This window comes from Sphaeramia orbicularis, chromosome 21 (genome assembly GCF_902148855.1).
Source record: "Sphaeramia orbicularis chromosome 21, fSphaOr1.1, whole genome shotgun sequence".
Lineage (NCBI taxonomy): Eukaryota > Metazoa > Chordata > Actinopteri > Kurtiformes > Apogonidae > Sphaeramia > Sphaeramia orbicularis.
In genome coordinates, this window is record NC_043977.1 from 23324088 (window position 1) to 23396176 (window position 72089).

Below are 72089 nucleotides of genomic sequence, written 5' to 3' on the forward strand. Positions count from 1 at the left end.
TGATGGATCTGCTCTATTAAAATGTCCTGGTGAGTTGTAACGGTGTTAGAACAAGAACATGGACATCTTGTTTTTATCTATATACTATTCAGCCATGTGTGTTTGAGTGACACATTACAGTATAGGATGTGGGATTAGACTTTAACTGTTTTCACACTGAGGGGGATTCCCAGTCCCATTAGTACAGCGAGGAGTTTAGATGGATTTAGCCCCTAGTGGTCACTAGATGAACTACAACTACAGAAGACAGCATCCAGCTTTACTGGGAGTCACTGGGTCTGTATTTACAGGCCAAATCATTCTCAGAATTAATGAGTTCCAAGTGTCTGTAAGACCAGGCAGTGTTCCAGAGACTGGATGTCAATAAATATTATCAGTTTAATTGTACTTTTTCAATACATCAGGCAACAAAAAGCTAAGTCGTAAAGCAGATCAATGTGGATTTAAATGAAGGTGACTGTGACATCCAGCTCACAGATAATGAACAGTTTCAATTGACAATATAACAAATCAGAGTTAATGAACAGCAGACTTTTTGTCCTCACAGGGCAAACATTTTAGTGTTATTATTTAGTTAGTTAATTTGACAGAGATAATACATATAGGCATCATTATATTTAAAAATACGCAACTGATGCAATGTATGAAGGTCTTGCAACTCATTTGCAGACATTGGTCAGGGTTAGAAAACACTAAAATCAGTGTGACAGAAGAAAATTAAAGTCAACAAAAATTTAATATTTGACAGTCAAATAATGGTATAAGTTAAAACAAAAATCGTGGTTGTGGAGGGAATTTGCCTGGAAGAATCTTGTAAGGTTTTTTTATTACTCCAAAATCAAGAAGCCAACGGCTGCAGATGCACTAAAGTTGTTGGCATGAATGTGGTGACGTCAATGTAGACCATTGATATATATTTTGGAAATGTCCATATATTACTGTATTTTGGAAGATAATTGGGGACGTACATGCATTGAGCTATTCAATTCCACTGATTCCTGATGTTCTATATCTTTGTAACTATAGGGACACTACATTCTTAAAAAGACTGAGTATTTGGTTAAAATACTCTTAATAGCTGCACACACACAAAAAAAAACTATAAAAAGGAACTGGGGGAAGGCAACCATTCCATCAAAGGACCAGTGGATATCCACAATTGAAGAAATATTTCTAATGGGAAAATGAACACACAGACTGAGACTGCAAGAACCACAACTGGATAAAAAGTGGAATAAATGGACTTTATTTACACAAATTTAATAGACTAACTGTTGCTACCCGGGCACATTGTTTTCTTTTGTACTCATTTGTTCTCTTGTTTGTCTTTTTTTTTTTTTTTGGGTTATTAATTGTACATAAATCTCAATTAAGATTTAAGTTAAAACAAAAATAACTAATGCAAATATCAGCTAAGCTTACTGACAGCTTAGATCAGTGCTTGGATATGAGTCAGTGTTCACAGATGTATCTATGTTTAAGCCACAGTTTTACTTTATTATTGAAAACATCTATAGTATGTTTTCTTTGTTGACCTATTTCATGAATTTAGCCCAATGCACGGTCATTCTAAACCTATGTAAGTAAGGGTTTGTCGTTGTTGTACTTCCTGTGACCTGGGAGGGAGACAAATGGAGCCATGTCAGACTTCATTAGAGCTCAGAATAGATCAAAGTGTAGAAAGATTGGATTACATTCATTCTCTTCCATACATTATACACAAGTTTTAGACTCATAAAACTGCTGCTGTGGTAAAATGACTCCATGTGCTGCAATAATGAGAATCTGTTGCTGTGAATCTGGAAAATGAATGCGTAAATGATTGTGAATAAGTGGTAAATAGGACAAAATGAGACGCTGCTGTTGTGCATGATTGTACCTTTGCAGACTGTTTGCTTGTAAATTCTTTCCTTACGTGAGGGTGCCATCTAGTGGACATTTGATGTAATTGCAGTCAAACCTGACATCAGCACAGGGCCAGCTGCCAAAAGATAATAAAACTCACATGCACTCTTAAATCGGATGCACGAGGCACAATAACCATCCTGTGTTGAAATAATGAGTAATAATTACAGCTGTAACCTCAGATGGAGGCCTGTTTTACATTGTGCCCACATTTTAGATATTTGTGTTTTCACATTTGGGGACATACGCTCCCTTGTGTCCACAATCCTAAATCACATCTATGTTTTTTTTCAAGGCTTTACATCATAATGAGCAGAACCAGCGTGAATATGGATGTGATTTCATGAAGGAGCTCCAATTAATAATGAACATGCAGTGTCCCTAAAACTGTTTAAGGTATAATTAATGTATTTGGCCAAAGGACCAACACAGTGGTGGAACTTTTTACGCATGTACTATAATCAAGGCCATACTTGAGGTAATTGTTGTTTACTTGTGGTTGAATATTTCCATGGTATACAACTTAATACTTATTTCCAGCTACATCTGAGACAAATATGATAATATTATGTTTATTCATCACATTTGTGTAAGTGAGTAAAATTATTACGGAAATGGTTGTGATAAACAGAAGGGTCACGTGTTCCCTCACTTGTTGAGGCCATTTTCCGTCTTGTTAAACGAAACAAAAGCACTTAAATGCTGTCTTGCAACAAAAACTGCAAATAAGGCTGTTTTTCTGAATATATTGTAAATCAGGAGTTTACAGTTACACACAGGACACAGCAAACATATTACTTTTTTTTGTTTTAATCATTTCTCAGGACACATGTAGACAGCCACAAGAAACATTAAAAACATCAACAAAATATACAGAAGATAATGACACGATATTCAACAATACATAATAAATAAAGGAATAGGAGATATGATACATCACAAGTATTCATTTTATTATAATCAACATGAATAGAAGTTTCAAAATGCTCAGGTCTGTTCAGTATTTCTTGTAAATAAATACTAGTATTATTTTAATTGTTTTTAAAGAACTGTGCATATATATAATGTAACTAATCATATCACATATTTTACACCAAAAATATTAAAATCGGGGGTTTCTATTGACAAACATTTCGGCTGTTAAATCCGCTTTCTTTTAGCTGCAAAAACAACCAGTCCTGTCTCTCTCTCTTTTTTTTTTTTTTTTTTTTAACCCATATCTGCGGAGCTCTGGAATCTTAAAACCAGACAACAGGACGAGGAAAGCGCTGCATATTTATTATAATTGAATTCGCATAAACCACTTCTGTCCAACAGGAATGAACTGCAGGACAGTAACGCAGCATATGAATCCAAACTGTTCCAACAGAGATCACTGTCTATTTCTAAATCCGCAGGGAGTGATATTCTCTGGGATGGATTTTCAATGGTTTAACTCTGAATGTGACTGCCTTGTAAAATACCGGGTTTCTTCATAGTATTTTTCCATACAAACGTGATGATTTTATAGAATATGACGCATTAGTGCAGATAAAGTCACCCAACATCATACCTCAAATAAACTCAGTTTAAACATGCAGCAGAAAAATTAAACATGCACATTAACGTAGCAGAAAAATGAATCTAAAAACATCATATTTAATATTAAAACAGACTTTTACTGCGCAATTACCACTATTTTTCACACTTAAAGTAAATTACTAATCGTTTTTATTAAGTAATCGTTTCAGTGGAATGACTTTACTTGTAGTGAAGTGGGATATCAAGGGGAGAAAAGAATCTGAATATTTCATCCACCACTGACTGTGGATTCCTGGTCTCTGTGGGACCATAAGATGCTGTACTTGACTCGGAACTCTCGGAAATCTGCTGTAATGATGAGGTATTTTCATGCGTAATTGCTACTTCCAGTGCTGCAACATGTTACCAAGGGGCAAAAATAATATGAAAATAACACCAGTTTGGGTTTCTTTATAATTACAGTGCAGTTACCTGCCAGTTGATGGAAATAGGAATGTCTCATTTCATTTAAAGAGGAGAAGTATCTCATTAAGTCTGATCTCATGTGGGTTATGATGAGCATTTTACGCACTTAGCTCAAATAAATCCGAACCTATGTGCCGACGAGCCTACTTAATATTATGAACAAAAGCTGTAAAATGACAACAGTGAACCATAATTTAAAAATCTTTACATGATGGTATGCTTTTTAGTATGAACTTTACATCCCAAATTTCCTGAAAATTGCGTCTTTATGCTTTGTCTGTGAGACACTTTCCTCTCAAAGCATAAAATCCTGATAGTAGCTCTGGTTTTCTTTTTATCTTTGCACCAGACCAGACTTTTAATCCCACTTTTTACTTTAAAACTCATTCAGACCGTGACTACTTTAATCACGGCACTGTGAATTTTACATATTTCCACAAGAAAATCACATTTTCTTTTCCTTCACCTGATTTGTGCTCCCATTAGATTTCTTACATTTGTCTATTGTTCTGCAAGAAAACAACTGCTACTGTGTTATCCGAGATCCACGCACTTAAATACTACATAGATTTGTGTACATAATAACGTTAAATGACGTATAATTCTTGCATGGTGAGTTTAATATATTCATGATCACAGCTTGGCACATGGTTTAATATTTTTCGGATGCGCAAAATTGGTTAATGTTCCTGTTTTTAACAACAACTTTGCAGTTTTGATAGTTGAAATTTATTGTCAGCCACGATTATCTTTTTTTGTGATTTTTTTTTTCTGGGATTATTGTAGATGTAACTCTTCTTGTTACTATACATCTGTCGTGATTTGTAAGAATTAGGCCAAATGTCCGGGGAACTTGAACGAGGGAAGCGGCAAGTTTATTACCAAGGACAAAAGACGGCGGATAGCTTCCTTCAAAGGGCCTGGAAAACAACCAGACAGAAGCTGCTCAATTTGGCTCCTGACACCGTAAACCTGAAGGACGAAGAGCAGTAAACGACACTAAAACTTCTAATTTTCTAATTGTGGACGCCTTTGAGGCGCAGGACTTTTGCCTGCGTGTCACTTTTAGAAACGCCTGCATTCCTCGCCTTGAAATTACAAAATGTTTTATTTTTATTTATTTATTTTTTCCTGAAACATGCATATGGGTAAAGTATACATGGCTCTGCACAGTTTGTAATGAAAACTTCATCCACCACTGACTGTGTGAGTATTCCTGAGGGCTAGTCTCTGTGGAACTATAAGATGCTTTACACAAAAATGTGCTGTTGATGGTGAGGTGTGGCCATGTGTAATGCGCACCCATGTTGCAACAATTTACCAAACGGCGAAAATAACATAAAACTAATAATTTGGGTTTATTGTAATTATGGTATAGTCACATAGAAGATGATTAGTCAATTAGATAGTCAGTGTGGAGAAAAGATCTCGAATGGGTCATGATTAGCCTTTTACGCAGCAGACTAAACGGATGAAAGTTGGTTTAAGGTGAAACAAAGTTGTAGCTAAAAGGATCGAAAAGACTCGTTTTCTTACTTTCTTTTTTTAACCAGCATTTTACACCACTTCCAGATAGTTACCAGCACCTATTAAGTTTAATGTTAAAGTTTCAGCAAAATGAAACTTGTTCCAGCTCTTGCATGAAAATATGACATTTTTCTGAAAACCTGTATTTACTTTTAAATCCTTCTATCCTATACTTTTGTATTTATATTTTCATCATCATATTTTGATTTAAGTATTTATGTAACCTTAACTTTTAAGGCTGAGGTATTAAATCGCGTTAGAACGGTTAGCCTTTAAAATGTGGACTTAATAAACCATCCTACTGAACAAACAAACCTTCCATATATAGAACAAAATGACAAAGTTCCCAGTTATTCATGAATGAATAATCTTATCTTTGTACTAATTTATAATCTTACTGACTTGAGGCTTGTTTTTAATACTTCAGATTTAATCACTTGTTTTCTGCTCAGTATATCATTTCCATCAGCCTCATTTAAAACCGAGACTCGCTATTACGCATGCGTCACCAGCTTTTTCTTCATGTACACAGTTAAATATAAGAATTAGATGTTATTATACTATTTTTATGCTTGTCTTTCTTGGATGTTAAAACTACAGCACATCAGGGCATGCAGTTATGTGTTTTCATTGAACAGAAACCAAATATTTGGTCTTTTCTGCATCACACAGAATATGATCTGTACAAAGAACTGAAATGTTGCTGATGATTAAATGCAGATTCAGCAATGAGGATAAAAAAAAAAAAAAAAAAAAAAAACTCTATAGCATGCTGTTGTGTGACCTTGCAGTGCCACCTATTGGATTATAGTCGCAATAGTTTAATTTCCAAAAGTAGTGGAGTGTTTTAGGTTTGAAGCTGAATATATGATGGCCTGTGGGGGATATCAAAACTGTGACGAGGTGTTTTACAGGCTGCTTTTTCTCTGTTTCACTCAGGACAATATGGCGATAAAACCTGATAGCATTACAGCACTATCAGAATCTCTGTGCTGTATCTGGAAAAGCAACTGATCCAAGTCTTCATTGTGGGGATATTTTTGACTCTCATGCCACACAGATCGTACTTAATCCCAGTCTGTGAGAAATTTTAGGGCCTCATTGTTGGCATGTTGTTGAAAAGCCCCCTCCAATAAGAGCACAGAGCCCATTGTCTTCTAATGCCCTAGAAGTTTACTGACAAGGACGCAAACACACAGGAGGATAAAACGTTTGTCAAGATTCACAGATATAATTTTACAGGTAGTACCAATTTTAATGGAGACGACTGCTGGAATGATTGTTTTATTTAATGCACAAAATGTCTCATTTTAATAGGTAGGCCCACTGCGTACTAAATTTGTAGTGATATTATCCTGAAGTACTGGCACAATAAAATGAGGACTATTGAAACCTGCAGGAGGTAAAGTGGGGTTATGAGAATGGTTTCAAAGTGATAATTACAACCGAGCTAAAACAGACAATATCAGGTGAGGATTTTTTTTTTTAAACTATTGACAATTAAAGTCTACAATGACCACCAAAAGCAGCCAAATTCTTCCGCGTCAAGGCTTAAGACGCACCGCTGTTGAGACTAAACGTGGGAAAATCTACTAATCTTTTGTGTCTGGTTCAATTTTTTTTTTTTTACACAAAAACAAAGGGCTTATTTTATTGTCTTCCTTATAAACCAGTTGTATTTAAGAACTGTTACGGAATGTGCACAGGCAGCAGGTTATCGAGTCTCCTGTGGCGCAGAAGGCCTGCGTTTGGACACTCCGTCCACTCACCTTGCTACAGTCGGTGCGCATTGATACCATAACCAAACCACACCTCAATCCCTCTCAAATAATAAACCAAATAATATTTAAGCAAATAATGAATACCAAACAGAAGGTTGTGGATTTGTACTTGCCCCCCCTCCTCACCTAATACCAAAATATGTCCTCATGGAGTATTTTGCTTTGCAGTATTGGGAGCAAGGGTGGGGCGGAACAACATATTTTACATATCACGTGACCCTGTATTAACAAATCAACAATTACCTACCCGTTATTCTTCAGGAGTTGCTAAAAGGCTTGCAAGAAGCGTTTGAGGAAAGCTCCATGGAAATGTGTGAGCGGAATCCTTTAAATCCCGGCTATGTTGGTTCTTTGTTGAATTTTGCTCCCCCTGAGTCGCTGTATTTCCCCAACTTACGGGGTAATGGAGCCCACATACCCGGGCTTCATCAGATCCCTTACAACAGGAGAGAGGTGTGCACGCTCCCGTGGACTTCCTCAAGTTCGTGCACGTCTGGACCGGCAGCCGCACCACCACCACCACCACAGAGCAGCCGCGCCTTCGGAGGCTACTGTCCGCCGTTTCTGTCCAACTCTGTGTCTGTAAATACGAACTCGTCCGGTGGCCACGCCAAGGCGCATTTGGAGGAATCTGCGCGCTGCTTTCAGGACACAAACCACAAGAGAGAGGAGTCTGGCAGGCAAGATGAAGTTTACGCAGGGGAGCACGGGGCCGCCGGTGACCGCGGATACTCAGACTTGAACCGGTCACACGGTTCTGCGGCCCAGCTCGGTCCGGATTCAGCAGGTCCCCTTAATGTGAATGGCACCAAACAGGAACAGAATCTAAATCACCCATCATCTAGTAACACATGCTCCAGGACGACTTTTGCAGAAGGTTAGGCACCTTTTTTTTTTTTTTTTAACAATTATTTTGTTGCTTCAATATGTCTAAAAGCATTTAAGAGAATTGTAATTGCATTTGAAGAACAATAGAGACCACAATTTACGCAACAGATTCTTTTATGAGCGCTTTATGAGTGTTTGGATCATACAGTCTATCACATGCTGTTGCTGAAGGCTGGTTAGTTTACTTCACTGCATAATATAACAGTCAGGTTTTTTTGTGGTAACTTTACATGTCATGACGTCAACATAAGTCACATATAATAACACTTTTCCCAAATCTGGTGTCTAGGATTCATAAGAATTGAATGTTTTTGCACTTGCCTTGTACATGATCCTGCCATTTTACATTGTGCAAGAGGGAACACTTATTTCCTTTAAATTGATGCTGAACTTGGTGTTAATGCAAGGCTTAAATTCAAGCATAAAACTAATTTCTGCCTCTGCCCCTTCCAGGTGCCCCATGGTGCTCATCACAAGTGAAAACCAGAAAGAAGAGAAAACCTTACTCGAAGCCACAGCTGGCTGAACTTGAGAATGAATTTATGATGAATGAATTTATCAACAGACAGAAACGCAAAGAGTTATCAGACAGACTGGACCTGAGCGACCAACAAGTGAAAATCTGGTTTCAGAACCGGAGGATGAAGAAGAAGCGGCTGATGCTGCGGGAACAGGCTTTCTCTGCGTATTGATGACCTTTGGACTTGATCATGACCAATAGCGGATCATTGACGGAGCTGAATAATGTGTGTTAATATGATTGTTACGCATCTCGTCCCTTCAGTTTGCGACACTGATAGGCTATTTATAACTATTTGTTATATATTATATGTTACTATTCTCATCACATTAGGCCACGTTTTATGCAATTCCAGCAGTTCATTTGTAATAATATAAAAAATAAAAATGCATTGCAGGTTCGGATGGAGGTTACAAATGGTTATTTCTCACTCTCTCCAGATTTTCCAAATGCACCATTGCGCAGGCTTCACGAAGGCCTAACCCGGAATGATAGAGACTGGAAACTGTTATTTACTTATAATAGTAATAATAGATCTTTTAAAGCAGGAATGTGCTCCTAAATGTTAATATTTGTTTTTATATATGTATTTATGTTTGCCTGCGCATATCGTCTACGTCTGGAAACAACCAGACTGAGCTCAAGTTCATGTCTACGCGAGGATTAAAACTCAGTGTTACAAAGAATATTCTAAGTGCATGTATATAGCATAATCGCTGTTCAGTAAAAAGGCCCGATTTCTGCTGAAGTTATTGTAAGTCTGCTTTAAAAACTGAAGTTGCATCGCTTTTGTTCTGTTTTGACGCGTCCACATTCAAGGTCGATCTATGCGCCGCATGTAGAGCAACAACAAGTTCAATCCAAATGCCTGCAGAAGAACTGAGTTTGCGGATGTGAATAGTTTAATTTTCTACCTGCTTTATAAATGTATCAAATTAAATGTGGATTTAAAAAAAAAATATTTACCGTCAGGTTTTGTGTTCCTAAAAACCAATGTCATCACAAGGTCACAGATCAGATCAGACTGTTGTGTCGGAATCCGTTTTCTGTGCATCCAGTTCTTTATATTTACATGTTGGATATTTCACTTTGGATTGGATTGGGTCCAAATTATTCCAGAAAATATGTCATGTTTTGGGGCAAACACGAGAATGTACGTGGAAAGAATGTATAGAACACATTTTTACGCACACCTGCAGATTAATACGTTTGTGAATAAAGATGTTTTTTAAATGATCATATTTTGTTGGTTGAATTCTTGGATATACAGGTTAAATAGTTAGATTTAGGTCAGTATAGGCTTTATGTTTGTCTGACTGGATTCAATTACTTGCCACAAATGATCACTATAATATTTATGTGTTAAAATACACATACGATGTTTTATTTCTGTACATCCAGAATATAATCTTATTATAATAGAACCAGATGATTATTACTTCTGAAAACCTCTATACTTGTAAAGATGGAAGGAGTTAACTTCCACTTTAGTTAAAATGAACACCCATCATAGCTCGTGGATGTAACTTGTGTATTTGTTGCCTTTAAAATAACTTAATAACATTTTTCTGGGGGGACTTATGAAAGCGAACACCTCGTTATCTCCATTCAGCCGCATCTTGTTAATAATTGTCGTGAAGCTTCAACAGAGTAAATGTAAACATCTGTACACTGCACAACAAAACCTATATCCCCCTTCAGGAATTTTTAGGCAACACATGTTCGCATTTTTCAGACCTGCATGGACTAGATCAGGTATTTTTTTTATTATTATTATTATTATTATTATTATTATTATTATTATTATTATTATTATTATTATTATTATATTTTTTTTTTATTTTATTTTTTTTACCTGTGTGTTCCTTTCACCGTTGCTCATATGGTCCTTGGTCAGTTTAGTATTTACGCGCCTGTGCTCTCCAGCTTGGAGGAGTAATTCCTGCTCAGAATAGACACAGTAGCAGCAGTTGGAGGTAACTTCGCCTTGTGACCAAATGGATCTGGTGTAATTCCGCAGCCATCTGCATCCTGTGCATTCTCATCCAGACTGTTTAGAATGGCAAACCGCTCCCTCTGTGCGTATTAGGACAGATTCTGATGCTGGACATGGAATAGACGTGTTAATATTTACCCAAAGTCTTTATTACTGTTTGGACACTTTGGCTGAGAAGTGGAAAAGCCAAAGCTGCAGGTCACGAGTTGTCATGAAGCCTGCAGCGAAAGGTCAAACTCGAGCTGCTGGTTTCTTCAGCAAAAACAGCCAAGAATTTCCATACAATCATGTAGAGGGGAAACATTAGGAGAGCGGATCTATCCAAGGCCTCTGGTTGCATCATATAATCACATCATCATCACCGCGTGGCTGCAGCCATCGTGTTTCTCCAACACCGCAGTTATATTACAGGATCATAGCAGTTCGGAACATTTCAGAGCTTGTAACTTGTAATGAAACGTGAAGAGGTGGTTCTTCCATTAGTGGCTCTGGCCTTTTTTTGGACTATGCGTGCCCTTTTTTATTGGCACAAATCAGCAATATCATCAGTAGCTCCTAACAGCGTGTATACGTGTGTTTTTATTGTATATATGTATTATTTTAGTCTAAAATGTCGCTAGAGGTTTGTCTGAAACTCTTACTCTCCCCGCAGGTTTCTATAGACACACCACTGGGTTTTATTGCGTGGACTACTTTGAGCTGAGTTTTCTATAGACGCCGTTTTCCCTCAGTATTTGTTGCTTTATTGCTTTACTACCAGACTGCGTCATACAGCCCCTGCGCCTTAAGATAGTGGGGGCACCAAAACAAAGTTAAGGTCAAGTTAGTAGGCTGCACATTGCTACTTCCTACATGGAGCACAAAGTTAGATTTTTGCAGAAATTATCATCAGATTGTGACTTTTTTTTTTTTTTACACAAATACTAACAACAGAAACAAATACACTTCTGATATTATTATTAAAAAACAAAACTATGAATAACAAGTTTAATCAGTGTTTTTACTCATTTTATTTCAGAATGTTAGTGGACCATTTTTCTTTTTCTTTTCTTTTCTTTTCTTTTCTTTTCTTTCTTTTCTTTTCTTTTCTTTTCTTTTCTTTTCTTTTCTTTCCTTTTTTCTCTCTGGTTACCTGGCCCTACTCACTTAATAGTTACGCGTAAAGATTTAATTTTTACGCACAATTTAGCGCCAAAGTTTAAAGAACTAATAATAATAAAAAATGATTAGAATAATTCTTATGGAAGCAGTGTTTTCTAAAAACAAAACACAGCCAGATTATTATTATTATTTTTATTTTTAAAATAGCACCCCACAATAAACACATGAAACAGTCACAACAAGCAACAGGTCGCCTTAACTTTGTCTGTTTGTGATGTTTACAATAATTATTCAGTCCGATATTTGTCTGTAACATTTGATATTTTGCTGCATTACTTAAAATGGCTCCTGATGGGTCAAAATAGTTTTTGGCACACATGCGTCGGAGGAATAAATTTGTCAAGAAACGCCAAGTTTTTGTCCTTATTTGCTTTGTTTTAACTGTTTTAACCACCTCAAACAAAAAAGGATAAGACTAACATTAAACCAATAATCACTAATAAGTTTCTTCCACATTACGCGTGACCTTTAAGCTTAAAACACTCAGGATTTTCTCTTAAAGCCAACATGGCTACGGGCCTCTAATACGACCACAGTGCATTTTACTGATGTTTCCAGTCTTCAGTGTTTGGCCTAAACAAAACCTGATGGTGCCTACATTTTTTTTTTGACATTTTCCTTCTATTTGACAACAAATGATAAACATTAAAAAGAAAACATACTCACAGAGGTAAAGCAACACAATTTAGTCCATCCTTGGAGACATACGGTGTCCGTTCTCAAGTGTTTTGCTTCCTTTTTCCCACAGAGCAGAGGAACTAAACCCTGCAGGCATGACCGGCTTCGTGCAATAAATGATTTGGGTACAGAGGCTTGTTGTTGGTGAATGCTTGGTGGACATCTACAGACGGTCAAAGCCAATTGTTTTGGACTTGGCCATGCATGCCGAATGAGCGCATCATTCATGTCGTTTTTTTTTTTTTTTTTTTTTTTTTTTTTATTCCTCCCTATTATTCCTGCATTCCAAGATAAAACTTTTGTCAAATTGCAGTATTTGCGGGGAGGCTTATATTTGTGTTTTCATTACTCAAATCTGCACTAATATTAAATCGTGATAGATGAGATTAAATGTGAGAGACTCTAAGCCAAACTGTTTTTTAAAGCTCAGGCTTGTATGTTTCCATGGGACGCATAAGACTGCAGCACAATACTTTTATAGTCTTTTGTTTTCCCTGTGTGACGCCTGAGAATCTCTGCATCACACTGCAGGTTAACCAGCTCAGATCTGGTCATAAATTCATTATTATTCGTGTATTTGTTAGCGCATGTTTGTGCATTAAAAACTCCTCTCCCGTTATATGATTGTGGTCATTATGATTAATTATAATAAATGTTAAATGCGTAAAATTCACGTGCGTAAAAAGTGATTAAGTAGTCGCTTTTGATTTGCGCATAGTTGTTCAAGCTTGCGTTTTAAGCAGATGACAACAGTGCAGAGACGGTGTGTGTTTCCATTCTGCTCTCAGTAAAAGTGCGGGGGTCAACTTCAATGTTTCCTACCTAACTGTTGCTATAATCCCACGATGCCTTCTGCAAAGTGGTAAATTTATTGAGCAGTGCGCGTGTGCGGCTGTCATTACATGTCATTACAAGATGGAGATGATGCCGCTGTAAAGCTTTCATTTAAATATTCCAGCGGTGCTCCACAAATTTCTTTTCCGTGAGCTATAGGGCAAAGAAGGCAAGAGAGGAGTTTCCTCTGCAGCAGGGAACCAATGAAGTCTCTTGCATGCGCTCACATGAGTTTCTCCGGACAGTTTTTAATGACTGATATTGATGTATGGTAATTTCTTTGCTGGATCACATGACACAATTACCTCAAGAATCGATCAAGATGTATTGCAGGTCTGCCTACGTTTCCGATTTTTTCTCCCTGGCGGGGTCTTTCCACGCGCCTGTGGTGCTATAGATGGACAAAGTTTAACACAGTCAAGCTGCCAATTCCTTTCCTCTGTTGCAAGGAGGAAAAGGGAAGAGATATGACGGAATACGATGATCGCAGTTGCGCGTCAAATATGTATTTACCGAGTTGTACTTATTACGTTTCGACGCCCGATTTTACTTCAGTCTCCTCCTTTTTACCGCAGACTACTTCGTGCCAGGTTAATTTCCCTTATTCTCCAAACATAACCCAAGTCCAACCTGTTCGAGAAGTCGCTTTCAGGGATTATGGACTGGACCATCCCAGCAAATGGCACTACAGGGGCAATTACGCATCATACTATTCAACGGACGACATAATGCATCGGGACTTGATCCAGTCCTCCAGCAGCAGGGCGGATGTGATATTCAAGAACGAGCCGTTGTACGGTCACCACGGTGGGACCAGCTCGCCCTGCAATTTCTTCACCAGCGTGGGCCGGAATGGGGTTCTCCCCCAGGGCTTCGACCAGTTTTTTGACCCTCCAAACTCGGAGAAGCCGAGCGCGGAGCCCCCCAAACAAAAGACAGACTCTGGTGTTCCCGGAGATGCTGTAAATAACAACCAGGCTGGAACTAAACTGGAGCAGCACAAAGCTGACCCGAGCGGCAGCGTCGACGAGGACTCATCCTCCAACTGCGGCGACAAGAACAACCAACAGAGTAAGTATTTTTCACGTTGTCCTGAGTGTAAGGTGTGTAATTTAGACAATGGGGTGTGTGGGCTCCATGGGTCCAACAACTGCGCTCGTCCAGGGTTATGTGCGGCTTTATAAGCATGCAAAAGCTTTTATATCCCAATAAGATTTACTTTACGGTTGTAAAGGTATTTACAATGGGAAACAGTTAAGTAACCATACTCTGACGGTTGTCTTGTGTCCACCTTCAGTCTATGTTACTACAGGTTGTGCTTATTGATAAGAAAAATTAAACAGAAATCGTTTTATCAAAGTTAGTATGTTGTGCGTCTTTAATAAAAATAATTTTGCCATTGGGAAATCTACTTTAAACATGAGTGTATTCACAAAATGAGTGTAGTAGAAGTTCATTTTAATGCTAATTCCTTTGTTATTGTCTTTCACTCTACGTGTGTGTGTTAGTTCCTGTGTGTGTGTGTGTGTGTGTGTGTGTGTGTGTGTGAGTGTGTGTGTGCGTAAAGGCAAATCACTGTGTATAAATAATAAGTTATCAACTTGCAAACTGTGTTGTGATTCAAATATTTTCACTCAAGTTTAATTTTAGAAGCTATTTGTTAAGTTGTTTTCATTTTTCTTTTGCAGGTTCATCAACCAAGTCCAGGAAGAAGAGGTGTCCTTACACCAAATACCAGATCCGAGAACTTGAACGAGAGTTTTTTTTCAACGTGTACATTAACAAAGAGAAGCGTCTTCAGCTGTCCAGGATGTTAAACCTGTCAGATCGGCAGGTGAAGATTTGGTTTCAAAATAGAAGGATGAAGGAAAAAAAGCTCAACCGCGACCGCCTACAGTATTTCACTGGGAATCCATTATTCTGATATCTGTACACACACACCCCACACACACTTCCACAAACACACACGGGAGTTAAATAGGAGCCACACACACATCTTTTACAGACTGGTCCTTTCTCTCTCTGCATACCCATCGTGTTGAAACAGCAAAAATCTGACATTTGTTTTAAAAAACAACAAAAAACACTACACTTTTGCAAGGAAATTCCACATTTATTTATTTTTTCCCCTCATGTATTTTTCTTTTTCTTTTTTTTTTTTTTGCGTTATTGGCGACACATTTTTCAGCAAAGTGCGAGATGCGCTTTGAAATTATTTATATAGAAAAAATATATAGGCTTCCTTGTGTATGTGCATTTAAAAGACGCATGTAATAAACGTTGTGGTGTGAAATAAAGTAGACACGACAAATGTTGTATAATAGTTACGAAATCTGTCACAAGACAACCAAGTGGCTAAACTTACCAAAAGACCATAAGAAATAGGGGGATTTTCATCAGTTGGAGAAATGTAACGCTTGCAGGCCTGTATAGTCCCGTTATTTCCTTTGCTTTCAAACACTGTTTTGTTTACTAAACCTTGAACCGTCTAGACAGTATAATAAAAGTAGCTGTAAATGTCTAAATAGGGGGCTATTGGACTTTGGGATCCCAACCCCCAGACCACAAGAGGACTGGTTCTCTTTCCTGTCTCAAAGTAGTTTCACTCCAGGCTACAAATGTTAGGAGGATTCGACACATCTTAGTGCATCACGAGTATGTTTAGCTCAGTCTTGATGCTCTTGTGATGTTAATTTAGTTTTAACTCCAAAAAAAAAAGGTAGATATTCCCAGCAGAAGCAGCATCTTTGTGGATATGTGCTTTAAAAAAAACCCATCAACTTAATCTTCGTTTCTGGTAGAGGTGACGTATGTTTTTTTTATGTCCTTAAAATCTCAAAATGTCAAATTAATGCTTCTAAATAACACAAGCTTCTTCTTCATCTTCTTCTTCTTTTTTTAATCAGTAATTCTAATCTGGTATGATGAGTGCAACCATCTGAGCGCCATGCGTAAAAGCTGCGTAAAGTCCTTTTTTTTGTTATTTTTGTAATAATCATGGACAGACTCAATAAATGCATTGATGGCAGAGATACAATCGTTTCATTGATGAGTTCATGTGATGAATTTGAGGTCAGGTCAGACAAACTTAGACTCCTGTGTCAAAAAAATAAATAAATAAATAAATGAAATGGGGGGGGAAAAAAACAACCAAAAAGGGATTGATGCTGGTTCTATCCGTGATCCATCGCAGTTATTTCCCATAAAGGCTATTACAAAAGCGAGGTTTCATTAAGCATTTAAGTGGGTTGTGATCATGTCCTACAGTGAAATTACATTACCAACTGTGTAGGGTGTTTCATTTTGCTACTCGACTTATCCACATGAGGGCGGACTTGCAGCTTTGTCTCAGTCAAAATGCATAGTTCAGCCAAATTTAACATCCACCCTGCATGAAAAAAGAATCCAGCAATGAGGAAATAAAACAGTCAGCAAGGGTTTTATTTAGATTTTTATTTCAGCGACACATATTAACACAGTTCCTGATGCGTTTTTTTTTTCTTTTTAAATCGTATTTCTTATTGTCTTTAATCCGAGAGGAAATCAAAAGCCAGTTGGTTTTACATCATTAAATCGCAGCCTTTTAGTCTCTGAAGAAATAAAAATAAACACAGACAGATGAAGATGTCGTCCAATGCGTCTCAGTCACTGAAATGGATGCAGTATTTGCGCATCAGTGAGTTGTAGTTAACATTTTTCAGTCATGTTCAAGTGTTTTCGAAGGCAAACAACCACGGCCTTTGTCATATGAACCTTAAATGTAGATTTTGACCTTGTGTTGAAGGCCGCTCACCTTTTAGGCCACTGGAATCTGCAGGCCCAGAATATAACATATTATAGCACCGTGAAGGAATATGGACATAAACGTGCTTCTCATTTATTATTATTATTATTATTATTATTATTATTATTATTATTATTATTATTGCTACATTGCACGCGGACCAATTTCTTTTCCTATTTTAAGAGGTTTTTTTTGGAGACATTTGTTCCTATTTTGTTGCTTTCATTGAACTGTTCGTTAAACCTAAACCTTAACATGCGTCTAACATTTGGTTTTTAATTCAATGCGTCATAAATGCAAATAAACAATAAGCATCTTTAAATACTTATGGTACGTTTTAGCAAAAATGCACTTAAGAAAAAAAAAATCATTAAAAAGAAAAAAAAAATCCGCGTTCCTGACCTTAAAATAAGCAGACGCACATCGGTGGTTTTCCATATAATCAACCCTGCGCTGCAATACGGGCCCGTGTTTTTATTATTTTATTCCCTTTTGTGAATGTGAAAGGATTTATTTGCTTAAAAAAATCAAATAGTTGCTCACAATCTGTGTATTTTATCGTGCAAACAAGCAAGACGATCACATTCTGTCCATGTAAATGTATAATACTTTGATTTCTGTTGCGTAAATACCAAAGATCCAGTGTTTTCACGCTACTTTCATTATGTTTTGTTTGCATATTCGACATCAGTTCCTCGTCGTTTGATGTGTCATGCACCAGTATTTTTTTTTATTTTTTTCCTCGCTTATTTTTGGCACAGTCTTTGTCCTGAACTCATTTGCCTCCTCGCAGACAAAAACAATGAAGCCCTGAGTAAAATAATCCCCAGAATGTGCACACACCACCCATCATTAACAGGTTCCTATTTTAGAAAATACATTTGTGACACGTTGCTAACAAATATCTTGTGCAAATATATTGTGCTAAAAAAATCTGTTCAAATAATAAACGATTTTCTATCTGTATTGTGTGGAGTTTTATTGAATGAAGCCTTGCAGGATAGTGTTGACCTTCATGCTCAGCTGCTACAGCTTCTTACTCATTTACATGTATGAAAAGTGGACCCGGCTTTGGTAATAAAATAACAAATGCAGAAATTCAAAGTGTTTCAGGAGGAAGATTACAGCGAACGTGCTGTTTAATTATAATAATGTAGTTTAATTACAAATTCAAGCCTGGAATTAACGAAGAATTAAGAGAGCAAATTAAAATGCTGTTATTTATTTATTAAGTAATCTCATTGTGTTTCCATTCCCAGATATATATGAGTAAATTATGCAAATATGGCCAATGTGGGCTCTGGAGTCGGACTGGGAGTAATGTGGATGTGGGAAGGAAAATAGTGCATTTAGAGCTGGTTACATTCTTTAAATAACAGGCATTTGTCGCCTATATATGCAGCATGTGTCTAAGCAGCTCAATCTGCACATAAACACACTCACTTTACACTTTTACACGAAGACACGAACGCGTTTTGGTAACTTTACGCACGGGGGTGATTACACATAATATGAGGCGACATCGAAGTGTGGAAAAACACTTGGCATATGTGTGTGTTTCATTGAGTCTTTTCATTAAGATTCCTTCAGTTTTTGTGGATTCAGTCTTTGTGGTCTCGCTGTGCAGTCTCTCTCTCTCTCAACCAATTTCAAGTCCGTGTTGTAGGTGTCGCTGTTGACCACGTCTGCATCCTGCAGTACGCGTCTGTGTGCGGGGAGTGGAGGCTGCGTCTCAAGGCCATTTTCAAATCTCATTGGTGGGCTTGTCATGTGGTCGGGAGGCATCCTGACTTACTCGGAGATTGTTTTTCCCGAGATATGTCAGCTTACAAAGGACATCTCTCTCCTCCAAAGAACTTAACCCCCCAAAATGTCCTTTCCCAGTAGCTCACCTGCGGCAAATACATTTTTAGTGGATTCTCTAATTGGTGCTTGCAGGACGGACAGCTTTTACTCCAACAGCAACATGTACATGCCGTCTGGCTCAGAAATGGGAACTTACGGAATGCAAACCTGTGGACTCCTGCCGTCTTTCGGCAAAAGAGGGGAGGTCAACCACCAAAATATGGGCATGAATGTCCACTCGTACATACCTCAGCTAGATAACTGGACTGATCCGAACAGACCCTGCAGAATAGAGCCGCCCAGTCAGATGTCAAACTGTACATTTTCACAGAGCATTAAGGAGGAGAGTAACTGCTGCATGTTCTCCGATAAGAGAGTACAAAAGGTCAGCTCAGATGTCCCCGCATACTCTAACGTTATTCCTGAATCTTGTCCGGTTGACGGTCCTGAGATCCCGGTTCCGGGTTATTTCAGGCTGAGCCAAACTTATGCCAACGGGAAGCTTCAGGAAAACTACTGCCATGAACCTCCAAGTCCAACCCCAACACTGATGCAGCTGAGCCGGGTCACCCCGAAACCGCAGTCCTCTTCTTCTTCGTCCTCTTCGTCTTCCAGTTTAAAGAAAAGCGAGGACGTCCTGAGAGAGGACCCGGAGACCTCAAGGACGCCCGGACCCGAGGATAGCCCGGATCCCAAGTCCGGATCGGAAGAGAAAAGCTGCTCCATGGACGCCTCAGTGTCCAGCCCAGAGCTGCACCAGAAGGAAGGGAAAGGTGGGTTGGCTACAATGAAAGCTTTTATCTTGTGGCGCTGTGCTGAGAAGGCTCCAGCATCATAAAACCAAGTATAAAACACAAACAACCCTAAAGTCGTAATGTTTAATGAGAGTCTTTCTCAGGTTGCAGTAATAAGCAGGAGAGAATGGTTTTACTATGCAGCATGCAGAGTATACCTCCCATTTCCCTTTAGACATTTAAAATAAAATAAAATGCATGTAAAAAAAAATACTCTTTTATTTCAAGGATATTTTATATAGTTTTTAGAAACCTGCAGAAAGTTAATATATGTTGTGATTATTCTATTATATGTGTCTCAGTTAAATATTCAAGTCATTCCAGGTTGTTTTTTAAATATTTGGTGCATTTGCAAATTCAGCTACAAGTGTAATTTAATCTGATTTTAAAGTAGAATATGTCAAAAATTGTGAATGTGATTTTCTATTTCAATAGTTCCACATCCGTATTTTAATTAAAGGTTACATGCTTGATTCAACTTTGAGCTCCTATAAAATTAATAGATGTTTTTAATGCTTGTGTGTGTGTATAGATGTAGCCCTGGTGTGCGCACTGATCAACTGGGGTTTCATTTAATTTTTATTTTATTAGTAGTGGCATGTACGTGACTAATAACAACCCGTGCATGTTATTTATTCTGGGAAAGCGGTTATGTTGTGTGTTATTTCCCCGAGGTGAGATTTGATCCGGATCAGACCCCTGAATCTGAATCTGACTCTGATCTGACGTTCCTCCACAGACTGTAAGACTGACACACCGACGAGCAACTGGTTGACGGCAAAAAGTGGGAGAAAGAAAAGATGTCCCTACACAAAGCACCAGACCTTGGAGTTGGAGAAGGAGTTTCTGTTCAATATGTATTTGACCCGAGAGCGCCGCCTAGAGATCAGCAGGAGCGTCAACCTGACCGACAGGCAGGTCAAGATCTGGTTTCAAAACCGCAGGATGAAACTGAAGAAAATGAACAGAGAAAACCGCATCCGTGAACTGACCTCAAATCTCACCTTTTCGTGAGCCTGCATGTATGTTCGCTGTCTTCTCTTTTTAACCCACGCAGTTTGATGCTTTTGAGTGGCATTGGACGTTTTATCCTCAATTTCAACGAAACTGTGACCATGTATCTATTCCAGTTTTAGTACTTTGTGTGGCGTCGTGTATATGTTTTATTTTATCACAGGGTAACACTTTGGTCTTAAATTATTGGAGTTTATTTCCCCTCTTTTTTTTTTTTTTTTTGCCAGTACACATTACTGAGTCGGGTGTTTTTTTTGGGGGGGTAATAGAGTTACTCTATTTCAGTCATGAAAGCACATTTATTGTCATATAGTGCAACATTTGTTTTAGTGCAAGCCATTTGCTCAGTGGTAAATATTTCAATGGGCTTCAAGCGGCAGAAAATGATGTTAATCTGAATTTATTGCATGTTTGTGGCATGTATCTTGCAATAAATAGATTGTCCAATATTCTTGTTTTGTACTTGTTTGCTTTTAATAATCTCAAGCACTATTTTCTGTCTAAGGCCGACACGGAATCTACGGGCGTTGTCACTCACTTACGGTTTTACTCCAAATTAAATAAGAAATGTAAAAAGAAAAACATTTTCTACGTTTATCTGTCTGCTGAGTATTTGTAAATGTTACTCCAATGCCTCATTTTCTTGTTATTTCACATTTACGCTTATCTGACATCACACAATTGCACTGAATATAACGCACGGACTTAAATCAGTTTAAACAAATGCATTTCCGATTTGGATTATGAGGATATTATACATTGTTTCTGAAGCTGTTTTGTCTCTCTTTGTGCCTGTTTGATATTGCAATCCTCGTGCGTAATTTTAGCCTTAAAAACATCCTAAATAATCTTAAAAATACTACTTTCCGGCCACTTGCGCTGTTCATCTGTGAAAAAATAGTGTAAGAACAGTATGAAGAAAAGAAAAAAAGTCGACTAAAGAAATAAACATGGTATTACTTTTATTTTCTTTGGCTTGTTCGTGCAACAAAACAAATACATGGTTTATCAGACGGTGCCAGTTATGTTCAAGCGCAAATTCAAAGACAAAAATCTTTCCTCTTCGAATCACACACGCCACGGTGAGAGTCTTTCCAACGTGGCAAAAAGCTTGAGAATTTTCATAATTATTCGAAAAGTAGTAAAAAAAAATAGTAATTATCCAGTCTGGAGAGGTGATGTGGGCCTGCGTAAAGGTCAAAACAAGCCTTCCTACAAAAAACAAATAAATAAATAAATTAGTTAAAAGTCTGACTAAAGATCAGGAATAAGTGGTTTCTGTGGCTTTTAAAGTGCACCTTTAAGACAGAAATACACAGATGGACTTTCCTTCTCCAAGTCTTTTTTTTTTTTTATTGACGGCATGATCACACGCACATCATAAAACATTTATTGATACATAAAGCTATTATTGCTCTCCTTTCAATGAATACAATAATTTTACAACTGATGTTTCCGGCTTCACTTTAAAAATTAAACCAACCCAGAAAATATGTTTCTTCACCGAATATTAACAATGGATTCACCGCACTGAGAACGGAAATGGCGTCTGTTATTTTACAGCATGTTATTACATCTATTTTACGAGGACTCCGTAAGTCTATAAACCATTTTACTAGCATTGGGGGTATTAAGACGATATTATAAGAGTTTTCCCAAACATTAAGATACATGGACGTCGTGCTGCTGGACTGTGTGGACGTTTAGGTGTCTTATTCCTTCTTTTGAGCTGGTGTATTGTTGCAACGTCCTCCAGCTTTTACGCACACTATGTTAAAACGAGGAGGGGGGGGTAAAACACATTTGCATTCATTTGGGCGGTTGTTTTCTCCCTTTGCTCAAATCTGAAGGGGCTTTTTTATTATTTGTGAAATGAAAAGCTAAATTAAACCTGACGAAAAAAAAAGAGAGAGCAAGGGCAGGATTGATTTACTCGCTGTATTGGTAAATATGACCACGTGATCCATGTAACCAATCCCTGTAGATGCAGGCCAGCAAAAATACTATGATTGTTCATAGAGGGAAGCTTCCCGTAACAGTGCAACCCTTATTATATGAGTAGGAAGAGATCAAAAATGTCGTCCAGTGGCACTCTCAGTAACTGCTATGTGGACGCTATCATGGGCCAGGAGCCGGAGGATGTGTACGGTGCGCGTTTTATTCAAGCTCCACACTCGGTGACCCCAAGGCCGCCAGGTGCTGGGGACAACGCAGACTTTTCCTCTTGCAATTTCGCACCAAAGTCCGCCGTTTTCTCGTCGTCTTGGTCGTCGGTTCACCCGCAGGGGATTTATCATCCATACGTGCACCACCACCACCACCAGTCCCATCTCTCCGCGTCGGACGGCAGATATGTAGGCGTCCGTTCCTGGATGGACCCCATCTCCAACCACGTTTCGTTTGCCGGATTTCACTCCAGCAGTCGCTCGTACGGGACAAAGCCCGATATCTTACCAGCGAAAGCCACAGAGTGCGACGCGCTAGAGGCTGAAGCCAGACCGCTCTCCGGTGAATACGCGTGTGGAGCTTCAGAGTGTCCAGAAAAAGCGACCAAAGAGCACAGTGGAAGTGAGCTTTCGAGCCACAGCGAGCCCAAAGAAGAGAAACAACAACAACAACTTGACCCAAGTAAGTAAACGAAATAGCCAGTCCTGATTTACAACCTTAAGAACTGTATGAGCTGGGTGTGTAAAACTGGAGGTTTTACTAACCTATAAAAGTGTCTCGTACTATACCGCGGCTCGGGAAGGGGAAAAACCCGCCCTGCATGGGTTATTGCGGGGGATCCTAAAGTTTTTTTTTATGTCTCAGGAAACCCAAAATAGATACACATCCCCCCTATTTCGATAAGCGTTTTCCTGGGAGTCTTTATGGATAGATACTGGGTTGGTTTATTTGAAATAATCAGCTTTACGCACGGTCTTATTGTCTATAAATGCCTTCATTTTTTTAGGTTTTGATCCACTAAAGCTACAACACTGCACTCCGAGTCCCCACTCATGTAAAAAAAAAAAAAAAGAAATTCCAGATCATTAAAAACACCCTTTTATATGTGATTTTACTCAATCTATATCCCTTTTTTCTCCAGACAACCCTGCTGCAAACTGGATTCACGCACGCTCCACGAGAAAGAAGCGATGTCCTTACACTAAATATCAGACTTTAGAGCTGGAGAAGGAGTTTCTCTACAACATGTATTTGACCAGAGACCGACGCTATGAAGTGGCCCGTATTCTCAGTTTAACAGAGAGACAAGTGAAGATCTGGTTCCAAAACAGAAGGATGAAAATGAAGAAGATGAACAGAGAAAGGAACAGCAAGGATCAGCTATGAAGGAAACCATCTGAACTATCTACTTTATTTTGGTAGGAGTTTGATAGACGTTTTCATTAGAGACGTTCTAGGTGTCATATCATCGAGTGTTGGTGTCATCATGTTTCAATCCAGGAGTTTGACTTTGGTGGGATTTGTGCGTCACGATCCCACGTATATAGTGTTTGCAGCCATTTGATTGTTTCTATCCCACTAAAAGAAAAGAAAAAAACACAACTTGACTCAAACACACTGGGCTGTTGAACAATTTCTCTCTCTTTTTTTTTTTTTTTTTTTTTTTTTTTGTTAATCACTTCCAATTGTAGGAAACGTGCCCGTGTGTGTTGTTTTTCTAGTTGTATATAAAACATGTTCACAGCTACACTATTTTTTGACTGCTGTTTGTATCATATACGCATCAGTTTTGCCGCATTTTCGACCCATTTCACAAATGTTTCACAACATCCACATCCAACAAAAAGTACATTTTGAAAAGCAAATAATGAAGTTAATTTTAATAATAATTATAATAAAAAACATTTCTTTTAACTTTTCTTCTGGATGTTTTATTTAAATAGCTATATTATTTTACATAAAAATTCATTAACACTACTGCACCACAACTTTCTAATTTGGAAACAAATGAATCACAGACGCTTTGGGTTGAAAATCTCTACAGGTTATTTTATGTTGAATCACACCTTTTTTATATGGCTGATTTTATTTGAAACGTACAGGAATAAGTAATAAAGTGTTTACGATTGGGGAGAGGTGTGGATTTCCAATTTATTGTCCAACTTGTACGAATAATTACTTTAAAGCAGGAAGAAACGTGGTCCAATAAAGCTATAGAAATGGCTAGACGTCTGGCCTAAATGAGTTTATGGGCCTGGCCAGTAATTACACTCTCCTTTGAAACCCCTTTTCTTAGGCGTTTGCGTCTGTTGCTGACAAACAAAATGTAGACACTTTTCCACAGGGTGTCTGGTCGATGAATTGTTTCAGAGGAAATCCACCCCCCTCTTAATGGTCACGTTTATTCATCAACTCCATTTCCCACCGATGGGAAAAAAAACTTCACTTTGACTGGAGTCTGACGCACTTTTACCTTCTGCTAAACTGTGATAACATCAAATACCAACTATGGGTTTGTCCTGAATTTACACTAAAACAGGCTGAAACATCAGAGGAAAAGCAGCAAAGGAAAATGTAATAGCATGTTCTTAAACTGGTGCAAACACAGGTTAATAGGTGATGATTTTTTTGCAGCATCAGTTGCATCAAATGGGGAAAAGGCCGATTTGTGTAGAACTATAGGCTGTGTTTACCTCTGCATGCTGAAGCTCTATTGGAAGCAGTGACATCACTAGAGGGCGATGTTGTTCTTTAAGTCTCAGCTATAGATGTTCTATCACAGCTGGAAGATGTAGACAACATATGGACCATAGATCCATAGATTCATGGGTTTATATGATAAAGAATTGTCTAAATTTGCCTTTTTTTCAGATTACATTCATATCAAAACCACAGAGTTGCTGGTATTAAAACAAAGACAGACGTTGCAGACAAAGAATCCCAGTGCATGATTTTAATTAAGAGCTGCTACACCCACTTGGAAACCTCAGTGAGCTTTCAGAAGGAGCCTTATATACGTTTACATATTTCCATCATTGCTGTGAAATTTAATGACAGAACTGGGATGCATTTATAGCCACGGCTCACAAGTATTACAGCAGAAAACAGAATTACAATAGCAGACATTTCGAGGTGGATTCCTTGAAAATTCCCCCACCAAGGCCGCAACCTCTAAATGTTATCAAGATGATTTAACTGGACAAATACTGTTGCGTTTAGTTGTCAGTTTAGTCTGAAATTCTTAGACCACCCCATATTTTCTTCAATTTCTTGTTCATTTCAATACCTGGTACAACTAAAGGTACATTTGTTCGGACAAATATAAGGATAACAACAAAAATAACTCATAAGAGTTTAATTTCAGAGCTGATATTTAGCCATTTTCCATGGTTTTCTTGATAATAACCAAAATCATTTCAGTTCTTAGCTCAGTAGCTATGGGATTGTACTGACAAAAACAGTGCTTTTATGCATTCCATGTTTTCTTTTCTGTCTGTTTTAGTCACATGATACACACAGGAGTTAGTACTTGACTCCATAACCATTGTTTTTGATGACTTTTCATGGTCTAATAATTTTTTCCGCGACTGTATGTATAAAAAGAGAAAATGTTGGAATCTCAGCCGCAGTCTGATGTTGTTGTTCACACGCAACAGTCGGTGTTTAAACTGTGGTTTTTGTCCAGTTCAATTGTTTGAAATAAAACGCACAATGCGCACAGAGACTGTGTACATTTATAAAAAAAAATAATCCATAGAGATTACTTGTGTCCTCGTTTAAAAGTGCTTTCAATTAATCCAAAACATACATGGATTGTTAAAAATATTAAATAACAATGAAGAGAATAAGAGGGTTTATTTTCCGACGCACTCAAACGCCGCAGTGTAAATTTTCTCTCTCAAAGTACTGGTGTTTTTTTTGTTTTGTTTTGTTTTTGTTTTATCTTGGTAGAATAAACTGAGGTGCTGTGTATTCTGAGAAGTGAAGATCATCGCCATTAAAGGTGGTGATTGTCATGAGGATGCATCCGAACGCTGTGAGCCACGAGCTGTGCGTAAATGGCACAGGATGGAGATGGATACAAAGCACTGGAACAATTATAGACAAGGTTGAATTGATTATTAGCGAAGATGCTTTAATCTGACTTTGATTTTCTGTGTGTGTGTGTGTGTGTGTGTGTGTGTGTGTGTGTGTGTGTGTGTGTGTGTGTGTGTGTTCACGCAGCCCATGTGGACTGTGTGAGGTGACTGTCACGGCTGAAAACTTGAACCTATGAATGACGACGTTCAGTTTCTTCATCTGAAAATATATGACTGCATGATTACACAGTGTCAATAGGCATGCAGAAACTGGACTACATCTTCCCTTTGATGATAAGAAAGACGGTTATCATATCGCTAAGGACCGGGGGGATTTCTGTCAATACTCCCTTTTCCATGCAGACATTATTGCACAGTTATAGAAAGTCATGTGCCTCTTTTTTTAAAGGCCTTGAATGGGGTCATCTATGCCACTGTTGACTTTGCTTAAAGCACGTTAAACCAGACCATTCTCAACTTATTCCATGTCATAAAGAAAATCTGATGTTATTATTATTATTATTTTTTTATCTTTTCTTAGTAAAAAAAAAGATAAACCCAACACAAAACGAACATGAAAAAATACAGCCAAAGGCACAAATCTGTACTGCATTGGTTTAGAGGTGGATAGTAAATGTCTTGTGAATTAATCCTACTCTTGGAAACTCACTTTATCTCTGTGGTCCATCTTGTCAAATCAAAACAACATAAAAAACCAACAAGCGGACTCTGATCTTACCAGAGGAGATAAGACACATCCACAGTCTTTCTATTTTTCAGTCAAACAGTTTCCTGTGCCTCGGTGGTTTGTTTGTCATCATTCAGGTTTACTTGTTCAGCAACTGGGATTTGACGCACTGTATGTTTAGGACGCATGAATCAATATGTAAACACAGGAACGTCAGGAATAAAACATAAGAAGTAGAAGGAGTAAATTATTAGTAGTATTTAGATTAAAAATTACATTTAACAACATCTATGCTGTATTTTTGGCGATATACAAGGACACACACATACACACATATACACAGAGAGAGATCTAAATCACTAAAATAAAACTTTACAGGCGTCCACTACTTTCTCGCCGTCTGTCTTAAATCTCGCGAGAGGAACAAATACAGACCTGTCATAAAATTAACCCAAAGATTTCAGCAGCACTTACATAATCATCAGCTCATTTCCTGTTGCACACCTCACCGTTGAAGCAGGTTGTGTATTTTAACTTCACCTAAAAGTTGTATGGTTTAAACGCAGAGTAGTCAGGAGAGTTAAATACTTTATTAAACTGGAGGCTGAGCTTATATGGTTTTATCAAAACTGCATCACTTTAAGATTTGTCTCCATTTGCTCTGAACATGAGCTGAAAGATTCAAAGCCTACTGTCCTGCAGACACGTGACTTAACAGGCAGAGACATGTGCATTAAAGAAGTGCATCCTTGACGCATTATAGTTTATCAATGAATGCATTTATTTCTTTCAGAATCCTGTTTGGCCTGTTTGCTTTCTGCTCCCTCTTCATATCCAGAGAAGCTGTGTCAGACATATTTGTTGTCTCCAATCAAAGGAAATACCAATGTGAGCGCGTTGCATTTGTCTTTGGCTCCCCATCACTCACCCGCAGTGAACTGGTGCACCAGTAGCACGCACTGGCGCAAACACCACCCATTTAGTGCATCATGGAGACTGTCTTACTATGGAACACTGCAAATAATATAATAATAATAATAATAGTAATAATAATTTAAAATATCCTCTTATAATAAGGAACAGATGTTTTCTCCAATAAAATGGTTCAAGCGTTAAGGACTATACGCTTATAACGTCATAGTGCAACAAATCCGGATCTTTTGCATTAACCCACACATGCACACACGCACACACACACGCACACACACTCATAATATGGGAAACAAGAAACCGAGCCAGAGCCGGACTATAAATCCCACAGTGCTGACTGGCATGTCCTCCTCATGGACGAGAATAAAATGAAAGAAATTCCTTTTTTTTTTTTTTTTTTTTTTTTTTTTTTTTCTTTCTCCACGAATATTCAGTGTTGGGCTTCTAATCTCAAGGGTCAACATAATGAAAAATGTGTGTTCTTCTGTGATTTATCTACATATTTTAAATAACAACAGAAACATTAAAACCGAGCCAAAGGATGTGGAAGTATGCGTAGAAAATGGTGCGACGTACACACAAATCAACAAACACATCGTTTTTATTTTCTCTAGAAACAAAAAGTCATCACAGAAAAGGCCTCATGTGTATTTTTATGATTAATATCCATTCATAATGTATTTACACAAGCACAAGACCCTGTAAATACATTGGATTTTTCTTAACAGTTAGTGCACATGCAGGCCTCTAGTGGATTAAAACCAAAAAGAAAGAAAATATGTCATTCTTAACTGTTTCCAAATGCGTAATTTCCACCTAAAAAGTAAGTATTAAAATTAAAGCATCCAAATCTATTAAAAAAACTGATCATTTTCATAGTGCAGTCTTGATAAAGCATCACTACCATCATATTGGCTTTAATTAAACAAAGACAGAAAAAGGCCTAAAGTGTTAAAAATACGCACTTAATAAAAAGCTAAGCATGTTTATTATTTAACAACAATTAATCCTGTAAGACACTAATAAAGTATGAATATTTAAGGCTGTAGTCTGGCTGCTGTTTTAAATATACAGATGTGACTGGGTAATAGAAAAAAAAAAAAAAACAACAACTCTAAACCCCCTCTTGTTTTTTTTTTTTCCAGCGGACATGGAGGGGCTTCTGCTATTATGCGCAAAGATGGGAAGAATTGCTGCAGTCGAAATTCCTTTTTGTGAGAGGACAATTTACAACTTGGTAATAGACCTTTTTATGTGCCTCCATCGCCTGTCATTGGATGCCACTGGTCATGTGTGAGAGGCAAACGTCTTCATGGCTCTTTTCCTGATTTCCCAGGCGATTTTTTCCCACTGCATTCTGCGTCTATGGCGTTTAAACCGATACGCCACGGTGGGCTTTCTTTAAAAAAAAAAAAAAAAAAACCCACTCATTCCATTTTTATACAAGTCTGATCAGCACATATTTTTGCGCCACTGCGATGCTCATTCTCCCGGACGACGAGAGAAGGATTGTTTCAACTTTGTGCAGATATGACCTCCTCAGATCAACACTGACTCGACGCAACTCTATGAAAAATAGAAAAGCTCAAAGAATAAACATGGATTACCTGCCTGCGACATGTAAGTATTCTGTGCCATAGCAGAGTGCGTTTACCTCTGGGTGTCTGCATGTGAAGTGTGACAGCTTCCTGTTTCATTAGTCATGTTAATTAGCTGCAGGGTAAAAGGCTTTCAGGTAATATGGCCAATTCACATGTTGCTATGTGTATGTCAATGAATAGATAAGTCGTTAATGAATTTAATGCAGATGGAAAAGTGCATTTTTTTCCCTCTGTGAATAATCATCTCGATCAGTAATTGCATGAAACCGGTTGCTGTTTCTTTAAAATGCACTCTGTCGTTCATAGCTGCTATTCTAGACTTTTTCTGCAAAAATATCACTAATCTGAAGACAGTTATGTTGTTGCTTGACAGATTTCATCAGTTTATTGTGTTACTCATTCATCAATGCAGCAACATCCCATTAATCAGTGAACAATTTCGATTTAATATTGCATTGTCGACATTTCTTTGCGTCCTGCTTATAAAAGCTGCTGGTTTCAATGATATATTTACTGTTTTGTTTTTGTTTTTTTTAACCAACAAGCATCTGCAGCATCTGCTTTCATACATCCACAACACACACACACATATATATAGATATGTTGTATAAAGTGCACTTGCCAAATCCTGCAGAATAATAGACGCAGAACAACTGTGCTTTGCTAAAACCCCGCATATGCAGTCCTGGCAGAAGAAGTTCAGTTTTCATAGCTGTTTTCAGCTGCCTGGAGATGGGGCCAACTGAACAAAGACAGTATTTCACCGTTGGCTGACAGGCAGCTGCGAAAGTATTTACAGCCTTACTGCAATGCGGCAAAATGGACACTGGAAGACCGACACAAGTAGAAGCCTGTGAGAACTAGACAGGATCCACTCTGTTATTCAGCTCCGACATGCAAATAAGACCCTATATATTTTCTGAAAGTGTGTGAGATATCTATAAAAAGAAGTGGAATAATCTCTGCAGGCTCACCACAGGCCTTGCACACATATTAGCCTCCATGAATGGCTGTGGTTTCTCCTTTTTACCCTGATTTGTATTATTTACAAATGTGTAATCTCTTAAAATATTATAGAGATTTTTTAATTTAATACATTTTCATGTTAACTGTAACGAGGCCCAATGATGTAAAATTACTATGACATCATGGAGTAAATATATAGACTCATTTAGATGCTTTTCTCTTCTTTCATAAGAATTAAAAGATAATAATGGATAATACACTAACACTGTAAAATATTCCCATTTTGTGATTTATCTCCATGTTAATACGCACTTAAATTCCTAAACAATTTTGCAAAGCAGGTGTATTTTTTTCATCCTTCACTACATTCTTAAAGCCCAACAAAATAAAATTAGCAGGTACAGGGTGATATTTTTTGCAGTGGAAAAGAGGGAGAGCCATAAAAGTGCCAGCAGAAGGCGCTGTTGCCCAACAGTCAGCCTCTGTGCTCCTGCTCTGCACACTGTTCACAGCAGCTTCCTGAACGGTGGGATTGGTTAAGAGGTTGGTCACGTGATTGATTCTCGTTTTGAATGTGAGTTTGGGAGGATTATTTATCTGAAATGACACTTTTTTTTGCTGCTGCTGCTTCTGTGTTAGGAGTAGAAAGTTGATTAACAGTTGAGATAAACCATCTGATTACAGTGTGTATTGATGATTTAGAATTACCCATTCATAATGTACTATGGAAACCCTGTATATCCCTTAAAATCAATAAAACACTTATGCATAGATAGATAGATAGATAGATAGATAGATAGATAGATAGATAGATAGATAGATAGATAGATAGATAGATACTTTATTCATCCCATAGGGAAATTTACAACCATGTGTAAAACCAGTACACTGCTAATTTTATAATCCCATTCATTCCCAGACAGTATGTCTCATTTGACTCTCTGCTTATATTATGATAAAAAAAAAAAAAAAAAAAACAACTATAAAAAAAATACATATTTACAAACTTGGGGTAGATTTATGCAAAAATGAATAACAGTGGAAATAAATGGTTACTGAAACAACATAGATTAACACTATAACTAAAACATCCTTGAACCATGTGGGATTTTTCCAACTCAGATCACATCAAACAAAGTCTTATAGACATGCATGTAAAAAATGACAGGCCTCTCAGTCCAAGCCCTCCACCCCATCATACCTGCACTGCAGAAGCACCACCTACCCCAGGTTTAGTCTGGAAAGCAGAGGAGGAGCAACAGTGCAATGCATGCTGGGGATTGGCCCAGAGAATGAATGACATCAGTCTTAAAGTGTCAGGTCTACAGCAGAAAAAGTATCACTGCACAGATAATTTAGTGACATTATAAATAACCATTAAGTAAGATTTTTTAATTTTTTTTTTAAAGATTGTTTTCCGTTAAAAGTAAAGAAGTAAGAGCCCCAGAACAGGCCATGGCCTACACTGCATCATTTATCTCAGACACTTGTCACTTCTTCACACTTAAAATAATAATGTGAATTTGTACAATGAAAATATATATATATTTTTTTTAAATCCCTCTTTTTGCTCCTATATCTGTTGGAACAGTTCTAACCCCTCAGCTTCCTCATTTCTGTGACTTTTCCTTAATGCACATCAGTGTAATCGGCGTTATTGAGTAAGTGCAACTTTGAGGGTTATTTATGGAGCTGCGCGCTGTTGTGAATGGCTGTGAGGAAACACGTGATGCCATTAAAGTTTGTTTTATGGCCTGGGACTTGACAAGCCAAAATATAATTCTCATTGTGTATTAGTAAGACCGTCCAGATGGGTTGGAATAGCGCTTCCATTGGCAGGGAGCTTCACCGGGCTCACTTTTCCTCCAGCCCGGGTGCGTTTGTTCGTCGGTGTGCCATGTGTTGCGGTCTCGGTGGTAAGCCGTGTTTTATCATTTTTCTGGTGGTGTGGGCGTGTGATGTCACACGCATAGAGCTCAGGCTGAACCGTTTCCTGCCTCTCAAAGCGGCAACAGGACATACAGACAGTTTTATGATGGGCTACTCTTTGGCAAAAAGGCTGGTTTTACACTTTCTGGAGGCTTGTTTGTGCGTAAAAACCTTTGGAGAGCTAAAAGATGCGTTTTGTTGGCTCTTTTTCAAGTTGCTGGTCTGACAGGCTCCATGATTTAATTATAGATGGCTGCGGTTTGCTTCTTATATCCTTGGAGACGGACAACAGGTTGTCATCAGGCTCTGGGTGATTTTGGGAATAATCTGGTGAATTATCTTAAAGGTTAAATCAGTGCAGTGCAGTTTATGTCATTAAGAGTCATTACTGTGGATCTGCGCCACGATTATGTGTCATTTGGAGATAACATCGTTCATATTTCGTTTGTTTGAAAGCAGTAGCTGCATTTTTTTTTTTTTTTTTTTTTTTTGCATATTGATATAAATACGCAGCAGAAACACGAGTGCATTTGCATTTAAAATCAAATGCATTTCACTTTTTTGTGTCTTCTGTTGAATTTACTGTTGGCCTGATGTGTCTCCTCTGCAGGCCGAAAATATTTAATTTAATCCACTAGAGGAAAAATCGGTCTGATTATAGTTAAATAATATTTTTTGCATTTTTTACAAGTAAATTCTTGCTTTAATTGACTTATAACTCGTCCTTACGTTGCACAGTAATGAGATAAATAAGGCCTTGTGATTTGTGGTTGCTGTTTTGAATTCAGTCGGAGCTTGTTTTTGGCAGAAAATATGATGAAAATGTGATTGTATTAAAGAAAAAAGACTCAAGTTGTAGTATTTAGGCTTTCTTTTAACCCAAGCAGCCAGGAAACGCTGACTTTATCATTCTTTTGTTAGTGAATCTCGGCTTTGACCCGTCTGAAGGGCTAAGGTGAAAGACAGGTCAGGCTGTCTAACAAATATTGAAATGTGAAAAGCAAGAAGCAGACGTTTTACTGATATATCAAACCATTTTTTTCATTGTAACCATATATATTGCTTTTCAGAATATTTTGCATTTTGTTGATATTAACCCTCCTGTAGCTGCTCACATGATAAAGCCTAGATTTCGCACAAAAACACTCAGCAAAAAGCGTCAACTTGACTTCTACGCGGTCAGTTTTATCCCCAGTTTCATTTAAGGCCTGTATTTTTATTTTTCACTGTTTATTTTGGCTTTGAAATGTCAAATTTCAGTCAAAACTCTCCATTTAACTGAAAAAACGTAAAGCAGCGGAGAGAAGGCCAAAGTCAGCTGATCATTAAATACGAAAGATCTGGTCAGTATTTATTCCAGTGTCTGATTTTGGCAAAAAAAAAAAAAATCCCCTTAAAATAAATATCAGATTAATTCTAGTCTATATTTAGATATTTCAGTCACACTAAATAACTAAATCTTTGCATATTTATTTCTGTATTTTTACCTCAGCTTAATATTTTAGTTTTATTTCACTAAAATGTGGGTCTTTTTTAATATAACCAGTCAACCTTCGCCATTGAAAAGCTGTATTTCATTTGTTAAGCCTGTTTTGTTGTGGTGTCCGCCATGGTGCTTGGTTAATGGCTGACGAGGAATTGGTAAACTTTTGCACCCTTTGAGCTGTCAGTAGGAGCAAAAATAATTAAACTTTTGGATAAGATTGTAAATGATTTTGGTTTGACCTCTATGGCCTCCAGCCTCATGTTCTGGGCAGCGGAGATAACACACACACATACACACATCTGCCAATATCTAGTCTGTGTGTGTGTTTACAGCCTTATTCTTATCTGCCAAAGATGTGTATTTGATTCTGGGGTGTGATTTTGTAATAGTCATATATTTTAATGTGTTTTTTTGGTCATATTTTTGGACTGTGACAGGGGGAAAACATCACCATAAACCTTTATTGACCTTAGATGTTGCGTTCAGGTACCTTCTGATTGTCATGCGCTCCTGGTTTTGACAGTAATGCCTTGCGTAAACGCCCCTTAAAGTCTGTTTCTTTCTTAAAAAAAAAAAAAAAAAAAAAAAAATCTGTGACTGACATGTGTTTTGAGGTTTTTGTGTCATCACAAGATAGAGGTCACAAAACTGTAAATGCATCTAAAGTTAAGTTTCACTGAAAATATAGTAAAGAAATGAATAAAATAAGACACTCAGGTGGGATCATTTATCATTTTACTCCATAATATACATTTTCCAACCACATGATTGTGATACATGCCTTTTATTTCCTTATGTAACCTTGTCTTTGTGCTATTTTTTGCTCATCCTGACTGCGAGGCGCTTTGTAAATATTGTTTGCGTAAAGTGCTCCACAAATAAAGTGTTGTGGTTATGGGGCTAAAGTGGGCAGTGCTTCCCGTCGTCTATATATACCCTGTAGAACCGAATTTGTGTGATGAAACCACAGTCACAGATTCGATTCTAGGGGAGTATATGGTCGATGAAAAAACTTCGATGTATTGACTCATTGCCATCTTATTGGACTTTGGGAGCTTGATGTGCTGTCAAAGGCTACAGTGACAGAATTTATCCACGAATGAGTGTAAATCTGCCAACACATTCCTCATGAAGAGAAGTTGAGGGTGAAATGAAACTCTATAGGTGTGAAGGCAACCTGATCCAAAATGTTTCACATGAAAATAAACATAAATATGAATGAGAGTGCATTTCTATTTATGTTCAGAGCAAAATACCAAATGAATGTTTCTAAAAACGTATCCAGTACACTCCAGTTGTGGCTTTTATTGCCCTGTGGGTCGTTTCTGTCTCTACATTATTGATTCCCATAGCTTCTGCTGCTGGCCAATAGGCTCCTGAGACAGTTTTTTCAAAGGGATGGGACCAGATGAAGTGATGAGATTGGTGTAACTTTTGGATGACCCCTTCTTGACAAAGACAGTCTCCATCAATTGTCCTCAGTCATTATTCTCTGCTTTTATGCCAAGGGGCTTTTTGTATCTTTTGTCAGTTTCTCTGTTTAACACCATGCCTTTAAGTCACACTGCAGCCTTAGAAACTCAGATATTTTATCCAACATAAAACACACACAAATGCACAGCCACTGTTTCATTCTATCTTGTATTTATTTTATGTATTTACACCTCATGGTTATATAGATGTTCAAAAAAGACGCTCGAATGATGTGTTTTTTTCTTTTTTTTTCAGTGTGATTTCTAATTTAGTTATTTTACGCACAAATTTTTAAAAGCAGCGTTTGTGTTTCGCCTCTTGGGTGTAATTTGGGTGTATCTTAAGTTAGATAAAATTGCTTTTAGTTGTATGTTTACCCGTTTATGAACCAGCATCACCTCTATTGGCCGATCTGGTCACATGGTTCGCTAACTTTATTCAGTTGACACCAAGTAGGAGGGCTTTATGGAGGGAGGAAAAAAAGACAACTCGAGAAAAATTAGTATTTTCTACCTTCAGAAATTAATGGCCATGAGTTCGTATATGGTGAACTCTAAGTATGTGGATCCAAAATTTCCTCCGTGTGAGGAATATTCACAAAATAACTATATACCTGAGCAGGGCTCGGACTACTACAGTCCATCGCAGGACACAGAGTTTCAGCATCCAGGGATCTACCCACGGTCAAACTACACGGAGCAGCCCTTCAGCTGCAACACTGTGCAGGACTCCACAGTGCAGCCACGGGGTCATGTGCACGAGAGATCTACCCACTCGAGTCCTTTTACCGCACAAACTGAACGTGGGCCCCCGGTCCAAGTGGCCGGACCCCGGACTTGTGGACAGCAGCAAAACACAAAGAGCCAAAATGGGATACAAGCCAAGCAGCCAGCAATAGTTTACCCCTGGATGAAGAAAGTCCACGTAACTACTGGTAAGATTTTTTTTTCTTTCTTCTCTTATGGACCAACTGAGAGCCGTAGTTTAGAAATCATTCAGTGTAATATTTATGGGAGTCTTTGAAAGGCCTCACCAATTACACAAGTCATAAATTTTTATAGCTCAGGAAATAGGCCGCTAGGTGAGCGCCTCAAAGCTCCTGAAAACACATATTGACCGGTTGAAATGCTGCTTAAATCTGCTACAAATCTCCTTTAATCCGGTTCAGATCAGTAGTTATTTCCTGCTCCAGCCTCGGTGTGGATTTCCTTAAAGTTTGAGAGCCGCGGGCTGGACAGACAGGCTGCTGCTGCTGTTGTTGTTGGTGCATGTTTTGTTTGCATGCTGCATTGGAAACATTTGGTGACTTTGTTGTTTTCTCTTTTTTTCCACCTCTCTTAGTGAATCCAGATTACACAGGATCCGAACCCAAACGGTCCAGAACTGCTTATACCCGGCAGCAGGTTTTGGAGCTGGAAAAGGAGTTTCATTTTAACAGGTATCTGACCAGGCGGCGACGGATTGAGATAGCCCACACTCTTTGTCTCTCCGAAAGGCAAATCAAAATCTGGTTTCAGAACAGACGGATGAAATGGAAGAAGGATCACAAACTGCCCAACACCAAGGGCAGATCTGCACCAGCCTCCAGCCATCTGCAAAGCGCACAGAAGGACAACCAGACTGATATAACAGCATTATAGAGAGAGAGAAAGGTGACACACCTTTACCAATAAACTGTACATAAAAAAGACAAAGGCTGCATCTGACTTTTGCATGGAACTGATGTCGTTTTTAGCCATTTTTTTTTAATTTAAAAATGACCATAACAGTGTTTCTGGCTCAAAAGCTGGGTCAGAAAATCAATCAGTATTCACGACTGAAAGGTTTGCAAGTTCAGTTTTATTTTCTTCAAAGAGACATGAATTCACCGAAACCAAACTTTTTTTTTTGTTTCTTTTTTTTGTTTTTCTTTTTTTTTGTTGGACATTAACCCCCTGAGGACATTTAATGAGCAACCTCGGCAGATTTCATGGACTTAAAGAAAGAGCCTGTTTTTCTCACATGGATTCACGATGGTTTGAGGACTGAATTATCTTTACTCAAAACAGGGAAGCCATTCGTTGAAATCACACACACAACCGTTGTTTTGATTTTTTTCCCCCTCCTATTAAAACTCCACTTTAGACGCACAATATATAGCTATCGAAATATATACTTGAAAGCAACATTATTTGCATCGAGCACGCCAAAACAACTCAACCATATCGTTCGTTGAAATTGCAAATATCTCGATGAATTTTTCAGTTCCACGTTTCTTTGTTACTTGTATGTTTTAACTTATTTTGTACAATAAAGCTTTGAAATTTGCTTAGCCTAAATATTATTCCCCAAATCAAGACATTCCTATGTGCATACTATTTCGAGTGCCCTTATAAATCTCTCCTGACATCTTTGTAAACAGTGTACATTTTCAGAGGTTCTCTCATGCCATTTGAAACTCTTTTATGAAAGATCATTTGTTCTTTGCATGGCATTAAATTGATATTGGATGTTTCTTATCGGAAATAATCAAATCCAGAGTATTTAGGAGCATAATTGTTTATTTTTTTTTCTTTGTATGATTTTTACGTTATTATTTATTTGTTAAAAAAATTTGTAAATTTTCGTATAGCACACGAACGATTTTAAATAAAACTATTCGTTGGACATTTATTAATCTAAAATACGTTTGGATTATTGTGCATTACTAGCATGACATAATGCAAAGTTTAGTCTTAGTTAATGTGGGAATCTTATACTTTCCATTGACGCCAAGGGGGGCTTTCACGTCACGTTTCAAGACAGATATTTCTTGTTTTATACCGTCATTGTCTTTGGACAAAAAAAGCCCAGGAGCTCTCCCAGTACGAGGAGGTCTTCTTTCTGAAGTCTTCAGGAGGAGAGGCTTGAAAAGGTATTCCAACCGAAGGTCGACAAAGCAGCAGTGGCAGGTTCATCCAGGGGACACATTTCAGCCGCAAGGACTGACCTCGACACCCCTGACCCGCCGGACAAGCAGCATTTTCTCTTCTGGGCGCTTTGGTTCGGAGGGTTTTTCACAGTTAAAAAGTTTCAAGCATTTACATTAAAGCCAGAGCCTGAATTCCATGTTGGCGCAGCCCCCAAAAGGTTCTGATTTGTGCATTTGTCTCATGTCAATATGCAGTCTTTTTGGTTTTATTTTTGTACATGCTTTTTACCTTGTATTGTGCATTGAGATGTGAGAAGTATATTGGAAAAAATAAAGATTTCTACTGATTATGCATTTAAATGGTTGCAAAGTATATTTCATCACCAATTTTTTTTTTATTTCATGTGTATTATTTATTTTCCAAAGGAAAAAAAATATTTTTTGGCTGAGCGTAATTTTCATTAGTCAATTAAACTACTCAGAATTTTAGTAGATATTGTCTTTTTTTTCCTTACAGAAGAGTCACTGTTGGTGGGAAAAATAAAGGTTTTTTTTGGTGGCAACAAACACGTGGAGCCATATGGACAAAGATCCACAAATGCACCAAATGTTCGCTGCGTGGGTAAATTCAGCCTATTATTCTTTATCCTGCAGAATAAACCATGCATATCTTTTCTCCCCAAAAAAAACAATAAAAACAAGTATTTCTCATAATTTTCACCTATTACCATTTGCTTAAAGGACTGTGCGCCCTGCGTAAAAATAGGTTCCATAATGCGCTTAACCATGTTTCGTAAACTACTGAATGTTTTTCCGTCATTTTGTTCACTGAAAACCACTTAAAATTGTGAGAAAACAAGAAAAGCTGACAATATGGGACACACACCATGAGTATAACTCAGTCGTCACATGAGGCTTTATTATAAAACAAACAGACGAAGTTTAAAGACGTAGCAGCAGTCCAAGTGACAAAGAAAAACGGATTCCAGAAGTGTGAGTCCTGCTCCAAAACCAGAGAAAAAAAATACCCTCTATAATCAGCTTCTACTGAAACATGTCATAGACTGAAACATGGAGACAAAAGTGTTAAATCCTGCTCCAAAAATCAGAGGAAAACTCGATAATCGGAAAGTATCTAAACATGCAGTCACACAGAACAATGGATCACTCTGGGTCCACATGAAACCTGATCGTGGGTCATATGTTATGGTTTTATTGAAGCTCACCCACTGTAACACTGACCTCTGACCCCTCACATCACACAGTCAGGTCTGATCAAAACAAAAGTGGCTTTACATGTGGAAGGACTATCTCCTGTCCATATAGTCACTAGTGTTTTCATTCCAAGTGACCAATGATCCCCACGGTGCACATGCAGCTCAGAGTCGTGCACGGGCGCTCATGTTTGTGTGTGTGTGAGTGTGTGTGTGTACACGAATATGAGTGCGTGTCATATGGATTCAGAGAAAGCAGTGGGGACAAAGTGATGCTACCAATCCACGGTCCTGCCATAAGTGATGTGCACATAGATGCTGAGGGGCACAGGGAGAAGAACAGGGGTGATGGAAGGATGGGGTGGGAGGGGGTTAATGTTAATTCCACTGATAACTAACAAATACACGAATGCACATCACTTATTATGTGAGTGAAAACACACTAGTATATGGTCATTTATTATTTCAAACCTTTTTAATATGATACTTAAATCTGAAATCTTCCAGTGAATAGTCAAATAAAAATAATTAAAACACCTTTCTCCCATGCAATTATCAGGTCAGAGCAGCCCTACTACGTACAGCGTGTAGCCACACTGACCTACATGTCTGAACAGCAATAAATGGGAGCCAAAGGCAGTGCCATTTTCAATGACACTGCACCCAGTGCAGGAATACAACGTCGTTGCTCTCCATCCGGCCATATTTGATTTCCAGCTGTTTTCGCAGAAGCCTCTCCGAGCCAGACAACCCCCCTAAGATATATTAAAGTGCGCTGTCTGCATTCAGAGATATAATCCAGAGACTATACCACTCCGCTCTCTATTCTCGACCACGTGATTGTCTAAATAATTAATGCAGCACGTCCCCCTAGAAACACGGCGTCGTCATTAATCGCAAGGACTCTATCAGACTTGAAAACTGAAGAGATCCCCCAAGAAAATAATATCCGATACCCGGCGCAACTGTAGCCCCGCACTTTAGCCGCACATCCGAACCGATGGATGCTTGGGTAGGTAAATATTTCAGCATTTTTCATGTTGCCTGAGCTGCTAAATGACGATATCAAATGTCGTGATATTTGATAAATTGCTCCGTTTGATGTGTGCGCTCTGAGCTGGATTGTATGGGCTAGGGCTAGTGTCTGTATATGCATGGGTCTGCTGGACAAAATACACCAGCAAGGACAGGATTTAAGGGGGTTACTGTTTAGCATATTTTATGATAAGGATTAATATTGTGAAAGGTAAAAAATAGGGCAGATTTTTGGATGTCTGCTCTTTCGGACAAGTGGCTCCTCTACATATATACATATATATAGGGCCTGATTCTCATTTTAATATTTGAAGTAAAAAATATATATAGAATAAAGAAAATAATACCAGCATTAAAATTAGTCTTGTCTGTTAAGCAGAATTAAGAATACATCCAGAGTCTGTGTTTACTGTGCAGGAATAATAATAATACCAGGTTACTCCTCTTCATCCTTTGTGGATTTCTAATGTTTTTATTGTTAGTGGGGGATGATCTGAATGGGATTTGTGAGAGTCGTGGAAGTTTGGGCAGGCTGACAGTTCTGCCTCCTTGTAAATCATTCTCAGTAATTCCTGAAAGGGTGCGAGGCTGTTGGGGGGCCGGGCGAAAACTGTAAATCTTTCACTTTTATTGCCCTCTGAACATATGCTGCGACGATACAAGTCCTGCTCCATCCACAGATAACCCACCGCTCAAGTACCCGACGGTCTCTGCGGCTCCAAATCCTCTTCTTCCAATCCATTCTGCTCCCTCCAAGTATTTATTTATTTATTGGCTCCATCGCTGTGCATTTATCATTATTATTATTATTATTATTATTATTATTATTATTATTATTATTTTCCTTCTTCTTCTTTTGTGATTGATAATGAAAGCAATGCAGGACAACTCTTTGTATGTGAGGATAGACACAACATAGAAAAGATGATAATATGGTTTATTTCAATACAATCCAGGCACAGTTAGAGGAAAAAATAGGTCATTTATTTCAGAAATGACTCCTAAAATATGCAGGCGATTAAACAGAAACAGAAAGTATGACAGGATCATTCTCTAATATTATATGAAATCTTACATTTTGCGGGTGATTTAGGCTCAGTTTGCACTTTAAAAAAAAAAAAAAGCTGAAAATTATACCATTGAGCAAAATAGTGTAAAATCTAAAATGCTATATCTTAGATTTGTAGATGAAATACATGCACTCTAGTTGTTGAAGTGTCTTGATGGTGCATATAAAGCGTTAATCATGATGCCTAAACATTCACATATCTGCCAGGGTTTTCTACTGAGGTGCAGGCGGGTTGCAATGCATACAGGAGGATATAAAAAGAAATAGGCAGTGGAACATTTTCACACAGTTCAGATGAGGAAATAAACGCCACCCTTTATCAAAATGGATTGGTGAGGTAAGGCTTGGTTGAAGAAGGGAACAATCACGTGAACAAATATGCTTGTATCTTAAGGCACTGCCTTTATTTGTCATCATAAAGCTTCCGAAACACCAAAAATCCTAATGTTAGCTCCAAATCTGGATAGGCCTATGCGTTTCTGAATTCCTGTATATATCAATTGGTGATTGATTGGTAGGATTTTTTTTTCCTGGAATAAGGATACCTTGTTCGCTTTTTATTGGTAGTTGAATGCGAGTCCTTCCAATCTTTCGGGAATACTGTCTCCACTGGTATATGGAAATGTCTGAAAAACAGCAAGATCAGGTTTAGGACAGCATTGTCTACAGACAAAGGGTGAAGGATTTATGCTAGAGACTGCGTGGAAAGAAACTGAGCCTGAGTGGAACTGGTATATGATGAATTGATTCACAGGTAAGGAACTGCATGGCAGAAAGCAACCTTTAACTACGGGTTAATAGAATGCAAGGAAATATATGTGATTTATTCCATCCATGGATGTGATGCTTGTTCATGTCGCTCTCGCCGGTGACCGTTCGGATCTGGAGTCCACGTCCACCTCCTCAAAAGCACATTCAGAATTTGGAGAAAAAGCGCATCCAAATATTATCGACACATTGAGTCTAAAGTGCTCCGGCTTTTTCAGCTGATTTTCCGTTTCGACGAAAACCGGCTCGAAAGAAGAAGAAGTAGGAGAGGAACTTTTCTTTTTGACTCTTGGATCGTAAATCACATTAATTTGTTGTCTTATCGTCACACTGGCGTTTGCCGTGATTTATGTGGTTTCAACTTTATGGCTTTGTTAACCTGCAACCTTATATTATACACGAATTCATATTGGATATTTGAAAGGATTGGACTGCATTTGGAATGAGAACAAGGTTTATACTTTTATTTTCCAAAATACTATTTGGGCAGCGTGTTTTAGAAGCTTTATTCTTATCTTGTATTGGTTATTTATATTTTGAGTGCCATTTTTATTTCTTTTGTATGGGATTTATTTCAATAGGCACTGGTCTTATAAATAAAACATGCTTATTATTTAGTCGATTACTTCATTTTTCAGCTCTTTCTAACCAGCATGGAAATGTTTTTGTTTGATTTCCACATTATATGGGCGACATTTTTTAAGTGTTTGCGTCGCTGTTGTGCGTCTTTTCAGAACACTATTGAATTTCTGATGAAATTAACAAAAAAGCATTTTTGGACAGCCCTTTTTGCAATAGAAGACAACGAATTTAGTTGGAAATGCACATTTTATCGACGCAAAATATATATATATAACCCCCAAACATGGAGTAGCTCAGTTTGGTTTGGTTCATGAGCTGCTTTTTAACTAATATTTCTAATAATAATAAACGAATTAAAGGTTGTTCACATGCAGACTTTAACATGATTCAGTGGGATAAAGAGGGGAGCTGATTACGTGGGATAATAACACTCCACACTGAGTCCGGCCATTGTGTGGACCAAACTTACCGTAACAACGCGTAGGCGAAAAACACAGTTGTGTGAAAAGAGGACCATGTCTGGTACTAGTGGCCCAGTGCGCAAAAAGCACTTCAGGCGCAGACTATCGACCAGCTTTAACAAATATTCCACATCGGAGGAATCCTAAATCTCCAGCTCATTTTCCTCAGACATTATCCTGGAGCGCAGACAGTGAAAGGGGCTGCTTTTCTCCCAGTTTAAGGCTCTACTTTTGTCGCCGTCGGTCGAGCATCTTCTCCTCTGGGTCAGTCTCCGCTGAAAAAGATGCTTAGTTCACATTTGGGTCTACTTGAAGCCAAACTGCTCGTTGTTCATTAAACTTTGACTTAATACTGAATGACCCAAAGGTCAACTAAAAAGCTTATGACTGCTAAATATTTGGCCTGGCTCTTTGTATAAAAGTGCACATGTAGGACTTTTTCACAGTGGAGGCAGGGACTGGAAGGAATATCTGCTGCTTGGTTCAATCCCCAACATTCAAATATAGAAAAATAAATAAATAAATTAAACGAAAATTGTGTGTATAAATATGATACATATAACAAGAATTATATCAAGTAATTTTTTTAACTTAGAATTTCTGAGCTTTATTAATTAAAAAAAAATAATAACCTAATAAATATAATAATCTTTTTGGAAGCATTTATTTTCATTTATTGTATTTATTCTCTTGCAGGTCGAGGAGGGAGCAGTGATGAATGCGTGAGGAATATAAAACAGATTTGCGCAGATTTCGGTGAGTAACATTTTTTTAATGAAGCGAGTGGACAACGCGGCCTACTGCTAACGAGGTGAAAGGGTGATTTGTTATTAGCGCTCGCTGTGTTTCACGAGAGACTTAAATCACGAAAACAGACATGAAGGATGACTACATTTTTAACTTAGCCTGTACGTGTAATTATTTGTGGAAGGCACACAGTCCCATTTCACTGTGCCCTGTTTTCCTCAGTAGCAGCAGTGCCACACGAATAAAACCTATAATGAGCACAGAAAAACTTCACAGCATCCAATTTTTCAGAAGAAATAAAAACATAAAGACACATAACAGGTGGTAATAATACGGATTTTACATTTACAGATGAAAAGCATGCAAGCTGTAAAATGTAAAATTAGGAAGAATTTCACCAATTTATCCAACGATTTCCACATTTTAACCGGGTTTAGAAGCGCCAGCATTTTTTAAAGTGCCAAAAAAAAAAAAAAAAAAAAAAAAAAAAGCCTCCAGTGTGTCGGTGCGGTGTTGGGCTGCGGACGCGCAAAACCAGAATGGAGGCATCATTTATAAACTGAGCCCCTGTATGAGAGAAGCCGCCGAGTATGAAATTCTTTCCCTTGCCTTCCTCCTACGCTTAGTTTTACACTTCTGAGGGCTGCAAGTCTTGAGGAGTGTTTTGCTTTTCATTCCTCTCTGAAGCCGTTTACAACCATAACATTTGCGGTCATAAATTTCGCCGCGGTCCACACTGACAGGTGCAATTGTTATGCACGGCGCAAACTGCACCTCCTTAAGCCACCAACATACAGTAGAGGCCCTTTGATATTTGGGTTGCAACTTCTCACACCATTTTTACCTTCATGGAACAAATATAGCTTTAAAAAACATCCATTAAAATATTTTAGAAACTGTGCGTAAAATTACAATGTGCAGGAAATTTTAGTATTTAATTTGCAGATTTTATTTTATTATATTTTTTAAAATTTAATGTAACAGGAAATCACATAAAACGACTAAAAAAATCGAAAATATGCTGGTTAAGACAAAGATTAAGACAAATGAAATATCAAATCCCACCCCCACCCAGTAAATCTCCCTCTCTTTCCCAAACCACCCCCTTCTACTTCAGTCACACACAAACACAACCATCCCTCATACACACACACACACACACACACACACACACACACACACACACACACACACACACACACACACACACACACACACACACACACACACACACTCCCATATAGAGCCAATAATCTCAAATATCAACATTAATAACAGAGTAAAATGCAGAAGTATAGTATTTGTGTCTTCTTCTTATGCCTGTGTCCATGTGTTGAAGTGCGTGCGCGCCTTGGTGGGCTATATTTCTGGTGCAGGGAACAATGCATGACGGGCTTTGTCAGGCCTCGTGATTAGTCAAAAGGCTATTGTGTGTATGTGTGTCAAATGCTGATTCAGCTTATTTCTGAGGGACTCCTAAAGCCTCCCGGAGGGTCCTTTTAGCGCAAGTTAAACTTTAACTGTTTTGTGCCAGAAATGAGTCAGACGGCTCGGATGTGAGGCCGGGAGATACATTACTGTTACACACGGTCATTTCTAATTTAATAGCTGCTGTAGCCTATAGCAACCTGAATGATGGCTCTTGCAGTAAACAGGAACTGCATCACCTGCTGTATTGTGGATTGTTTTGGGTTTTTTTTAAAGTAGTGAATCCTCAACTTTAGAGGTGTTGGAGACGCGCAGGCCTTATTCATGTGTGCCCAGATGAGGCTCATTTATTTCTCTTTATAGGTCACAGACTGGAGCGACGGTGGGAGACACCAATCACGTGAAAAAACAACACCCATGCCATTGGATAGAGTTGCACTGGCTTATTGGCTTTGAACCCACAAAATGCAGAAAGCAACATATTACGATAACGCTGGACTTTTTGGAGGTTACTCTTACCCCAAACCAGACTCGTACAACTACGGCCCCTCTCATCAGTCCTACACTACTTCTAACATTGAGAATGACTACCAGGGCTCAGTCTGTCCCATCCAGACCTCCACTGTCCGACCACCAACTCTCAAAGACGGTGACCTGAACGGAGACTGCATGCGTCAGAGCAGCAGTCAAAGCAACAGCAGCAGCAGCCAGGCCACCAGTATTGGGGAGCAGCAGGCCCCCCCACTGTCCGCATCCTCCCCCGGATCCAACAGCTCCACATCCCAGAAGAAGAAGTCCCCATCCAACAGCGCTTCCAGTACTACCACACCGGTCATCACCAAGCAGATCTTCCCCTGGATGAAGGAGACCAGGCAGAACTCCAAACAGAAAAGCAACAACTGCACAACCGCAGGTAATCATCATGATAAGGTGGGAGTGGGCGGGATGGGGTGGGGTAAGGTAGGATGGGGTGGGGTGGGCGCATGGAGCAGGTCCTTGTTGTGGTTACAGTTTTGCTGGCTAATGAGTGCTCCTGTTAAAATAGGTCAAAAGATGCTATAAGGCAGGGGTGTCAAACTCATTCTAGTCCAGGGGCCACATTCTGTTAAATCTGATCTGAAGTGGGCCGAACCAGTAAAATAATAACATAATAATATAGAAGTAATGTCAACTCCAAACTTTTCTCTATGTTGTAGTGTGAAAAAAGTAAGTTTACATTATGAAAAGGTTTACATTTCCAAACTATCCTTTCAAAAGATGTGAATAACATGAACAAACTGAAAAAATAAGTGTAATTTTAACAATATTCTGCTTCAGTTATCATTTACGCATGTACATTATAACTTACAAATACACAAAATATGTAATAACAGGCAGAATATTATTAAAATTGCACTTATTCCTCTTAAGACATTTCAGGTTGTTCATATTTGTTCAGGTTATTCACTTTTTTTTTTTTTTTCATTTTTTTTTTTTTTTTTTTTTTTTTTTTTTTTTTACAAAATTCTACTTTGTTTTAGTGTAAATACATGAAAATATTAGCATTTACAAAGAGAAAAAATGTGGAGTTGTCATTTTTTTAATATGTTATTATGATCGTATTTTACTGAATCCTGCCTACTTGAGATTGAACTGGTCTGAATGTGGAACCTGAACTAAAAGGATTGTTAATATCTTTGTGTAATTTTTGCATTTTTGCACAAATTCATCCTAAGGGCAGGACTGGACCATTTTGGCGGACCGGGCTGCATGTTTGACACCTGTGCATGTTTGACACCTGTGCTATAAGGTATTTGTGTTTATTCACAGGTGAGGTGAGTGATGAAAAGAGCCCACCGGGACCAGCATCCAAACGGGTCAGAACTGCTTACACTAGTGCGCAACTTGTGGAGCTGGAGAAGGAGTTTCACTTTAACCGCTATCTTTGTCGCCCTAGAAGAGTGGAAATGGCAAATCTGTTGAATCTCACCGAGCGCCAAATAAAAATCTGGTTTCAAAACAGGAGGATGAAATACAAAAAGGACCAGAAGTCTAAAGGGATCGCGCACTCTCCCCTGGGACACTCCCCGGACAGGAGCCCACCCCTGAGTGGCCCAAATCACATTGGATACTCTGGTCAGCTCCAGAACGTCAGCAGCCTCAGCTATGACGCACCCTCGCCTCCTTCGTTTGCCAAACCACAGCAAAACATGTACGGTTTGGCGGCGTACACGGCACCCTTGGGTGGCTGCATCCCGCAACAGAAGAGGTACCCGGGATCCGAGTACGAACACCACGGCATGCAGAGCAATGGCAGCTTTGCCAACGCCAATTTGCAAGGCAGCCCAGTTTATGTGGGTGGGAATTTTGTTGATTCCATGCCAGCCTCGGGCCCCATGTTCAACCTCGGCCATCTTCCCCACCCCTCATCCACCAGTGTGGACTACAGCTGTGCCGCTCAGATCCCAGGAAACCACCATCATGGACCCTGTGATCCCCATCCCACATACACAGACCTCACCTCTCACCAAGCGTCTCAGGGAAGGATTCAGGAAGCGCCTAAACTCACGCATTTGTAATATGTGGTGGATGTGTTTGTGTGTGTGCGTGTGCGCGTGTGCGTGCCGAATTGTGTGTGTGTGTGTGTGTGTGTGTGTGTGCCAAAATTATGTTGCGCTCTTTTTATTACCTCACTAGTCTAATAACTACACTCCAAGCGAGTCGTGTGTATTATTACAGTATTATTGATATTACTATTAATGCTATTGTGTAATTATTTTCTAAATAATACAGCTTTGTCCATTTCTCTTGAATATTTGAGGATGCGCAGAGGCAGACACGCCTGGTGGTCAGTTGTTCCTTTTATGTTATGGTTTTTCTTTTCTCAAGTGCAATGCGCAATTTTTTGACTAAATATTTCATGCCGTTACTTGAAGGTAAGTCTTGTAGATCACGAAAGTAGATGCTCATTTTTAGAAAGAAGTACCTTTAGGATAAAAAAAATTTTGTCTGTTTGTCAGAATCTCATTTTTTTTCACACGAGCATCCGATTTATTTATTTCCATTATTTTTTTGCATAATCTTTCTTACTAGCATATATCCTATTTATTATTTAATTACTTTTGTATTGCACATTATTTATCGTTTATATGCGAGTATTTATAAGTGTGGAGATTTTTTTTTTTTTTTTTTTGTAAGATTGGACAGATCAGTGCACTTGGAAGTTGTGGGCAAAACAGGGTTTGAAAAATGCTAGACTCGCAGTGTATTGTTGAAAAAGAGCATTTCTAATTGTAAACCTGGGATAAATGGGGCATTTTATAGTGTATAAACACCACTATATGTCCATGGTTAATCTTGTGTCAAACCTTAAGCAAAACGTAGACTATCGAAGTATCAAATATTATACACACCAGCATGTCATTTTGTGTAGTCCATTGCTATTTTTTATTTGTCTTCCATTGTTATTTCATTCAGTTGGATATCCATAAATTTATGAAACCCTAATGATATTGAAATGTTATATTTTATTGTGTTTAACATTTTGTAAATAAAGTGCTCAAACTTGTATTTTTTATTGCATTTTGTTGACTTTGTAAAAACACTGCAGGGGGACGCACTCAGTTATTTATTTATTTTATTATTATTTTAATTTGTCATTTAGACGCAGCTCCCAGTGAAACTGTCAGGTAACAGTACCGGGCTTTTATTGACTCACTGCTCTACTGTACAGTCCAAACAGGGGGAGCGGATCAATAATTAGACACCAGGATATCTAAAACTCATCAGACGGCTCTATGCTTCCAATGCAAAGTGCATTTCAGCGGAATAAAAGGCTCTGGAGATTATTGATGGATTATTGGTACGAGAGGAGACTGGATGTGCGCTTATTGCATCTTCAACATGTCACTTTTTTTTTTTTTTTAAGCCTCGGACACATGATTATCCTCCTCTCTGAGAATAAACTCTTTTAGTGTAAAATAAGGAGTAAATGCAATTGATTCCTGCACAATGAGACTGATGCTCATACTATCATTTTCCATAGAGACATATTGCATTGATGTGTAAGGTATAGGGCAGATTGGGCACAATTAAAGCCAAAGGGGTGGGGGTGTGTGGGGGTGCTTTGACATTGGGAATGATGCAACGATGTGAGCGCGTGTTTGTGCGCGCATGTGTGTGAGAAACAGAGAGAGAGAGAGAGGGAGGCCGAGGGAGAGCGCAGTTCATCCTTTATTGCTCCTGGAGAGCCATTTCAAAGCTCATTAATCAAAAACTCGTCGCTTTCAGACTCCTCGCTGATCCCTCCTCCTCGTGAACAAAGCATTTGCATTCCAAATCCAAGTAACACATCTCAAACTGGGCAGCCCAACCTTTAATGAGCAGGGAAAGCCAAAAAAAAACAAAAAAAAACTACTGCGCTCACACTTTCAAAGATGATATATCCTCGGATTTAAGATCGCATCAAGGAAAAATAAATCTGGTGTAAATGGAATAAGCTCTAGACTTTATCCACACATGCACTTTCACTTGTCCCTAAAAGTTCAAATGGACTGAAATGTGATGCGCGTAAAAAATCCTGTTGAAATCTGACTTTATTGAACCCTACTCCATCATTAAATCCATGTCTCTGTTGCAGAATGGTGTTCAGTATTCAGTACATGGCGGCCATTTTAACCCTGTAAGCTCTTTTCTTTCAGCTCCCCCACTGCCTCTTTCTGCACGGCACAAGCCAAGCAAAAATCAACAAAATCCCCCCTACTACCATTCAATTTAAACACTTAAGAAGGAGCAGATTTCCCTTGAATATATTAAATCTAAATGCACTCCAATCAAATATCATGTGACCTGCTATTTTTATTATTTTATTCTTTCAACCTCTTAATACATGAGGAAGAAAACAGACTGAAATTTGGACATTTGCACCACAAGGATAAAATAAATAAATAAATAAATAAATAAATAAATAAATAAATAAATAAATAAAAATATCACCATTGGGACAAGGGGGGTTTGCAGATTGTATCATGCACATTTTGTAATCAAGCTGTTGAGATCAAATTTAACATGTTAGCACGCACAAGCAAGTTTCACCCCAATTGGAAATAACTGCAGCTTACTTCCTTAGATTACTCCAATGGAAAATAGCATCTTCTAAAAAAAAAAGAAGTGTATTAAGACAAAAAAAAGCAACTTTACAGACTATTTGTACATTTGTGCGTTTCATATTATATTTATAAGCTTTAAAATAAATTAAAAAAAAAAAAAAAAAAAAACAGATTAAGTGACAGAGTTGTCCTGAAGAGGCTTTAATGGAGCAAACATGGAAAGTTGATGCTTATTTATTGTTGCTGATTGGATAAAAGGGGAGCAGACCACGCCTACTTAGTGGAAGGTTTTATTTACATACAGGGAAGTAGTAACCTTACTGTAAATGAGAACAACTGCAAATATACTTTAACCCCATCCCTACCAGGACCTCTAATAGGAGTCGAATCTTCAGTTAAAGCTGTTAAATGCATATATTTTTTATTTTTATTATTATTTATTTTAGTGTCTGATGTGATGGACAGGATTTTTTTTTTATGGCTGTGACCACCAGGAGAGCAATCTGAAGACAATACAAGAGCTATATGTATGGCTACTGGTAATATTTCTTCCATATAAGCACAGTAAATATAGCTTATTCTGCAAAGAGTGCAAAGCTGTAGTTGATCATCGAAGAAAGTTGGTCTGCATGAACATATCGCGATGATTCGTCCGCGCACAGCAGCGTTCATCTCTATCCCAGGGGGGGTTTTTTTTTTTTTTTTTTTTCTTTTTAAGCACGGAGGCTCAGCCGACAGGAGGGAGAAGAGAAGACGTCGGAGAATAAGAATAAGAACTAACCTTCATTCCAGTAAGAAAATGTCTAATTTCTCTTTAATTCCAACGACTTGTATTAAATAGGAACCGCGTTGCCGTAGTGACGCTGCTGTGGATTATCGACGGATCCAGGCTCAATCCCATAATAACAAAGCAACGGAACTGGAAAAGGATTCTCAACTCAAGTCAACAAAAAAACATGCCAAATACGTATCATGAACTGGTTTTGCGTCTGGAAATTGGAGCAGAAGATGTGAAAAAGAAAAAAAAAAAGGGGGCCCGAAGGTCTGCCTTGGTTTTAATCACAGCATCCCTCAACTCATTTATTTTCTGTGATGGAGCAATAGTTTGTATTTTGTCCGTGAGCAACTCATTATTACCGTCAAATTAAAACAGATTTAACTTTAAAAGCTCCATGCATGGATTTTATGAAATGCAAATAGTGGCGTTTTTTAATTGTTACCTGCTGCTTGAAAAATAGGCTGTATATGCTGTTAAAATGAATAACATGTGTGTAGTTTTTCTAAATAAAATACTTTGTCATGAAATGCTGTTTTTTTTCCTCATGCACTCACCAGTTTTCCAGCAAATATAACCCAGCAACCTTGCTTCACCTCCCTACATACAGTATATATTGGATTATAGCTTTGTGTAAATAGAAATTGCTTCATATGTTGGTTTAGTTGGAGGTGTTTGTGTTGAGGCTTTGATAGTAGAGAAGGGAAGGTGCACTGTAAAAAAAAAAAAAAAAAAAATCCTGTTGTTTTTACAGAAAAAAACTGGCAGCTGTGGTTTCCAGAGCAATACTGTAAAAAAAACACACATCCAACTGTAAACATATTTATGGAGTAACATGTAGATTGAACATTTTAAACATGTAGAAATTAACATTTTAAACATGTAGATTGAACATTTTAAACATGTAGAAATTAACATTTTAAACATGTAGATTGAACATTTTAAACATGTAGAAATGAACATTTTAAACATATAGATTGAAAATTTTAAACATGTAGATTGAACATTTTAAACATGTAGATTTAACACTGGATTTGAATGGTAAATGGACTGCACTTATTCAGCGCCTTCATGGTGTCCAAAGCCACCAGGTCAATTTAGGGTTCAGTGTCTTCCATGGACACTTTGACATATGGACAGTAAGAGCCAGGATTTGAACCACCAACCCTTTGGTTACTGGACAAGCCACTCTACCAACTCTACCAACCCATTCATTTACAAATTTAAAATATTAAATTGTTAAATTTTTACTTTTTTATAACTTTTTATTAAAAAAAAAAAAAAAAAAAAGCAAATAGGCCGTTATTTCACCATTACGGTCTTTGCAATTTAAACGGCATCACATTCTTTTTCAATTTACAGTTTTATTTTCTAAAAACAATAGAAATACATCATTTCTACATATAAATCTGGTTTTGTTTACATACTCTTTCTGTAAAAACTACAGCTATATTTGATTCAATCGTTAACACAAAAATCTTTTCAAATACATCTACAGTACTTTTTTTCTTTAACTCAAATGTGCAATAACTTGTTTACCTCTCAGGACACTTATTATCATTACTATTACCCCCCTTTGTATATAATATTATACCGCTACAAATGTTACAAATGTGCATCTGAGCTGTAAGTGCAAGAACTGTTTTCTTGTAGGTTTTAGCTAAGTTTTATATTTTGTATCTGCCTGTTCTTTTGTTATAGCTTTACTTTTTGTCAAGCTCCCTTTTTCTGACTCAGGGAAACGCACAAGAATTCCAATGCGCCTATACTGCTATGTATCTGTGCAAATGGCAAATAAATTCTATTCTATTCTATTCTATTCTATTCTATTCTATTCTATTCTATTCTATTCTATTCTATTCTATTCTAAATAAACAACTTTGCTTTGTATTGTCACTTACAGTTTTTCAATTTTACAACTTTTCGGTGTAAATTCTACAGTCATTTTTTTACAGTGTGGTCTGGATCACATAGTCTGACCATCTGTAAACGGTGACAGAGGATGTGAATGTTAGAGGACATCATTGTCAGAAGTCCTTCCTGTTCTCTGGCCTCTGCTGTCATTACAAATTCAGCATTTGGAGGTGAATGAGCAGAGGAGACAGACACCCTGTTCATGGTGAGGGCGTCGCTGCAGTTTGCCAACTCATTCCATCCACACTGCTTTTATGCTTTTATGCAGGATAACAGGCTAATAAAGTACTGAAGACTTAAAATACAAGACACATGCATTAATTTTTATTATTAGTCTGACGGTCACAAGGTCACTTTAAGAGTCTTTGTCAAAGCACTAAAGTAGAATAATCAATTTTTGTCCTTAAAAATGATACATAAAACACTATCCCATCTATGCAGTTACAATCATCTGATATGGGGTTCTTCACTTTAGACCAGGGGTATCAAACATACGGTCCAAAAATGGTCCACCAAAACTACACTGAACATATTAACCCTTTCATGCATGAATTATAAGAACCTGAGTGTTTTTATTCCTCTTTAGATGTGAAAACAACAATGTGATTGAAATTTTTTTTAATGAACCTATTTTTCTGGAGTTACAAAAATGTCCACGTTTAGTTTTTGATGCAAAGAAACATGTATTTAAAACCTAATATCAGAATGTGATAAACTGTGTGAAAACTATGAAATAAAAACATTTTTAGTGCAGCTAATCTGATGTTTTCTTGCATTTTAACCCTTTCATGCATGAATTATGAGAACCTAATCAACATTTATTTCCTGAGTGTTTTTATTCCCCTTTAGGCATAAAACAAAACAATGCCACTGAGAATTTTCTTATGAACCTATTTTTCATGGAGTTCCAAAAATGTCAGCTTGACACCATACATTTAATTTTTGAAGCAATGAAACATGGATTTACTAATAAATTGTGTGAAAACTATGAAATAGAAACCTTTTTAATGCTGCTAATCTGCTGTTTTCTCACATTTTAACATACTCTAATACTAGTCATTACTCACTTCATGGAGATAATATGCAAAAAAAAAAACAACAACTTTTTTGTAAAAAAAAAAACAAAAAACAAAAAACAGTTAATTGCAGTTTAGTAACAATAACAAGCAATTGATTTTTTTTTAGTTTAGTTTATTTCGAATATGCAACAAGACAAAGTAATCTTACTTAGACTTTGGAAATAAAACAGATAGTAAGAGGTCATGGAAGAAAACAAAAAAACAAAAACAAAACTTATACATGTACATTACTTCATTTGCACATTGGAAAAGGAGTGGGAGGAAGTATAATTTATTTAATCCCACCTCTTCAACACTCAAACGTGTTACTGCAGATCAGGTTTATCAAGAACAGCAAAGTTACAGTAATGGTATGAATTACAGTGGATGGGATGATGCATAAGCGTCCACTGTGTCGGCTGATATGGAACTAAAACAACAAAATCCATAAATATACGAGAGAAGCGCTTCGAGTATCTGTCCACTGTAGTGACCAGTATGCATGAAAGGGTTAACATGCTCTAATACTAGTTATTACTCACTTCATGGAGATAATATGCAAAAAGAAACCCCTTTTGATTAAGAAAACTGTTAATTACAGTCTATTTACAATTAGCAATGGATTTACACTAAAACATCCTACTGCAGATCAGGTTTATCAAGAACATAAAGTTACAGTACTGGTATGAATTGCAGTGTATGGGATGGTGCATAGCATCCACTGTATTAGCTGATGTGCAACTAAAACAACAAACCCATGAATATAGAAGAGAACAGCTGAAGAATAGTGACCAATATACATGAAAAGGTTAATAATCAAGGGTATCAATCATTTTAGCTCATTTTAGCCACATACAGACCAATGTTAGATCAAGTGGGTTGGACCAGTAATAAATATATACTATATGTTTTAACAACTCCAAATGTTTCTGTTTGTTTTAGTGTAAAAAAGTAAAATTACATGAAAACATTTACAAACTCTTATCTTTTCATAAAAAATGTGAATTACCTGAGAAAATATGAACAACCGTACGTTTTAACAGATAAATGTGAATGAGAAGCTGAGGCGTAATATTATTTTGGGGTTTTGTCTTGAGAAATTTTAGGTTGTTCACGATTTTTAAAGGGTAGTTAGGTGGATGTAAACGTTTTCATAATTTAATTTTACTTTTTAAAGATAAAAGTTTGGAGTTGACATTATTTATAGGTTATTATGTACCTGAGATCATGTGACCCCTGAATTAAAATGACCAACGCCCCTGCTATTTACAATTACAGCTGTCACAATAAAGACATTTTAATCCATGTTTACTTGTCACACAGATAATCGTTTTGTTTTTTTTTTACTTTATGCCACTTTTATATTATTTATACACATATAATACATCTAATGATGAAGAAGCATTTCTTGGCATTAGACAGTTAATTAGATTGTCTATAGCAGCTCTTAAGTATGTTCAAGTATACTGGTTAACTGTCTACAGTGGAAGTGTGTATCTGAGCATTTATGTGTTGTATAGTTCTTGTGAGGAGCTCGACTGAGTGCAACAATAGATTTCCTTGTTTAAGAACAACAAATTGATCTGCAGATTCCACAACAGGCCAACATATAAGTAAAAATAACATATGTGTTTGTTTTTTAGGCTTTTGTAAATGAAAAACAAAAAAAAAACATGCAGATTTGACATAAGCATTAATCTAAGTATACAAAGTTGTGTTTAATATTTTTTCCCCATAGAATGCTGGGATATTTTAAGTACAGTCTGACAAATTATAACATAAAAAGAGAAACCAATCGTCTTTGTCTTTTTTCTCCCTAGTGATTATTGAAAAATTACATTGAAATGACTGATAATGACCAGTCCCAGTAGTAGTGAAGCACCGCAAGATGACATCATTAAAAGAGCACCAGTCAAATGACCAGCCAACAATGGAAAATGATGAATAAATCATGATAAAATATGACATTTCTTTTGATGATTATCATGATTCTGTAAAAATAATGACAATGAGCTCAAATAATGCGATAAGGAGACTATAGTAAGTGTGTCAGACCTATACTCAGACCATATGTGAGGCACCTGAAAGCTCCAAAACACTTCTCCAACTTAACCCTTTCACGCATGAATTATGAGAACCTTAATCAAGATTTTTTTTTTTTCCTGTGTGTTTTTATTCCTCTTTAGGCATGAAAAAAACCCAATGTGATTGATTGATTTTTTTTTTTTTTTTTAAATCAACCTGTTTTTCATACAAAAATGTCCACTCAGCTACACCATGAATTTTGTTCTTGAAGCAAAGAAACATGTATTTAAAACCCAATATCATAAAGTGATATGAAAACAGTGAAATGAAGCCATGTTTAACGCAGCTAATCTGATGTTTTCTCACATTTTAACATATTCTAATACTAGTTATTACTCACTTCATGGAGATAATATGCAAAAAATAAATATTAACAATTGATTTCCACTCAAGAACCAATCAAGAACAGCAAAGTTACAATAATGGTATGAATTGCAGTTTATGACATGGTGCATAAGTGTCCACTGTGTTGGTTGATATGGAGCTAAAACAACAAAACCCATGAATATACAAGAGTAAAGCTGTAGAGTGACTGTACACTGTAGTGACCACTATGCATGAAAGGGTTAAGTTTTGACCGAAGATAATGTGAAAATATGGGGTGGTCTTTCTTCCAGTCACTAACAGGGCTATTTTATTGCGTTTCCAGTGGGACATGTTAAAGATGACTGTGAAGAAAGATGAAATCTGATATGAGACTCTGAAGATCTGGCTGTTACATAACACAGAGGGTTCCTGTTGTAAGCTGGAGTAGGCCTGCTGATTCATAAAACACTCCAACTGAGAGACCTACGGCCAAACTGCAAGGAATCACGGTGACTGCGAAACCTCCATACATTGATCATGCATGTTGTCACAGAAACTCATGTGCGTGGATTTATCGCAGCTCTTACGTGTTAGTGATATTGATATAATTGTAAGTATAATAAATGACTCACTCCTCTGGGTATGATTTAGAGGGCTTGGCCAAAAGGCTCATCTCCTCCTTCCTACTGTGAAAGATAGCTTACTGATGTGAGGAAACCTGAAGTAACTCATACATTACCCAAGCCTTGACTACAATGCTCTGGTAGTCCATATCAAAAAGTATTAGTGCCTCTACCCTTTTCTGATGCTCATATGGATTTCTTTCACGGCATTTTCTGTATGAAATTATGAGTGAATAAATTGCATCTTCATTTATCTTCGAAAAACCCTTCTGTGCTGACTGCGATACTCAGCTCTCAGCGCTTTACATAATTATATTAGTCTTCTGCTACACCACGAAATTGATTGCCCAGGAAAATGAACCTGGCTTTGCTATAAATTACACCTATGGATCATAAGAAATGTGTTATTTTGTTTAAAATAGTACCTAATATAATTAGAGCTCTAATTCATGGCAAGCTACAAGTGTGCCTATTACAGTAACAGGGTTTGGAATTTAATCTGTCTGCTGGATAAAGAATGATCCTGTGTGGTTTTCATTTGTAATCCCAGACACATTATTTCAGTAAAATAGTCTGTGACTTTTAGATATGAGAGATGGATTGTTGAATGAATAACTATATGCATAAGTTTCAGTATTAAAGTTAACAATTCATTCAAGGAAGTAAGTTTCAACATTTCCTCCAGAGCCCGTCCCATGGAACTTTTCCATCAGCAGGACTGAAACTGAATGGAGCGTCCATGGAGGTCTTCCCTCTGAGGAGGATGAGAAGTCCATATCTATCAGTCTGATGTCTGACTCAATGGGACAAGAATCTTGATAATATAGAATGTAAAGCACAGACATGACCAATAAAACAAACAAAAAATGGTGGATATGAGTTAGGGGTGGTCAGTGTAGCTAAAATCATAGAACTACTCTGTTTATTCCATTAAGAAAAGGTGTAAAATTTTTTATTGATTTATTCATTTAACCCTCCGGTATCCCGGTGCGCCGTTTAGGCACACTTTGCACTTCGTCTTAAATAACTTTATATTATTTTTCACAATTTAGATAAGATTAGAATTCAAAAGTTGTTCATTTTTGCGTGGTCTTTAAAATTCTGGCCACCAACTAAAATTTGCACATTGTAAACAAAAGAAAATTGCAAGACTAGCATCTGTCTCCCAAGTGTGCCTAAAACGCACTATTCCTTCCATTTGATATGTATGATTAGGGCTGACCTTGATTTACAAAAATAAAATCAAATTAGAGCAGAAAAATAAATCAATATATAATATTTAATAGTTTGATTTATAGGTGTGCATTTTTGGCACACTCGGGGACAGATGCTAGCATTTTTCTACATTTGACCTAGCACCAAAAATAATAATGCAAATTAACCAATGTTGCTGTTAATCATTGACATATGCCAGGCTGCAAAAATCAAAAAATATGTGATCTACTTTTTATGTAGAATATTGAAAAAAAATTAATTTTTCGTGTTTTTTGCATCCAAAAAAATGGTTTGTTTACATTACAAACACGGCATTTAAAGGGTTAAAAATGTGACAATTATTGAGTATTTGGCATTTTTATTTACGGCTCAAGTTGAGGAAATAGAAAAAAGTGTAAAAGAATTAAAAACAAACTGTCTGAAATTTTTTGGACATTATTCCACAAGTGTGCCAAAAAGGCACACTTGGTGCTTTGTAAGGGCCTCGCTGGACGGGATACCGGAGGGTTAACTTTAATAAAAGCTCATTGAGATTAAACATGTCTTTTGCAAGAATGTCCTGACCAAGACAGCAGAAGTTACACAACATAGAAATCACAGCCATACACTAAAAATATATATAAAACACAACAAAAGTCAGTTGTAAAACCATTAATCACTAAACTAAGAACATACAAAATAAACCCACTATACTTCATTACAGTTCTTTTATGTGGAACTTCCACACTCCATTCTCCTACATGCCAAATGTCCAACTTACATTTGTACCAAGACCTAAAGAGTATGATATATAAGTGAGATATTAAAACGTCATATGAAATTATCTCCTTATACAGTCATGGAAAATTTTTTTATACATTATCAAAAGTCCTCAAAAACAATGGTTATGCAATCAAGTACTAAGTCCTGTGTGTATCATGTGACTAAAACAGGCAGAAAAGAAAACATGGAATGCCTAAAAGCACTGTTTTTGTCAGTACAATGCCATAGCTACTGATGTAAGAACTGAAGTGATTTTGGTTATTATCAAGAAAACATGGAAAATGGCTAGATATCAGCTCTGAAATTAAAATCTTATGAGCTATTTTTGTTGTTATCATTATATTTGTCCAAACAAATGTACCTTTAGTTGTACCAGGCATTAAAATGAACAAGAAATTGAAGAAAAAACAAGAGTGTCTAATAATTTTTTCCACGACTGTATATAGTGTCAAACATGCTGCTATACCATGATATAGATATATTACCATAATGATCATAATGAAGTAACTAAGATGATTTTCATTAGCAATAAAGACAAAAAACCCCAAAAAGATACAGTAGATGTTCCTGCTAACAGAAGCAATGTTTTGTTGCTTATTGGTCTGTTCACAAGTGAAAGAGATATACAGAATATCATTCAAACAATACATCATTATTCAGCGTGATAGGCAGAGATACAAGAGTTACAACATTATTTCTGAAACAAAACCCTGTGAGATAATTTATCTTTAAAATCAAGTCTGACACTTTCTGTCTTCTTTCCCCAAATACAGGATGCTACAAATAAATGCATTTGACTCAGTATTAACGTGACTGTACTCTCCTAAGCCATTTACTTCTTCAAATGTCATGTTATAAAGGTTAGGAGGTAATGTAGAAGGTGGAAAGAGTCTTAGAATGCGTCATCTTCAAAAATTAATGGTCATGATGAAAAATATTGGAGGACACATCACTTTATTTACCCCCCAAAAATGACATTTTTAGCCTCTGGAAGCATCACAGCTATGCAACACAGATCTTTCTTCAAGAGCAAATACATATGTGATTGGTATGGACTTAAAGATTATCAGTAATTTACCAAACAGCCAGTCAGCCTCAAGCACTGGGACACAGACAAAGACAGAGTTCATCAAATAAAATGTGAGAGTCATTTATCAGACTCACTAAAATATACAGTCTATTCACTTATATATTAAACATTCAAAGGAAGATTTATTTTTAAGATAAATGTGGGAATATTTCAAAGATTTTTAAGCTATAAAATCACAATCTACAGACCCTTCTAGATTGTGTATCCAGTCATAGAAACTATGGACGTCAGGTAAAGGTAAGTCAAACTCCAAAACCAGAAAACTAACATTGGGTTGTACGGCAACTTCCATGTGTCTAATCTGGATGATGACACTTAAGTTAAACCTGATTTCTGATTTTGAAATAAGTGTCCACATTATACGCCGTTGCCCATAAAGTTTGAATAATTTTGTTTTCAGACACATTCCATTTTATTCCCATTTCTACACATCAGTAATCACCTTTGACCAGGGGCATTGATTGCATTCTAAGTCCCAGTTACACTTTATAATTAATAAATCACATTGCCACAATCATTTAATAAGAGGTAAAAAAAAAAAAAAAATCCAACTTGTATATGGCAACAGCGTATAACAGCTCCTTCAACTGCTCTGTTTTGATAATATCCTTTTAAAATCTTTATTCCAGTGGCTAAATTTCAACATACAAAGGCACAAAGCTTAGATTTTACAGAAGTGAACTGCACAGACATAGTCCTACTTCTATTGTTCTCCTTACCTATAGGCCTCTGCATTAGAATCTAAAAATCCAAGAGCACAGTGGCAGCATGCAGGGTTAAGTAATTCTGCACCACTGAGAAAGACATTTGATTTCATTTGTAGTGTGTCTTACAGTGGGCGGAGGTGAGCCCACCTTTGGCTGCAGGAGGAGTGAAGCGGCAAGCATATCTAGTGTTCGGAGACACAAAATTGACAATGCATTTATCTTTGAATAATGTAAATGTCCTGAGAATACGGTGGCAGTGGTCCTGGTGTGTCCACTGAGGGCGCGGGGCTGTCAGACTCACAGCTCTCTGGCCCTGCTGCAGCATAATGTGGCCTCCGGCTCCCCTGGAGCATCCCGCTGTTCTGCTCTACCTGCCTCAGGCCCTCATTCCTGCTTCGGCACACTGCACTAGCTCCCCACTTAATTTACACTCTGGTAGGACAGGGAGTTAATGCAGAAAAGCCTGCCAGGAGGACTCCTATCAGCTCTCCCTATTCAAAAGGCAAGGTGAATAGAGGTGTGTAGGTAACAGTATAGTTCTGGTACATCATGTCTGATCTGTGGATTAATGTCATTTCTGTTTATCCAAATAAAATCACTGATGAGAATTACATCAGCGTTTGAACAGTTTCTATTATTTTAAGTAGCCGGCATAACGTAAATGGTTCTATGAATATTGTGAGGCGCTGTGTCCAAGAAATGTGCAGCCTGGTGACTAAAACATGTTTTGTTTAAAATGGATGGTTCCTGGCAGGCTGACAGTGCTGTTCAGTGAGGCAAAGTGCCAGTAAATTGTTTGTCTTCTGCAGTGCTGCCCTATAATTCTTCTGGGATTCAATGGCATTGTGTATGCCAAAGAGAATAATGATAGATGGGATAAAATCAAACTAGAGGATTTTGGGATGCACTCTGACCACCAGGCATAATCTGAATACATTTGTGTCCCCTGGAACAGCACTTGACCATGTTATCTTGTGTCTTACCTGCATCCTCTATGTCTGAGGTGGAACAACTTCTTTTATAGACTTTTTAGACGCCATGCTTTGTAACTAATGATTAATTCACATTTTGATGTTGCATTTACAGCCACATGTAGCCTACACTGAGAGAATTAGTCATCCTGTATATTTACGCACTAACAGTCATTTCTATCTGCTGCAGCTGCTCTAGACAACACTGTACATGCCGGATGCACCCATCCATGTTTTTCCTGTATTAAGTTCTGGCTTGTAATGTCTCCAGATCTGAGGCGTAAATGTAAATGTGCAATCTGCCTGTTCAACTGTCCTGTTGGCCCAACAACAGCAGCACGTTCCCATCTGTTCTCTCTCTGGAGTGCCCAGACAATACATTTCTCCCGCCAGACCTTCCCATTTGCAGGAGCAGAGGTTTCCCTACCATTTCTAAGGTTACAGGCAGGGTAAGTACTTCCACCGTGTGCTCACAGTTCTTTGATCGGAACTAGTTGCTCCTTCTCCGCAGATGGAGATGGGGCTAAATTTTGATGCTGAGTAATATTTAAATGTGCCGTCCTTGGCTTCGAGGCCCTTTTGTTGCTGTTGCTGCAGTTCCACAGGATGGGAGCAGTGAAAGAGAAGCGTGGCTGTCAGTGGAGTGTGATTTGTTGCAAGCCCAGCCTTGCCAACTGTGAGGCACTGAGGTGTGACCACTGAGATGCCTAACATCTCCTGTTGCCTCAGGGCCAGCCAGTCAATTACACAATACTGTCTACCCTGAGCAACGGCATGTGACAATAATGGACCACAGGCAAAGAGGACACACATCTCACAACTGGTCATACCAACACTTACATCATTTTTATTACATCCTATAGAGCTGGGCAATCTGGCACAAGACAATATTTGAGGTAAAATCACAATCCAAATTATAGTTTTTCCTATCTCTTATAAAATGTAGGCTAGGTACAATCCAAATCCAGCAGGTTTTGGAGGTCTTAAACTGTTGTGTGATGGCTGTATCATTTTACTGAATACTTAAATAGCTGGAAGAATCCTTTAAAGAAACAATTAATAAAGCAAATACGAGTCCACAATTTTAAAATAGAAGTCAACCAACAGTGGATTTTTAAAGGCAGATATTATGAAAGTATGGAGCAGAATAAGGCTAAAATTTATGCTGCATTATTTTTTATACTTTACATAATTTGTGCAGTTCTGTGAGGAAAAACAGCCACCTTGTTTTTACTGTCCACTTTTTAATTCGCCTATTTTTCAATACATATATTTATTCTATAGCATGAGAAAGCTAAATAATAATAATAATAATAATAATAATAATAATAATAATAATAATAATAATAATAATAATAATAATAGCTTTATTTATATAGCACCTTTTAAAACAAAGTTTACAAAGTGCTGTGACAAACAAGTAAAGGGCACAACAGCAGGGTACAAGATGTAAGTAAAAACACTAAAATAGAAGCAACATAATAGGAGAGATGTGTACAACAATTTAGAAACAAGGCACTTCGAATAGATTAAATGAATCAGAATAAGGAGGGCAGGGGTAATGTAACATGATGCTGTTAAATCAATGCAAAAGTAGAGGCGTGAGATTAAACAACATCATGTATGAGAATATAAACCAACAATCAAACAGGATAAGATTCAAATTTAAAAAAAATAAAATAAAATTTAAAAGGGGCAAACATCACATAAAAGCAAGTCTATAAAAGTGTGTTTTAAGAAGTGACTTAAAAGATGCCACTTATTCCGCTAGCCTTATCTCCTCAGGCAGGCCGTTCCAAAGTCGAGGGGCCCTGATGGAAAAGGCCCGGTCACCCTTAGATTTAAGCCTCGACTTTGGAACAGCCAGGAGCCCTCTGCCCGAGGATCTAAGGCTACGTGCTGACTCGTAGGTAGCTAACATGTCATCTATATAGCTTGGGGCCAGACCCATTCGGGCTTTAAAAGTAATCAGTAAAATCTTAAAATCAATTCTAAAACACACAGGGAGCCAATGGAGGGATGCCAGGATAGGGGTTATGTGATGTCGCCTGTTAAAACCAGTGAGAAATTCCTTGTTTATGTGCACAAACTTGGCCAATAAAGCTGATTGATCTACTCTTCCTCATAAAGTTGAATGACAATATATTATGCTGTCTGACATTAACTGTTTCACTTCGTTAAAAACCAGATAACAGTTGAACCAAAGCTCTGAGTTAAAGAAAAACTCCTTCATAAATTAATCTAAATGTGACTGATAAATAAATGTGGATGGAACATCAAACTAACCATTATCAAGGTGAAAGAGAAGTGATTATTTCCCCTAAAATCCATTTTTTTCAGTGAAGAAGCCAGATATTAGCCATTTCTGTCAAAATATATTGTCTGTAAAACATCCTATTACTGCTGATTAATCAGCCAAACCCATCTCTTTGTCATAATTAATGAGATATATTTTTACACATACAATAACAATCATAATTGCAGAAAAGATTACCCTAACATTTAGACAGTTTCTTTGGGAAAATGTTTGTAAAAGCCACATTTGGGCTCAGATAACAGACCAGTGGCTCATTGTATCACTGCAGTTCTACATGATAAAACTACATGCAACACAAACTGCTGTGGGTTAACCCTTTCATGCATGAACTGTGAGAACCTTAATGGGTCAAAACAGTAATGTCCCGTCAGAGAGCGAACTTTAATTGATTGCCATTCCAACATTTATGTCAATATAAAGTAGCTCCTTGTTTTGGATGATCCCTTATGGTCCAACTAAAGCAAAAATGAATTTAAAAGTAAAATGTGAGTCAAATTGTCTCTAAAATGTCCCGTCAGAGAGATTTTGAATACTGTGTTTTGACCCTAATCAAGTTATTTTTCCTGAGTGTTTTATTCCTCTTTAGGCATGAAAAAAACACATTTTCTTTATGAACCTATTTTTCATGGAGTTGCAAAAATATCCACTCAGCTGGACATCATGCATTTAATTTTTGAAGCAAAGAAATATATATTTACTGATATACTGAGTGAAAACTATGATTTTTTTTATTTATTTTTTTTTAAATGCTGTTAATCTGATGTTTGTCACATTTTAACATACTCTAATATTAGTTATTACTCACTTCATGGATAATATGCAAAAAACAAAACAAAACAAAAAAACTACAGTCTAATAACAATAACAAGCAACTGATTTACACTCAAACATGTTGGTGCAGATCCGGGTTTATCTAGAACAGCAAAGTTATGGTAATGGGATGAATTGCAGTGTATGGGATGATGCATAGGTGTCCACTGTGTTGGCTGATATGGAACTAAAACAACAAAATCCATGAATATACAAGAGAACAGCTGTAGAATAGCTGTCCACTGTAGTGACCACTATGCATGAAAGGGTTAAAGTGGATTTACTAAACCCTTTTAGTGTGAAGAATCACTGTAAACAAATACCATAAATTCACTACTCTAGAAATATTAGCATTAGAGACTAATTATATGGCAACATTGTAATTAACCCTTTCATGCATGAATTAAGAGAACCTTGGCAAAGATATTTTTCCTGAGTGCTTTTATTCCTCTATAGGCATGAAAAAAAAACAATGCAATCAAATTTTTTATTTTATTTTTTTTTTTTTAAGATGTAACAAAAATTTCCACTCAGCCAGACACCATGCGTTAAATTTTTGAAGCAAAGAAACATGAATTAAAAACTAATATCAGAAAGTGATATGGAAAACTACGCAATACAAACACTTATCATTCACTTTATGGAGATAATATACAAAAAAATAATAGTTTTTGTTTAAAAAAACCCCAAACTGTTAATTACAGTCTAATAACAATTAGCAAATGATTTACACTAACACATGTTACTGCAGATCAGGTTTATCAAGAACAGCAAAGTTACAGTAATAGTATGAATGTCAGTCTATGGGATGATGCATAAGTGTTCACTGTGTTAGCTGATATGCAACTAAAACAAAACCCATGAATATGCAAGAGAACAGCAGTAAAATAATTGTCCACTATAGTTACCAGTATGCATGAAAGGGTTAAAAGGGGAGTCAGGTGAATTTAAAAGGATAAAAACAGTGGAAATTTTGGATAGTGCTGTTATTTATTTAATCCATATGCAACCCGTCTGATAAGCAGATGTCGTGCTAAATTAAAATCACCCATAATATATAATCATCCGTTCCTAATCACCTCCAACAGTCACAGGTGAAAATGCATGTTTTTATGTGTGAATACAGCACTGTCCTGTAGTGTCCATTAACATGCATTTTTAAAGCTGCATATATTTTAACAGTTAATCTCAGAAAAGTAAACATTTTGACTAATTGTAGACTTCAACTGTTTATGAAGACCATGTGTGGGAAACTCCAAGAGGGTCCTCGTTCAAAGGGACCTGCCTCTCCTTTGTGAAGCGCTTTATCGTGTGGATGCAGATGTGCTTTTTGTTGGAACCTTGCACCTCATCCATTACCCTCGGCCTGCCAGAGAGATAGTGGAGAGTGAATCCATTCAAAAGGACCTTGACAGAGCGTGCTGCTCAAGTGAACTTTCCATGAACTAGGCTCAAAAGCACAATCCATGCATCAAAAAAATAAGTAATTTCTCTTTGCTGCTCTGGCCTGTGTTTCATACAGATTGCTACTTTCAACACGTCTGGCATCCTCATGTATCAATCTGTCAATCTGATATTCGTTTGAGCACTGTATCTGTCTCTGAAGATTCAATCAGGTTGAGAGTAAGAGTGAGCTGGGAATTTTGTGACTACCTTGTCTTGTTGAATCAAGATTTCAGCGCTGAGTCTGTGTGTGGAGGTGAAAGAAGATAGGCTTGAAAAATGTTCCTACAATGATACAATTTCCCCAGTGTTGCTAAGACAACACCTATGCAATTTCTACTTGTATAAATTATAATTAAAACTCTGTCTTTTACATCACTATATATATCAATCATATGTAAATCTTCTGAAGAATACCCGTTGACTTATAATTAAGAAAACAGTAAAAACACAAAATCATATGTAGTTGTAGATGTACTGAAAACTACTCATTTTTAGATGATAGTTTATTAACCCATAAAGACCCAGTGCTACTTTTGTGTCAGTTCCCAAATGATTTTTTTTCTATTTCTACCTTTCTTAACTGATTTATTACAATTTTTTAAATAATAATAATATCCTCTGTATTTGCATTTTTAGGTGTAAATCATGTATTTCCTTATACTTAATTCACAGATCTTGTAGATGTTCATGAAATCTCAGAGTAAATACAAAGAAAATTATATGAAATGATGAAATGAAATGATGAAATGATGAAATTCTTTACTCAGTCATCACATAATAATACAACCAGTGTCAACACTACAAACATTACCAACAGGTTAATGACTGAAAAGGCACAGGCAGAAGCAGAATGCTTATATTAACACTTTCATGCATAGGTCACTACAGTGGACAGTTCTTCTCCAGTTGTTCTCTTGTATATTAATGGGTTTTGTTGTTTTAGTTCCATATCAGCCAACACAGTGATGCTTATGCACCATCCCATACACTGACATTCATACAATTACTGTAACTGTGCTGTTCTTGATAAACCTGATCTGCACTAACATGTTTGAGTGTAAAACAATTGTTGTTTGTTAGACAAAAAGGTTTTTGTTTTTTTTTGCATATTATCTTCATGAAGTGAGTAATTACTAGCATTAGAATATGTTAAAATGTGAGAAAACATCAGATTAGCAGCATTAAAAATGTTATTTCATTGATTTCATATCACTTTCTGATATTGGGTTTTAAACACGTTTCTTTACTTCAAAAATTAAAAACATGAATATTTTTCTACTTTCATAGGAAAAATAACTCAATCACATTGTTCTTTTCATGCCTAAGGAGGAAACAAAAACACTCAAGAAAAAAATCTTGACTAAGGTTCTCAAAATTCATGCATGAAAGGGTTAATTCCTGTCCTACAGAACAAATTCAGCTACTCAGCATTTATTATAGGAAAAAGAAAAAAACAATAATGCATACAACCAAACAATCAAAAACATAAAAAAGTGAAACTAAACCAGAAAAATTGAAAACTTAACCAACCAAATTAATGTTAATTTAATGCAGAATCAAAAATAAATTATTTACCTATTACTTATTAGATTTTAACAATTATATCCTTCAAAAATTGCCTTATGTACCATTTTTTTAAATATCAAAAATGGGCTTCACATTCTGAAATCCATGCTGGCGTCATTCCATAGTTTAACTCCAACAACACATATACATCTTCTTTTAGTCTCTTTTTTTTTTTTTTTTTTTTTTACAACAAATTTACAAACATCTTGAAAATCATGTTTAGACTCATGTGTTGAGAAGAACCTTTGTACACAGATGGGGAGTAACTTTAATTTGGCTTTATACATTATTTGCATTATTTTATAGTAAATCAAATCATTAAATTTCATAATACGGGATTTCATAAGCAATTCATTTGTATGTTCATAGTAAGCGGCCTTATTAATAATACGCATCAAAACAGAGAAAAAAACCCAAACTTTTTTAGCAAAGATATTGCTAACTCAATGTAAAACCAAGTGTGTCCATCCACTGTCATTGATCCAGCTCCATGGGTTTTACTGGTGAATCAATGTTGTAGAAGATGACGGTGTTTCCACGTTTACTACGGAGCCTCTGAACGTCCAAATGGGTCATATCTGATGACTATGAAAAGACGATAAATTGCATTTTACACCAATTATTATATGTATTATTGTATAAGTGGATCAGCAGGTATTAAACAGTTTAGGTGTGTAGATGGTTTGTGTCACCGGTGGCTGTTCGGGTCTTTATGAGTTAATTTTACTTGAGTTGATTAGAAACTAGAGCATTAAAAGTTCAGTGTGTGTAATTCAGGGTCATTTAGCAGTAAAGTTTCTCACTGGAGCCAAATGAATGCCCTGATGATGGCCACTAAAAACAGAAATATGAAACACACTCTGTAGAGTCAGTGTTTGTTTCAACTGTTCTGAAAATTTTAGTTAAAGTAAAAATAAATTTGGTCTACACTCAGACATTTAGGTGATGGTAATGCACTTTTACACTAGATGACATTCGTTATGAAATAAAAAAAAAAAGAACAAAAATTTACATAATGTGGAACAATGCCCAAGCTACCAACTACAGGCTAAAGATGACAATTTGTGAAGTTTTGGATCTGGAATAAGGCAGCTGAGCTTGATTTAGTGTTTTTTAAGGGATTTAACCATTTTAATGTTAGTGCTTTGCTACAACATGTGTGCATATTACTGCAAAGACACAATCAGTGTATTCACTTAACACAGCCTAAGGTTATTGTGGTTATTTTTCAGAAATACAAACAAGCCCTAGATTATTCCCCTATTTAAGATGGGAAATAGTGTCAGCCAGACAATAGTGGTGCAATGGCCAAAACTGTGTAGATTTAATTCAGGTTTTTTTTGTTTGTTTGTTTGTTTTTTTTAAACCAGGTATTAGATCAGGGTGTCAAACTCATTTTAGGTCAGGGGCCACATTCATCCCAATATGGTCTGAAGTCGGCCGAACCAGTAAAATAATAACAGTGAAAAAAGTCAAATTAACTTATGATAATGTTTATATCTACATCATTTCCTTAAAAATCTGAATAACGCGAACTTGAAATGTCTTAAGAAAAACAAACGCAGTTTTAACAATATTCTGCATCAGTTTATCATTTACACATGTGCATTACAGCTTACATTACAATTACAAATACACATAATATTGATAAAAGTTGCATTTACTTTTCTCAAGACATTTCAGGATATTCATATTTCTTCAGGTTATTCACATTTTTTGTAAAAGGACAGTTTGTTAATGTAAACATTTTTATGTAATTACTTTTTTTTTTTTTTTTTTACACACTAAAACAAACATAAAATCTGCAGTTGTGATTATTTATAGGTTATCATGACAGTATTTTCTTGTCTGACCCAACTGAGATCTAATTGGTTTAGATGTGTGTGTAAAATTATTTTAACACCACTGATTAATATCTTCAGTGTAATTTTTGTATTTCACAAATTCATCCTATGGGCCAGATTGGACCCTTTGGCAGGCCGGTTTTGGCCCCCGGGCCGCATGTTTGACACCTGTGTATTGGATATTAAGGAAACATTTCTTACTTACAATGTTAGCAAATGCCTAAAAACACTTGCAGAAGAAAGGGAGAGGAGACTGATTAAAAAAAAACAATTGAACCAACATAGTTAATTTAACAAAAATAATCTGAAGATTCAGTTGAAACCAAAGAATGACTTTCAACATTTAGTTTTTTTATGAGAGCATCCAGTCTCCAGCTCTAGCAGATGAGAAAAATAGATAAAATACCAATTGGACTTAGGAGGTTTTACTCTGACATAAAAGAAAAGACTGTTTTGAATTTATCTGTACATAACAGTTATAGCTTTTAAAACTGGGTGGTGAGAGTTTTATAAATGAGTGTGGATCAATGGATGCCACGCCAAATATGGAATAAGGGCCATTTGACCAGAAAGTAGAGAACACAATGGAGTGTTTGTATCTAGTTTAATGGAGTGACGGGAATGTGCCAAGTTTATGACAGATCTAGCATTGTGACATTAGTAACAAAATCTTATTTTCAGGTTGATGCATAAATGAAAACAATGACTTCTCTGTCTGTTCATAGTCTAGCATTTACCATTTTAGAAATGTATTTATTTTTTGTTAAAGTTCTTGACAAGCGATTAAATTTTGTCTGTTCAAGGTGTTACATTTCCTGTACATTAAAAGGGCTCATATTTTGCTAAACCCACTTTTATTAGTCTTTGGTACATTAATTTATGTATTTGGACCCTAACAGTTCCAAAAGTTTTAACTTGAACCCTCCAGGTGCTGCAAAGCTATCTTCATATTAATTCTGGCAAAAAAACAAACAAACAAAAAAAAAAACGAGTGGATTTCTACAACCTGTTTTAATTTCTTCTTAATTTGTTACATCTATAACTAGTTACATCACGACATTTGCACATATAAGGTCAAGACTTACGATGAACATTTCTCCAAGTACGTCATAATTGTTTGTCAGCAGTAGTGGTTGTAGTCCATACTGAAAATATGTCCAAACTTTGAGCAGATTACCTTAAATTTTCAGTTGTTGATTGAACGGTGCAGCATGTCAACAACCTGGAGGGGGTGGGGTGTGAAGTGGCTCATTTGCATTTAAAGGCCCAGCGCTTAAAACAACTTTTCTGGTGTCATTAGTCAGAAAAGGGGTTGAAGACGGACCTGTGGAGTTGAATTAATGAAGAATTCAGACCCAAGAATAGCATTTACAGTTTATGTAGACCACAGAGAAATGTTTTAAAATGCATGTGTCCATTTAAAAATGCAAAATATCACTGTTAAATATAGGCTTGGGACAGAACTAAGGGAAACTAACAAAAACACTATACAAATATGCATCAAAAA

At 37.1% G+C, this 72089-nt stretch overlaps 6 protein-coding genes and 1 long non-coding RNA gene across 7 annotated transcripts; all 7 read left to right on the plus strand.

Annotated features, from left to right (window-relative positions):
• Positions 1–7502: 7502 nt before the first annotated feature.
• hoxd12a (homeobox D12a) lies at positions 7503–8932 on the plus strand. The gene is made up of 2 exons (XM_030125098.1): positions 7503–8076; positions 8541–8932. Exons 1-2 carry the CDS (start codon positions 7503–7505, stop codon positions 8777–8779), a joined length of 813 nt encoding a protein of 270 aa, XP_029980958.1. The 3' UTR covers positions 8780–8932.
• A 4608-nt stretch (positions 8933–13540) lies between these two features.
• Positions 13541–15200, plus strand: hoxd11a (homeobox D11a). The gene is given in 3 exon segments (XM_030125097.1): positions 13541–13705; positions 13708–14347; positions 14965–15200. Coding segments are annotated over 3 exon segments (1041 nt in total).
• Positions 15201–18878: 3678 nt separating this feature from the next.
• On the plus strand, positions 18879–20862 carry hoxd10a (homeobox D10a). The gene is given in 3 exon segments (XM_030125185.1): positions 18879–18923; positions 18925–19678; positions 20439–20862. Coding segments are annotated over 3 exon segments (1074 nt in total). The 3' UTR covers positions 20714–20862.
• A 1905-nt stretch (positions 20863–22767) lies between these two features.
• Positions 22768–24225, plus strand: hoxd9a (homeobox D9a). Its single transcript, XM_030125160.1, has 2 exons — positions 22768–23341; positions 23802–24225. Exons 1-2 carry the CDS (start codon positions 22768–22770, stop codon positions 24044–24046), a joined length of 819 nt encoding a protein of 272 aa, XP_029981020.1. The 3' UTR covers positions 24047–24225.
• An 11866-nt stretch (positions 24226–36091) lies between these two features.
• On the plus strand, positions 36092–38119 carry hoxd4a (homeobox D4a). The gene is made up of 2 exons (XM_030125800.1): positions 36092–36746; positions 37154–38119. The coding sequence occupies exons 1-2, from the start codon at positions 36278–36280 to the stop codon at positions 37450–37452; spliced, it is 768 nt and encodes a 255-aa protein (XP_029981660.1). The 5' UTR covers positions 36092–36277; the 3' UTR covers positions 37453–38119.
• Positions 38120–40577: 2458 nt separating this feature from the next.
• Positions 40578–49549, plus strand: hoxd3a (homeobox D3a). Its single transcript, XM_030125799.1, has 4 exons — positions 40578–40928; positions 44528–44587; positions 46370–46919; positions 47816–49549. The coding sequence occupies exons 3-4, from the start codon at positions 46472–46474 to the stop codon at positions 48562–48564; spliced, it is 1197 nt and encodes a 398-aa protein (XP_029981659.1). The 5' UTR covers positions 40578–40928; positions 44528–44587; positions 46370–46471; the 3' UTR covers positions 48565–49549.
• Positions 40770–59280, plus strand: LOC115413052 (uncharacterized). Its single transcript, XR_003934421.1, has 3 exons — positions 40770–40780; positions 43236–43241; positions 59153–59280. It is a non-coding gene; the product is annotated as an uncharacterized LOC115413052 (long non-coding RNA).
• The last annotated feature ends 12809 nt before the right edge of the window (positions 59281–72089 follow it).

Coding starts and splice junctions, on each gene's coding strand:
- hoxd12a (XM_030125098.1), top strand. CDS start 7,503: ATGGAAATGTGTGAGCGGAATCCTTTAAATCCCGGCTATGTTGGTTCT. Junction 8,077..8,540: donor CAGGACGACTTTTGCAGAAG/GTTAGGCACCTT, acceptor TGCCCCTTCCAG/GTGCCCCATGGTGCTCATCA.
- hoxd9a (XM_030125160.1), top strand. CDS start 22,768: ATGAGTAGGAAGAGATCAAAAATGTCGTCCAGTGGCACTCTCAGTAAC. Junction 23,342..23,801: donor ACAACAACAACTTGACCCAA/GTAAGTAAACGA, acceptor TTTTTTCTCCAG/ACAACCCTGCTGCAAACTGG.
- hoxd4a (XM_030125800.1), top strand. CDS start 36,278: ATGGAGGGAGGAAAAAAAGACAACTCGAGAAAAATTAGTATTTTCTAC. Junction 36,747..37,153: donor GAAAGTCCACGTAACTACTG/GTAAGATTTTTT, acceptor CACCTCTCTTAG/TGAATCCAGATTACACAGGA.
- hoxd3a (XM_030125799.1), top strand. CDS start 46,472: ATGCAGAAAGCAACATATTACGATAACGCTGGACTTTTTGGAGGTTAC. Junction 46,920..47,815: donor CAACAACTGCACAACCGCAG/GTAATCATCATG, acceptor GTTTATTCACAG/GTGAGGTGAGTGATGAAAAG.